Source organism: Theobroma cacao, chromosome 7 (genome assembly GCF_053813885.1).
Source record: "Theobroma cacao isolate CCN51 chromosome 7, ASM5381388v1, whole genome shotgun sequence".
Taxonomy (NCBI): domain Eukaryota; kingdom Viridiplantae; phylum Streptophyta; class Magnoliopsida; order Malvales; family Malvaceae; genus Theobroma; species Theobroma cacao.
Genome location: NC_142645.1, coordinates 37,016,251 through 37,088,339, shown reverse-complemented (window position 1 = coordinate 37,088,339; position 72,089 = coordinate 37,016,251). Strand labels below are relative to the sequence as shown.

The 72,089-nt window shown below is 34.0% G+C and overlaps 1 protein-coding gene across 2 annotated transcripts; it reads left to right on the top strand.

Moving 5' to 3' along the window:
• Positions 1 to 45,530: 45,530 nt before the first annotated feature.
• On the top strand, positions 45,531 to 67,493 carry ALDH5F1 (aldehyde dehydrogenase 5F1). 2 transcript variants are annotated; one of them, XM_018124557.2, is made up of 21 exons: positions 45,531 to 45,723; positions 45,847 to 45,945; positions 46,047 to 46,146; positions 46,899 to 46,947; positions 47,359 to 47,446; positions 47,552 to 47,662; positions 48,782 to 48,844; positions 48,930 to 49,040; positions 56,597 to 56,662; positions 56,792 to 56,869; positions 56,964 to 57,041; positions 59,014 to 59,080; positions 62,266 to 62,351; positions 62,655 to 62,687; positions 62,799 to 62,831; positions 64,063 to 64,163; positions 66,318 to 66,403; positions 66,643 to 66,749; positions 66,827 to 66,904; positions 67,018 to 67,064; positions 67,164 to 67,493. In XM_018124557.2, exons 1-20 carry the CDS (start codon positions 45,643 to 45,645, stop codon positions 67,054 to 67,056), a joined length of 1,554 nt encoding a protein of 517 aa, XP_017980046.2. In that variant the 5' UTR covers positions 45,531 to 45,642; the 3' UTR covers positions 67,057 to 67,064; positions 67,164 to 67,493. The 2 variants fall into 2 exon arrangements, with proteins under 2 accessions (XP_017980046.2, XP_017980045.2); XM_018124556.2 differs by having other exon boundaries at positions 67,018 to 67,493.
• The last annotated feature ends 4,596 nt before the right edge of the window (positions 67,494 to 72,089 follow it).

The following is a 72,089-nucleotide window of genomic DNA, read 5'->3' as shown; positions in this document are numbered from 1 at the left end:
AATTAAAAGAAGCTAGAAAATTAGGTTGCGTCTCGTTTACTGGTGAGTTGGATGCGACCGCAGCTAGGGATTGGGTTATTCAGGTATCGGAGACATTGACAGATATGGGATTAGATGATGAGATGAAATTGAAGGTGGCTACATGGTTATTTAAGAAGATAGCCCGTACCTAGTGGAATTCAGTAAAGTCTCGCTCTCATATACCGCTGATTTGGACGGATTTCCTCCGAGAGTTCGATGGTCAATACTACACCTATTTCCATCAAAAAGAGAAAAAGAGAGAATTTCTGAGCTTGAAACAAGGGAACATGACCATTGAGGAGTATGAAACTCATTTTAACGAGCTGATGTCTTATGTACCTGAGTCGATGAGATTGGAGCAAGACCAGGTAAACTACTTTGAGGAGGGACTCCGTAATGAGATACGGGAGCGTATGATAGTGACTGGCAAGGAGTCGTATAAAGAAGTTGTGTAGATGGTCTTACGGGCTGAGAAACTCGCCACTGAGAATAGACGGATCCGAACTGAGTTCGTAAAGAGAAGGAATCCGCCTACATTCCCAAGTCAGTCTTCAAAGAGAGGCAGAGATTCGACATCTACTGCAAGAAGTACTACCTCAGCGTCTGTGGCATCCACTAGACCTCCATCTCAACAGTCACAGTTGAGATCTTCTAGATTTGATCAGCTAGTGATGAGCAATCAAAGGGGGACTTCAAGAGGATTGGATAGATGTCGTAATTGCAGAGGATTTCATGTTGGGTCATTTAGAAAGCTTGTAAGATGTTTTCAATGCGGCCAACAGGGGCATATCTAGAGAGATTGTCCTCAGTTGAGACAGGGTACAGTAGCTACTTCTACTCCTTCGACTTGTCCTAGTATATCGCGGAGAGACACTTCGAGATCACAGTCCAGACAAGGCCCAGTGATACAGTCAAGCATGGGAGTAATACCCTAGAGCAGCCATTTTTCAGACCGCAGCTTCAAATTTTGACCAGGGTTTTTGCAGTGACTGAGGATGAAGCCCGAGTTCGACCTAGCATAGTGACAGGTACTATGATTATGTTTGATAGAGATGCACATGTTTTGATAGATTCGGGCTCCGATAAATCATATGTGAGCATATCATTTTCATCATTCTCAGATAGGAACCTATCACCATTAGAGGAAGAGATTGTAGTGCATACTCCTCTAGGCGAGCGGTTAGTAAGAAATACGTATTATAGAGACTGTGGTATTAAAGTTGGGGAAGAAAAATTTATGGGTGATTTAATCCCTTTAGAGATTCGGGACTTTGATTTGATCTTGGGTATGGATTGGTTGTCCACTCATCGAGCAAAGGTGGATTGTTTTAAGAAAGAAGTGATTCTCCAAAGTTCAGAGGGAGCGGAAGTTGTATTTACGGGGGAGCGTCGAGTATTATCGTTTTGTGTAATCTCGGCCCTCAAAGCTTTGAAATTGGTGCGAAAGGGATATCCGGCATACTTGGCTCACGTGATTGATATATCGAGTGAGGAACCTAAGTTAAAGAATGTCCCCGTAGTAAGTGAGTTCCCTGATGTATTTCTTGATGAATTATCGGGACTTCCTCCCGATCGTGAGATTGAATTCACCATTGACTTACTTTCGGGTACTGTCCCTATCTCTATTTCTCCATATATAATGGCTTTAGTAGAGTTGAAGGAGTTGAAAGTACAGTTGCAAGAGTTAGTGGATAAGGGTTTTATACACCCTAGTCAATCTCCGTGGAGAGCACTTGTTTTATTTATGAAAAAGAAAGACGGTACACTTCGGTTATGTATAGATTACCGACAGCTTAACAGAATGACCATTAAGAACAAGTATCCGTTACCGAGGATTGATGATCTTTCGATCAATTATAGGGAGCTAAAGTGTTTTCTAAGGTTGATATAAGGTTTAGGTATCATCAGTTGAGGATTAAAGAACAAGATGTACCCAAGACAACATTCAGGACTCGGTACGGTCATTATGAGTTCTTGGTCATGCCTTTCGGGGTTAACTAACGCTCCGGTAGCTTTTATGGATCTCATGAACAGGGTGTTCCACCCTTACTTGGACAAGTTTGTTATTGTGTTCATTGATGACATTCTGGTTTACTCGAGAGATAATGATAAGCACGCTACCCACTTGCGTATAGTATTACAGACTTTGCGAGAAATACAGTTGTATGCAAAGTTTTCAAAGTGTGAGTTTTGGTTACAAGAAGTGGTATTATTGGGACACGTAGTATCGGGAGCTAGAATATATGTTTATCCTAAGAAGATAGAGGCAATTTTACAATGGGAGCAACCTAAGATAGTGACAGAGATTCGTAGTTTCCTCGAATTAGCCGGTTATTATCGGAGGTTTGTTCAACGGTTTTCCTTAATAGCAGCTCCTTTGACCCGTCTAACTCATAAGGGAGTTAAGTTTAAGTGGAACGATGTGTGTGAAAGTCGATTTCAAGAGCTGAAGAACCGGTTAACATCTGCTCCAGTATTGACACTTCTTGTGACTGGTAAGGGATTTGTAGTATATAGTGATGCCTCAAAGTTGGGGTTGGGGTGCGTACTGATGCAGGATGAAAAAGTTGTGGCTTATGCTTCTACACAGCTAAAGAGGCATGAAGCAAATTACTCTATCCATGATTTAGAGTTAGCAGCAGTGGTATTTGCTTTAAAAATCTGGAGGCATTACTTGTATGGTGAGCATTGTCGGATATTTACGGATCACAAGAGTTTAAAACATTTGCTCACTCAGAAGGAGCTTAATTTGAGGCAAAGGAGATGGTTAGAGTTGATAAAAGATTATGACTTGGTGATAGACTATCATCCAAGAAAGGTGAACGTTGTAGCTGATGCCTTAAGTCGTAAGTCTTCATCGTCTTTAGCCGCACTTCAGAGTTGTTATTTTCTAGCATTATTAGAGATGAAATCTCTTGGGGTCTAGTTGAGAAATGGTGAGGTTGGATCCTTATTGGCAAGCTTCATTGTGCGACCTTCGTTACTCAATCAGATCAAGGACATTCAGAGGTCTGATGATGAGTTAAGAAAAGAAATTCAAAAATTCACCGATGGGGGAGTCAGTGAGTTCACATTCAGAGAGCATAATGTCTTGGTGTTTAGGGATCGAGTTTGTGTTCCTGAGGGAAACCAGCTGAGACAGGCTATCATGGAAGAAGCCCATTCATCTGCCTATGCATTACATTCGAGAAGCACCAAAATGTATAGGACTATCAGGGAGAATTATTGGTGGCCAGGTATGAAGCGAGACGTAGCAGAATTCGTAACAAAGTGTCTTGTATGTCAGCAAGTTAAGGTAGAGCATCAGAAGCCAGCAGGTACACTTTAGTCTTTACCTATTCCCGAGTGGAAATGGGAGCATGTAACTATGGATTTTGTTTTGGGACTACCGCAGACACAGAGGGGAAAGGATGCGATCTGAGTAATCGTAGATCGGTTGACTAAGTCCGCTTACTTTTTAGCTGTCCATAGTACATACTCTATTGAGAAGCTGGCTTAGCTCTATATAGATGAGATTGTGAGGCTACATGGAGTTTCCATTTCTATAGTGTCAGACCGAGATCCTTGATTCACTTCTCGATTTTGGCCGAAATTTCAAGAAGCTCTCGGAACCAAATTGAAATTTAGCACTACTTTTCACCCACAGACAGATGGTTAGTCAAAGAGGACTATCCAGACTCTGGAGGATATGTTGAGGGCTTGTGTCATGGATTTTCTTGGGATTTGGGATAGACACTTGTCGTTACTGAAATTTGCTTACAACAACAGCTTCTAGTCTAGCATTGGTATGGCACTGTACGAAGCTTTATATGGAAGGAAATGTCGTACTCCACTTTATTGGGATGAAGTGTGTGAAAGAAAGTTAGTTAGTGTGGAATTGATTGATCTAACTAATGACAAGATCAAGGTTATACGAGATAGGCTAAAGGTAGCCCAGGATAGGTAGAAGAGCTATGCAGATAAACGGAGAAAAGATTTGGAGTTTAAGATCGATGATAGAGTTTTTCTGAAGGTTTTTTCGTGGAAAGGTGTGATTCGATTTGCGAAGTAGGGAAAGCTTAACTCTAGGTATATTGGACCATTCTGAATCATTGAGAGAATTGGACTAGTGGCTTATCGGTTAGAACTACCTCCGGAGTTAGATCGGATCCACAACGTTTTCCATGTTCCATGCTTAAGAAATATGTACCAGATCCCTCTCACATTCTCGAAGCACCTCCGATCGAGTTGCATGACGATTTGAAGTTCGAGGTGCAACTTGTGAGTATCTTGGATCGAAAAGATCGAATATTGAGGAACAAGAGTATTTCAATGGTCAAAGTGTTGTGAAAAAGTGCTCGAATGGAGGAAATGACATGGAAAGTAGAGCATCATATGAGAAACCAATACCCGTATCTATTTGTCGAATCTGGTAAGTGAAATTTTGAAGACAAAATTTTATTTTAACAGGGGTAGTGTTGTAACACCCGACCCTAAATTATCTGTGATATATCATTCACATGCTTTGGATAGCATGTTTGTTTATTGAATTGCCTCGGAAAACAAGTTAAATGATTGTATTGCCCCTAATGGTATGGTTCAGTTAAATAAGTTTTGAACTAATTTAAACAGAGAATCGAGGATGAATTTGAGAAAAGTAAAACCCATGGATTTATTTAAAATGAGGATTCAAAGTTTGAAGTCCGATTTGGAGTTAATCCGGACTTTAAGTATTCTAGGGGCAAAAATGGTAATTTGCCACCTGAAGATAAATATGGAATTTAAAAAAAAAAGATTTTTTAATCCCGTTTTATTAAGATTGATTATATTAGACTTATTGGAGTATAATTTGAGGGTTTGGCAGTGAAAAAGTTTAATTCTGGTGATTTTTGGAGTGTAGAAGAAATATCGTAATTTTGCCACCCGCAGACAAAATTTGAGATTTTGAGAGAATTTAGATCAAATTTGACAAATTGGAGAATGGTATGAGTATAAGGGATGAAAAATATGTCTATGGGCAATTTTTCAGTTTTTGGGGCAAAAATGTAATTTTTGACTTTTACCGGGGTAAAAGTGTAAATTTTAAAAATTACTCCACCAAGACTTTGGATAAGTCTAAGAATTTTATTTAAGCTATGGATATGTGGGGCAACTGTATGGTGAAAATTTGGAAACAAATGGATGGCTAGAATTTAAGCAATTAATAAAACATTAAAAAAAATAAATAAAATAATATTATATTATTTTAGCCTTTAAAAAGGTCAAAATTTTCAGAATTCTCATCTTCTTCAAGCCGTCCAAACCAGGAGAGAAAAGGGGGAAAAAAATAAGAACCCTAGCTGAAAAATTTGGGAAAAATCAAGAGAAATCAAGAAATCAAGCATTAAAACGGTAAATTTCATTGATTTTCCTTGTGATTTTCACTACCCATGCATTTTTTCTCATTTCCATGCAAAATTAGAAAGTGAGTATGGACGCCCATGCTGGCCAAACCTCCATGGATGAGTTTTGAGCTTGAGTTTTGGTTGACTTTAATTGAATTAAGTGATTTTAGTTAGGTTATATTGAAATATAGCAAAAATAAGCTAGAGAAATAATTTTCTCCCATTGAAACCCATTATGCCGAATTTTCTAGGGGAATATTGGCTGCTGATCTTGATGTTTATATGAGGAATTATGATGAATAATGATGAATTATGAGCCTAGAAAAATAATGGAAATTTTCGGAGCAAAAATACGAATTTTTACCCACTAGGGGTATTTTCATAATTTGCTATCGGAACTGATAATTTGCATCACACTGAGGGAAATTAAGTCAATTTGGGTGCAATTGAGGTATAGAAACTGAAAAAAATTAATTTGGAATTTAAACGGACACGTATATCGCTTTATCGGGTAAAGTGCCAAAAATAGGTTAATATCGCGTTTAAGCTGTTTTAGGCTATTGCATTTCATACCATGCATTAGTATAGGATTTAAGTCAATTATATAGTGATTTAGCATCAATGTGGTGAATTGTGTAATTTTTGCAATGTGTCTAGGAGGAGAGCCTTCCGGTGAAGGCAAGGAAGTCGTACCCGACAAACAGTGATCGGGGCACCTAGAAAGCATTTAATTTGTACAAATGGTGAGTAAACCTATTATTATTGTAAATTATCTAGAGTTTATTTTTAAATGCTCTTTATGTATTTTATGAAACGAAAATGAGATTAAAATGGGACTTTTGATGTTTTAGAAATAAATATGACAAATAAATATATTGTGTTGATTATCTGAAATAAGAAACTTTTGATTATGAAATTAAGTAATTGGAGGCTGCCAATTATCTTGAAAAATATATTTTCCTATGAATGGCTTATGATATATGAGTATATGTGGCTATATTTTATAATTGCATTGGGAATTTATGTAAGCTGTCTTTTACTATGTAGGCTGGGTAAATAAATAAAAGCCACGTTATACTGTCGATTTTTTATTAAAATTGGTGGGTTTAGTCACTGCAGTGACGGGTTTCCGTGGACTGCCTATTAGAAGGGTATGGTAAGCCCGGTTGCATAATTACTCTGGTTTTAGGGGCGAGGAGGGTAACTGCCGGGGTAGTGTTAGAGATCACTTCACGTCGAACCCCCACGTGAATGTGTAACTCGGCCAACGTCAAGGAACGACTTGTTTTTAAAACTAACATGTGTTTAACATGTAAATATCTTAACAACCTTGATGGACTCGGTTAGATGCCTCGGCCAAGGTATCACCGAGGACTAGTTTTTGGCTTGAGCACTGTTTTTAATAAAAGTAATAAGCCTTAACAACTATTTTGATAAATTACAAATATTTTATGGTTTAAGAAATAATTGAAAACCTTATGAAATGGTTTGTGATTTGTTGTTTAAACTAGCCTCCATTTTACTCGCTTTTAGATATTTATAATAATGTCTGTTTACTCATTGGGATTGCAAAATCTCACCCACCTCCTTTCCAAATATTTTAGGCCTGTGATAGTTTGTAGATACCCAATTTTGTCGAGGATTCCAATTGACCACTCTATCTCACAAACAGTAGGTTACTATCACCAACACTTGGTGTATTTACGGGCCACTTGTCATTGTAATTATTATTGTACATTATAACCTTGTAAATTATTGAATGTATGAATTTATTTTACTTCCACGTTACAAAAGATTTCTTACATGTGTTTCTGTAAATATTGTTTTATATAAAAATGCTATATTTTAATCAATATTTTGAATAGTAATTGTTTAAAACGGAATGTTTAACAACGATTGCTCACAGGAAAGGCAAGAAACTGATACGTAAGCCTTGCGGGGTTCCGATTGGCATTTCGGGTAATGAGTGTAAATCGGGATGTCGCGATGGTTGTCATGGGCCCGAGGGAGATTCCGGGTCGTGACAATAATTCACTTGGAGTGTATAAATTAAGCATTGAGGTAAGAGTAAACCCATACTTATGTGCATGAAGATAAGAACACTATGTTAATTGAGCTTGTTATGCCCATATAAAAGTGGTGTTGGGATTTTGAAATATTTTATATGTGAATATGTGTTGAATAGGTACAGCAGCTTAGAGGGAACTTGTGTTGATTTCAATTAAGCTATTGTGAGATTTCAAGAATTGATTGGACCTATTATAGTTCATGGATATAAGCACGTGAATTAACTCGAGAGTGAGTATCAATGATTACTATAATTGATGTGTGGTCATGAAGTAAGAAGTTAGTAAACAAATCTGCTCTAAGGATGAGCTCGAACTTTGCTATTCATAGCAGGGGGAGCCAAGGGATTAAAGGACTATATGTGAAATTGGCAGCTTGAGGTTAAATGACTTGGAAATGTCAAATCTAGTCTAAGTGCTTTATGAAGTTCTATAATTGAGACTGATATACGAATTACTTGAAAGATCAATTTAAAAGTTTATTCGGTTCAAAGTATGGCCTATGATACGAATGATTAGTCTTGAAGGCGATCTCCCTAGAGTAAGGAATTTAGAAAATGTTGATGTTTGGATATACTCTAAGAGAGAGAACTTCTGCATCCTAAGTTTAGGACAACTTTGATCTTATGATCGCAAAGGCAAGGTGTAATAACTAAGTAAAGTATTCACTTAATAAATGTGATTGGTTATTGATGAATAAAGTCAAGATCTTAACATTTAGTGGTATACAATTTGATAATTATGTATTTAAGAGTTATTTAGAGACAATTCCTTCATCAAATTTGCACTAAATGCTATGGTAAAGGCATATCAATGTTAATATGGAAATGTATCCAGGAATGATCTTAACATACCACCAAAGAAGAATTAAACATGTTGAAATTAATGTTCTAATAGTGTGCATATGATAGAAAGCTAGTTTGTAAGTTGTAGTTTTCATGATCATGAAATGTATAAAGATTATCAATATATGAACATACACTTGGAGTTGTAATTTACAAGTTTGGAGTATTTAAGATATGATTAAATGGAATTAGCATTAGTTAAGGTATGTAAATCTTCTAATTAATTTCTGTGGAGTATGCATGATAGTAGAATGGAGGAACATAGTGCCGTGATACTATATGGTGAAGTTACTATACAATATGGAAAGAGTATTCTAAAGTGGGATTTATTGATTGTTGACAAGTGTTATAAGATGAGATGAATTTGAAAATATCGACTTTACCTATAATATGTGATAAGCACAAGAGGATATAAATGGTTATGGAAATTGTGACGTATGCTTGGAGGGAAACCAAACGGTTGAGAATAATTAGTGTAGTAACCTTAAATATAGATGAATAACATTGATTAAGTAAACTCCAACAGCCACCGTGCCGCAGTGCTTAGAACACTTTATGTCAGAACGCATGAATAAAATGAGACAGATGTGAAGTTGAACTTACGAGTTGACCTAAAGTCATTGAACTTGATTCTAAGTTTTGTTAACTAGAGTTTTAAGGTTTTGGAAGGTATCGATATGAATGAGTTAAAGCTGAAATGGTTAAAGGCATTCCTTTCAGGGGGGCAAAAGGTCTGGGGTTCGAAACTTGGCTAGAAGGTCATGCAGGGCCTGTCGTGCCGCCCTTAGGTGCTGGGTTTCGAGTAAGTCAAGTGATGGGGATCCAAACATAACAATACCTTGGAGTTGGCCCCGAAGGGGATGCCACATAAATGGCTAAGTTACAGGTTAAGTGATCACATGTTGTGAGACATAAGTTTAAGATAGATATCCCCACGAAAATACTCAAGAGAAGTTCTGCCATGGATCTCGTGAAAGCAAGCACTAAGTTATGTGATCATAAAAAGGAAGCTGTAAGCTGAGAGTGATATTAGTATTAATATTGAAAAGTACTTGAGGAGAATCTAGTTTCAAGTCTTGTAATTTCAAGTACAATTTGTAAATTGGTTAAGAAAGAATGATGTTATATTCGTATGAAAGAGTGGAACAAAGGATGATAGAAGTTGACCTCGATAATGAAGTCGGATAATGAAACTTTCCTAATATATTATGGAAATTGGAATTCGAAATGCTTAAGGCATACATGATTCAAATGAGTCTGAGTCTTAAGTGACAAATCAATATCGGAATGCAATAAGGATACAATATATGTAAAAGGCATGAAAGATAATCGAGGAATAAGGATGACTCTTAGGAATTATGGTATTGCATAACATGCAATGATCAAGTCAAGGAAAATTTTTGAACCATCAATGACATTATAAAGCATACACGCATAATAGATTATAATTCAATGGAGATGACATTATGATGCAATGATATATAGTACAAGGAAACTTAAGCATATAATTGGAAATGATAAGAAGAGAGTATAAGTATGTAAATGATGTGAAACTATGCACGGGCATAATGAGAATTTTGTATGAATTATGAAGATTATTCTATTGAATCTTGGTTATGGATGGGAATGAACAAAGAGAAATTAGTCTGAAGGCATTTGAAAATAGAGACCAGTATACACAATGAGGAATATGGACATTTGAATGTGCGTGTATATGTATGTGTGGAGTTAGTGATGTACTCAACTAAAATGAAGAATGGTTTTAGTGGTTCGAGATTTGAACTCAATCTATTTGATGAGTTGTATAGATAATGTAATGATCAAAAATCTTATCAGAAGTCGATTTATGACGACCTAAGGAATTTTAGGAAACTAGTTAAGGGAATGTAATCCATAGTGCGATTAAGCCATATGAGATGGATTAATAGGATTAAGAAGATTAAAAATTCCTAAATGCAAGGTAAACATGAAGTATGTGAAAATAATTGAAGCCATTAATTTTCCCTAACGCTGAGGATATGTACAAAAATGAGTATGGCATGTTAATGATGTCGTAAACTACACAATAGTGTATGAGGATAGGATGAATGAATGAAAGTCAAGAAATTTGATATGGAATGAAGTAATAAGATAGTGATTGGTATACCTAAATAAGTATAAAATGCGATCGAAATTGGTATGATTGAGATGGAGTTATGGTTCAAGTTTAATGATAGTAATAGAAGCATGCTTGGTGTCCCAATATAAGAGATCATAATTGTGAAGGTTACTGTGGATCTGATTTTAAAGAATAATAATAGACATGAGTGAAGTACTCGAGTTGAATTGAAGGTAAATGAGGTGAACAAATCAAAATTCCCAATAAAGGGGAGGACATAAGAAGTCGAGCATTAGATGAGAAAATAATACCCTCATCTTTTCTCTAAGTTCAGTAAATGAAATTTTGAGGTCAAAATTTTATTTTAAGGGGGGTAGTGCTATCAAGCCCAGCTCTACAATATGTTTATTATGCCATTCCTACATAAGAATGCATGTTTGCTTACTTGGGTACCTCAAAAATCGTTAAAGGACGGTATTGTACCAAATAGTACAATTAAGTTGAATTAAGCCTCGAACTAGTCCAAATAGAGATTTTAAGATGAAATTGGAATTTTAAAACCCCAGAATGACTTAAAATGGTGATTCAGAGTTCGATGACCGATTTGAAGTCAAATTGGAATTTTCATGACTTAGGGGCAAAATGGTCATTTTGCTATTCGAGGTTAAGATGTGAGTGTTGGATGAAATTTTTACTAAGATTGATCATTTGGAGTATAATTTGAGTTTGAGAAGTGAAAAATTTTAATTCTGTCATTTTTTCGAGTATAAAAGCAAAATAGTCATTTTACCACCCTAGGGGGCAAAATTGTAATTTTACACCACCCAACACTTGTCCAGCACATGAATTTCACCCATTATTATCATGGATAATTGAAGGATTTTATGTGGTGGAGAAAGAAAGCTTAATTATTAAGTTTGTAAACATGGACCAATAACATGGTGACAAGTATCAAGCTTGGATTATTTTATTATTTGGCTTTAAAAATCAGCCCATAACCCTCCCAACTCATTTCTCTTGGCCAGCCAAAGGAAGAAAAGGGAAGAAAAGAAGAAGAACAAAACCCTAGAGTGAAAATTCAAGAGAAAATTGGTGGATTTCAAGCAATCAAGCCATCAAAGGTGAAATTTCTTAACTCTAGCTTGTGATCTATCTTTCCTATGCATTATTTTGCATTTTTCATGGTTGAATCACAAGATATCATGAAGGATAGTGTGCTGATCAAACCCTAGGAGAGAGAATTTGATGATGATTTAGATAGATTTTTAAGATATATGGATGTTTTTAGTTGTTTATGGTGTTAAGTGTAAGAATTAATCTTGAAATTCACATATTCCTCATGAGTTCATCATTGGCTGAATCTTCCTTGTAGAGTGTTGATGGTGGATTTGATTTTATTTCAAGTGAATTGGTTAGGAAATGATGAATTATGGTGAGAAAATCAAGGAGGAAAAATCATAGTGTTGATGCACTCACCATGGTCGAAATTTTCAAGAACAAATGTGAGGATGGTTTTGCTAAATTTTATGTTTTTGACTTGTGTTTGGTGATTTGAAGTATTGGGAGAGAAATGGAATTATTTGGAGTTGAATTGGACGTATTGACCAATTAATCGAGTGGTAGATCGAGTTAGGCCAACATCGCATATAGACGATAATCCGAACAATTCGCCTTCCATATCATGCATTCATATAAAGTTTAGATTAGTTTTATAACGGTTTAGCACCAATGTGGTAAATTGCTTGATTTTGCATTATGTCTAGGTGGTGAATCCTCCGAGAAAGGGCAAAGAAATTACACCCAAGGATCAATTGTCGGAGGACTCCAAAATTCAAACTCCTGATATAGTGAGTAACCTTATTTTCGTCTTAATTATCTAAAGTAGTTTTTATTCGTTTTTGTGATTTGATAGAAAAATGAGTTTAAATGGTAAATCTTTATGTTTTATAAGCAAAATGTGATTAAATGAAATGATTTTATAAAATTGTCTTGAAATTGAAAGATGGTTTTGAAAATGGAGTAATTGGAGACTAATTGTTGTGTTATAAATCATGGTTTGAACTGAATGGCTTATGATAATATTGGCATAAATGGTTGAATTGGTAAATGTGCTGAAAATGTATGAATTGTTGATTTGCCTTGAGAGGCTGTAAAATAAAATAATTTCCATATCATGTTATCGCAAATTTTATTGTATGGTGGGTTTCGCTTGCTGCAGTGTGCGGGTTTTTTGGACCAGCCTTTTTGAGGGGCACAAAATCCCATTATATTCTTACCTCGATTGGAGAAGCACGTAGGGTAACTCCCAAGGTACAACTTTAGAGTTCACTTCACGCCAAACTACCACGTGAGGGTGAACTTAGCCAACTCCAAGGAACGGCTATGTTTTCAAAATAAAAAACATGATTTATGCGTACATGACTTTTTAACAGCTTTGGCGGACTCGGTTGGAATAGCCCCAGGCCGAGGTATCTGTCACAACCCAAATTCCGGGTCATGACCGGCGCATGGGTCCAATGGACGTAATCCACTAAACCCAGGCAAGCCTATTATTTATCTTACTTATGATTCTATTTATTATCACTAAGTCCTATTTCATGACTTTGAGTCAAAATAGTGATATACATTGCCAACTCGTACTGGCATTACTCTTTTAAAATTTACATTAAGTTCATCTATACATAACAAAATAATACTCGACCTCCAGCGGAGTGATTCGGATGGATATACAACTACCGAATGCTGAGACACCTACCAAAAGATGTACACAGATCTACAAGGACACCTCGTCCTAATTATCGGCTACCTCGTGATCTGAAAACATGAATTTGAAAATGGTGAGTATAAACCCAGTGAGTGAACAAGGAAGGGAACAAGCAACAATTAGGAAAAATTTAAAATCATGATGCACTTGTTTCAAAACAATGCAATTTAGTTCATTCCTATTTAAGACCCCTCCTTACCCCAGAGTTTTTCGCTACATCAAGCATAAATTTCGATGCAGTGAAAACAAAGCAACAAGAGAAACATTTTTCCTCACTCAACAAAAAGCCATCCTGCTAAACTAATAAAATCAACCTAACATTCATGAAAATTCTCAAAGTACAATGTCTCAACTTTCATGTACATCACATCCATAAATCATTGTCCATCCATTTGCTATATCACACATATTTACATATGTATATATATATATATATATATATATGTATATACCCATCATCATCATCTCACCAACCCATCATCATCACCAGCTCATCATCATCATCACCAGCTCATGCGCACTCCCTACTCACACATGGCTGGGTCATCACCGGGTTATGCGCACTCCCTACTCGCACATAACCTGGTCATCCTCGGCTTATGCGCACTCCCTACTCGCACATAGTCGAGTCAACATAATTACACAACATTATATTCAAGTGTATATGTATATCAACATAATACAACCACATAGAAATCCATAATAACCACATTTCATAACATAAACTTTTTCTCAAAAGCTTGTTCCCAAGGCATTCATTTTCATAAAAAAAAAATTTATAAAATCATTCAAACACTTTGTTCAAAACAGTCATATTCCCAAAATAATTTTAATAGGCAGTCCACTCACAGGTGTCGAAAATTCGGATTCCGGGTGAACTCTAACTAATAGTCCTCAGGCGTAATTCCTTTGCCTTTTCCGGACGTCTCACCACCTTGACAAATAACAAAGTCGAGGAATTTACTATATTGTCCCTAAATTGATATAAATTAATTTTAATTACTAATGCTTGATATGTAAATGCAAAAATATGTCCGATTACCGTTTAATCACGGTATCGATTAAGTTCGACCGATCACCCGATTAATTAGCGATTGTGTCCAAATCACCTCCAAATTAATTCATTTCTCCTCTAATACCTTAATTTACCACATTCATTTAAATAAAGCCAAATTCAGCATTAGAACCCTCACAGTTCCTTATAGAAAAATTTGGTCATTTGGTGCACTAGCATCGAATTTTTTTCTACATAACAGTTTCACCTTAATTCATCATGTTCCATGCCATTTTCCTAGAAATAAAAACAATCCCCCATTGATATTCAGCCCTCATGGTTCGGCCAACAAGGAACCCTAGAGAAATTGAATATTTCTTTTGTGTTTTTGTTCATAACCATGCTTAACTATCCCTAAACACTAACATAGTCTAAAATCAAATTATTCCAACAACAATTCCTCTTCCATACCCATTTTTCAGAATTGAATTCATCATGATAACTTAATATTCAACCATGAAAATCAAGAACAAAAGCATGGGTAAGCTAGGTATCAAGGAGAATTAAAGAAATTTTAACTTACCTAGCTTGTTTCCTTGATTTCTTCACTTTTTCTTTGAATTTCCACCTAAGTTTTCTTGTTTTTCCTTTTGTTCTTCCTTTTTTCTTGTTGCTGGATGTCTAGGCCGAATGTGGTGAGGGAATTGGGGATTTAATGGGCTGATTTCTATAGAAAATAATAAAATAATCAAGCATGCCATGTGTCACATGCTTATTGGCCCAATTTTTAACTTTTTGACTTTTTCTTCTTAATTTTCCACCACAAATATTCTGGTATTTATCCAATCCTACCACAATTAAAATCCCTTGGTCTTGACAAGTGCTGGGCTGAAAATTTTACTGATTTGCCCCCGAGACAAAAAAATTACGATTTTGCCCTTATACTCCGAAATGTACCGAAATCTCATTATTTCTACTTTTCAACCTAAAATAACACTAATATTGATCAATATTAACCAAATGGGGCAAAAACTATTTAAAAAAAAATTTTTTTTTTTTAGTCCTTTAGTGGCAAAATTACCATTTTGCCCTTCTGCTCCATAAATACCGGGAATCACAATTTTTCACTACTAAACATCATTTTATACTCCAATAATCAAAATTATATTTCATATAATTATTCTTGGTCAAATGTGATCAAATCTTGGCTAAAAATCTCCATTTTATCATCAAATGGTAAAATGACCGTTTTGTCCCTAATTGGTCAATTTTCTGATGGACTCCAAACTGGACCTTGAACTCCAAATCACTATTCTAAGCCATTCTGTTGGTTTTAAAATTTTCAAATTCCTCTTAGAATTTCTATTTGAACTAGTTCAAGGCTCGATTTAACTTAGTTGTACACTCGATACAATACCGTCTTTTAATCGAGCTTGACAGGGTCTCACATTCTCCCCCACTAATAAAAATTCGGTCCCCGAATTTAAATTCAATGTAGAGTGGCTTACCTTTACATATTGAAGAGGTGTGGATGCTTTGTCCGCATCTCATCCTCAGCTTCCCACGTTACCTCCTCGCTAGTGTGATTCCGCCACAACACTTTCACTGAGGCTACATCCTTTGAACGAAGCTTTTTAACTTGCCTATCAAGGATAGCTACCGGTTGTTCCTCATAGGTTAGATCATTTTGCAACTGAATAGTTTCATACCGTATTACATGTGATGGATCTGGGTTGTACTTCCTAAGCATGGACACATGAAACACGGGATGAATATTAGAAAGGTCTGGCGGTAATGCCAAACGATAAGCCACCGCTCCAACCTTTTCTAAGATCTCGAATGGCCCTATATACCGAGGACTTAACTTCCTTTTCTTGCCAAACCTCATTACCCCTTTAGTTGGCGAAACTTTCAAAAATACATGATCTCCTACTTGGAACTCCAAGTCTCTCCGTCGATTATCAGCATATGATTTCTGTCTACTTTGTGCTGTTAACATCCTCTGACGGATCATGTGTATTTTCTCGGTTGCATCCTGCACCAATTCAGGCCCCAAAAGTTTCCTTTCTCCCACCTCTAGCCATCCAATGGGTGACCTACATCTTCGTCCATATAAGGCCTCAAATGGTGCCATTTGGATGCTAGTTTGGAAACTGTTGTTGTAGGCAAATTCCACTAAGGGTAGATATTGTTCCCACCTGACACCAAGGTCTATCACACAAGCCCTCAACATATCCTCCAATGTCTGTATGGTCCGTTCAGATTGTCCATCAGTCTGAGGGTGGAAAGCTGTGCTGAAATCCAACTTAGTGCCCAATGCTTCTTGCAACTTTCCCCAAAACCTACTAGTAAACTGAGCTCCTCTGTCAGATACTATAGAAATGGGAATACCATGTAGTCGCACTATCTCATCCACATAAACTCGAGCATATTGGGCAGCCCCATAAGTAGTCTTAACCGGAAGAAAATGAGCTGACTTTGTTAACCGGTCCACTACTATCCAAATTGAATCATATCCCCCACTGGTTCGAGGCAAACCCGTTACAAAGTCCATAGAAATATGTTCCCACTTCCACTCGGGTACTGGTAATGGCTGTAGTAGCCCTGCAGGCTTTTGATGCTCGGCCTTAACCTGCTGACAAACCAGGCACTTGGAGACAAACTCAGCTACATCTCTCTTAAGTCCTTCCCACCAATACACCTTTTTCAAATCTTGATACATCTTTGTAGCCCCTGGATGTACCACATAAGCTGCCATGTGAGCTTCCTCCAATATTTCTCTCCTCAACTCGTCACCATCAGGCACATAAAGTTTGGTTCCATACCTCAACACTCCATCTGTGCCTTTAGTAAACATTTTTCCTTTCCTACCCTGAGGATCCTCTAAGGCCTTAATCACAAACTCATCTTTACTTTGTGCTTCTTTAATCCTGTCCATTAAAATAGGCCTCACTCTAAAGTGTGCTAGTAAAGCATTTGTCTCCGCAACTTCCAAACGCACACCTATGTCTCCCAAGCTATGGATCTCTCTAACCAAAGATCTCCTACCAATGGAAATATGTGCCAAGCTTCCCATTGATTTTCGACTCAAGGCATCCGCCACTACATTGGCCTTACCGGGATGATAAAGAATAGTACAATCATAATCCTTTAGCAACTCCATCCATCTACGTTGCCGTAAGTTAAGATCCCTCTACTGAAGTATATACTTCAGACTTTTGTGGTCCGTGTATATCTCGCAAGTCTCACCATACAAGTAATGTCTCCAAATCCTTAAGGCAAACACGATTGCTGCCATCTCCAAATCGTGTATGGGGTAATTCTGCTCATGCCTTTTAAGTTGTCTAGATGCATACGCAATCACCTTCCCATGTTGCATCAATACACATCCTAAACCAACCCCCGATGCATCACAAAACACTGTGTAACCCCCTGTGCCTTGTGGAAGGCTTAACACTGGAGCTGTGGTGAGACATGCCTTAAGCTTCTCAAAACTATTCTCACAAGCATCAGACCACTCAAATTTTGTATCTTTACGTATCAGCTTAGTCAAAAGGGCAACTATTTTGGAGAAGTCCTTCACAAAGCGACGATAATAGCCAGCTAAACCCACAAAGCTTCTAATCTCCGTAACTGATGTTGGCCTTGGCCATTTTTCCACTGCTTCAATTTTCTTTGTATCAACTTGTATCCCCTCCTTAGATACCACATGCCCCAAGAATGCAACACTTTCAAGCCAAAACTCACACTTGGAGAACTTAGCATACAATCGATGTTCTCTCAAAATTTGGAGCACTATCTTAAGATGCTGCTCATGCTCCTCTCGACTCTTTGAATATATCAAAATGTCATCAATAAACACCACCACAAACTTATCCAAATAAGGTTTGAACACTCGGTTCATCAAATCCATAAAGGCTGCAGGAGCATTCATGAGCCCAAATGACATCACTAAGAACTCATAGTGCCCATATCTTGTTCGAAATGCGGTCTTGGGTATATCTTCGTTCCGGATTCTCAACTGATGGTACCCAGATCGCAGATCTATCTTAGAAAAACATTGTGCTCCTTGTAGTTGATCAAATAAATCATCTATCCTTGGGAGAGGATATTTATTCTTCACCGTCACTTTATTAAGCTGTCGATAATCAATGCACAGCCTAAGTGACCCATCTTTCTTCTTCACAAATAACACTGGTGCTCCCCATGGGGATACACTAGGTCGTATGAAACCTTTATCCAACAAATTCTCCAACTGATCCTTAAGCTCTTTAAGCTCTGCAGGTGCCATTCTATATGGGGGTATGGATATAGGTCTAGTGTCGGGAATCAAATCTATGCAAAACTCAATCTCCCGTTCAGGAGGCAAACCTGGTAGCTCCTCGGGAAATACATCCACAAACTCCTTCACCACCGACACTTGAGTTACATCTCCAATCTTTGCCTGACTATCCTTTACAACAGCCAAGTAACCTATACAACCCTGTCGTAATAATCTTCTGGCAGATATGACCGATATCAAATTGGTTGGAGCATTACTCCTATCCCCCTAAATACTAAATGATGGTTCACCAGGGAAATCAAATCTAACCAATTTATGATAGCAGTCCACACTAGCATGGCAGGGTGATAACCAATCCATCCCCAAGATTACATCAAAGTCTAAGGTGTCTAGCACCACTAGATTCACCGAAGTGTCTTTGTCCTTGACTCGCACTACACAGGACTCATATTTCCACTCGGCCACAAATATCTCCTTTAAAGGAGTAGACACCACTAATTGTTCCTCTCTCCTAACACGACCTCTACCCAACCGAGATGCAAAACATGGAGAGATAAAAGAATGGGTAGCACCAGGATCAAATAGTACTCGAGCATTCATATTATAAACGGAGAGAATACCTGAGACCACGGCATTGGATGTTTGAGCCTCCTGCTGTGTTAAAGCAAACACCCTCGCTTGGCCTCTACCAATAGAACTTTGATGTCCGGACCCAGATGGTCTACCTTGAGAGGAAGTACCCGCACCTCTACCTCTCGATCCACTAACCTCCCGGCCAGATGAGACAGCAACTGACGGAGCAGATGAAGCTGGCTGGGTGGAACCACGAGCAGAATCTGGTGATTGATGTGCCATCGGACAATCCCTCCTAATATGCCCAGGTTGACCGCACCCGTAACAAGTTTTTGTAGTAAGGAAGCACCGTCCACTATGTCGTCTCCCACAAGTATCACAAGAGCGAATGACTTGACTACTCTGTCTAGAATCTTGCTGCCTCCTAGAACTGAAGGTTCTCTGTCCCACCCTAATATTAGCACCAAGTGCGTCACTCCCCTGCTGAGGTAACCGTGAGTCCCTCTGTGGACCTTGACGGCTAGAAGATGAACCACCACTGCTGAAATCTCTACGGCCTTGATAACCCTCTGTCTTGCCCCTTTTTGCTCCATCCTTCGTAGCCCTACTCTCACTGGTCCTCATCTCGATGCGTTGAGCACGATCCACTGCTGCAGAATAGGTAGTGAAATCTCGGGATGCCACAGCCCTAAATAATGGCTCCACTAACCCATCCACAAACCTCTGAATCTTCATCTCCTCAGTAGAAACGAGATAGGGCGCATAACGAGCTAGCTGCATGAACTTGATGTCATACTCAGACACCGTCATGCTTGAAGTCTGTACCAAAGTCTCAAACTCTCTGGCTCTGGCATTACGCACACTGAGTGGTAAGAATCGATCTAAGAAGGCTGCACTGAACTCACTCCAGGCCAACGGTGTTGCATTAGTCGGTCTGCCTCTACATAAAGAGCTATACCATTCCTGTGCCACATCCTCTAATTGGAAGGCGGCTAGCTCAACTGACCGAACACTAGAACATCCCAAGGCTTTACAAATTTTCTCCACCTTATCCAAGAAAACCTGGGGTTTCTCCGATGCATCAGACCCTGAAAATGTTGGAGGCTTAAGCTTGAGAAAGTCAAGAAGAGAAATATCTAGATGTCCCCTCTCCTCCTCATGATGTTGGTGATCGGGCTGTCCTTGGGAGCTAGGGGATTCTTGTACTGTAGGTCTCCCCTCTACTACCCTTTGTATATCTTCCATGCGGGTTGCCATCATCTCTACAACCCGATTAACTCCCTGTAGGCCTGCCGCCAAATCCTCAATAGTAATACCCCTAGCTGGGTGTCTATCTACATCACTTGAGGACTGTCCCTCTTCTTGCCTACTCACAGGCGTATCCAACCCCACCGGCCTAGTGACCCTGCCATGTCTACCTCGACCTCTCTGGGTGGATGCCCGTGGTCTATCTGCCATCTCAATGGGAGCATCTTGCTCCCCTGCCCGTCTTGAGGCGGCTCATGTCTTAGGCGACATTCTTACCTAGACAAAAGCAAACGCCTGTTATTAAACACATATTATAATCATACATAAAGCAAAAGGTGGTTTCTAAGATAGGGAATCTATGCGGTCATTTGGTTGTAAAATGTGCAGCGGTTCACACTTTACAACTGAAGTTCCCACATAAAGACCCGACTCTCCGCTGGACTAACAAAAAGGAAGTTCTAGGACCTAGACAAACCTAGGGCTCTGATACCAATATTGTCACGACCCAAATTCCGGGTCATGACCGGCGCATGGGTCCAATGGACGTAATCCACTAAACCCAGGCAAGCCTATTATTTATCTTACTTATGATTCTATTTATTATCACTAAGTCCTATTTCATGACTTTGAGTCAATATAGTGATATACATTGCCAACTCGTACTGGCATTACTCTTTTAAAATTTACATTAAGTTCATCTATACATAACAAAACAATACTCGACCTCCAGCGGAGTGATTCGGATGGATATACAGCTATCGAATGCCGAGACACCTACCAAAAGATGTACACAGATCTACAAGGACACCTCGTCCTAATTATCGGCTACCTCGTGATCTGAAAACATGAATTTGAAAATGGTGAGTATAAACCTAGTGAGTGAACAAGGAAGGGAACAAGCAACAATTAGGAAAAATTTAAAATCATGATGCACTTGTTTCAAAACAATGCAATTTAGTTCATTCCTATTTAAGACCCCTCCTTACCCCATAGTTTTTCGCTACATCGAGCATAAATTTCGATGCAGTGAAAACAAAGCAACAAGAGAAACATTTTTCCTCACTCAACAAAAAGCCATCCTACTAAACTAATAAAATCAACCTAACATTCATGAAAATTCTCAAAGTACAATGTCTCAACTTTCATGTACATCACATCCATAAATCATTGTCCATCCATTTGCTATATCACACATATTTACATATGTATATATATATATATATATATATATATATATATATATATATATATATATATATGTATATACCCATCATCATCATCTCACCAACCCATCATCATCACCAGCTCATCATCATCATCACCAGCTCATGCGCACTCCTTACTCGCACATGGCTGGGTCATCACCGGGTTATGCGCACTCCCTACTCGCACATAACCTGGTCATCCTCGGCTTATGCGCACTCCCTACTCGCACATAGTCGAGTCAACATAATTACACAACATTATATTCAAGTGTATATGTATATCAACATAATACAACCACATAGAAATCCATAATAACCACATTTCATAACATAAACTTTTTCTCAAAAGCTTGTTCCCAAGGCATTCATTTTCATAAAAAAAAAATTTATAAAATCATTCAAACACTTTGTTCAAAACAGTCATATTCCCAAAACAATTTTAATAGGCAGTCCACTCACAGGTGTCGAAAATCCGGATTCCGGGTGAACTCTGACTAATAGTCCTCAGGCGTAATTCCTTTGCCTTTTCCGGACGTCTCACCACCTTGACAAATAACAAAGTCGAGGAATTTACTATATTGTCCCTAAATTGATATAAATTAATTTTAATTACTAATGCTTGATATGTAAATGCAAAAATATGTCCGATTACCGTTTAATCACGGTATCGATTAAGTTCGATCGATCACCCGATTAATTAGCGATTGTGTCCAAATCACCTCCAAATTAATTCATTTCTCCTCTAATACCTTAATTTACCACATTCATTTAAATAAAGCCAAATTCAGCATTTGAACCCTCACAGTTCCTTATAGAAAAATTTGGTCATTTGGTGCACTAGCATCGAATTTTTTTCTACATAACCGTTTCACCTTAATTCATCATTTTCCATGCCATTTTCCTAGAAATAAAAACAATCCCCCATTGATATTCAGCCCTCATGGTTCGGCCAACAAGGAACCCTAGAGAAATTGAATATTTCTTTTGTGTTTTTGTTCATAACCATGCTTAACTATCCCTAAACACTAACATAGTCTAAAATCAAATTATTCCAACAACAATTCCTCTTCCATACCCATTTTTCAGAATTGAATTCATCATGATAACTCAATATTCAACCATGGAAATCAAGAACAAAAGCATGGGTAAGCTAGATATCAAGGATAATTAAAGAAATTTTAACTTACCTAGCTTGTTTCCTTGATTTCTTCACTTTTTCTTTGAATTTCCACCTAGGTTTTCTTGTTTTTCCTTTTGTTCTTCCTTTTTTCTTGTTGCTGGATGTCTAGGCCGAATATGGTGAGGGAATTGGGGATTTAATGGGCTGATTTCTATAGAAAATAATAAAATAATCAAGCATGCCATGTGTCACATGCTTATTGGCCCAATTTTTAACTTTTTGACTTTTTCTTCTTAATTTTCCACCACAAATATTCTGGTATTTATCCAATCCTACCACAATTAAAATCCCTTGGTCTTGACAAGTGCTGGGCCGAAAATTTTACTGATTTGCCCCCGAGACAAAAAAATTACGATTTTGCCCTTGTACTCCGAAATGTACCGGAATCTCATTATTTCTACTTTTCAACCTAAAATAACACTAATATTGATCAATATTAACCAAAGGGAGCAAAAATTGTTTAAAAAAAATTTTATTTTAGTCCTCTAGTGGCAAAATTACCATTTTGCCCTTCTGCTCCATAAATACCGGGAATCACAATTTTTCACTACTAAACATCATTTTATACTCCAATAATCATAATTATATTTCATATAATTATTCTTGGTCAAATGTGATCAAATCTTGGCTAAAAATCTCCATTTTATCATCAAATGGTAAAATGACCGTTTTGTCCCTAATTGGTCAATTTTCTGATGGACTCCAAACTGGACCTTGAACTCCAAATCACTATTCTAAGTCATTCTGTTGGTTTTAAAATTTTCAAATTCCTCTTAGAATTTCTATTTGAACTAGTTCAAGGCTCGATTTAACTTAGTTGTACCACTCGATACAATACCGTCTTTTAATCGAGCTTGACAAGGTCTCACAGTATCCCTAAAAACTGAGTATGAGAATGATTTTGGCACGAGCCAAACTTTTCAGGAAATCATAAGCCTCGTTGTTTATTTGGGTGAAATGAATCTATTTTATCTTATTAAAATGAGTTCGAAATGCTGTGAATCATTTTTATGCTAATCTATTTTATCTGTCTCCATTTACTCAGCTTTAGATATTTTAGATGATATTTGTTTACTCACTGGGATTATATAATCTCACCACCCTCCTTTCCACCCATTTCAGGCTCAGGATAGTCGGTAAATAGCTCATTTCATTGAGGGCTACAGTTGGACTTGCATCCTAAAAAACTGTAGGTTTACCGCTTTTGATACTTTTGGTCGTTTGTGGGCCCACGTGTCACTATAAATTAAATCTTATGCTTTGGTTATCTGTATTACAGTATGTATGAATTTATTTAGCTTTTACGCTACAAAAATTATTTACCAGTAACTCTATAAATATTGTTTTATAAGAAAATAAAATATTTTATTAAATATTTTTATTATATTTAAATAGTTATAATTTTACTTTAAATGAATGTTTTAGATGTTTAAACTTATTTTTGATTATGAATTATGTGTTTTATACTCGCATACTACATTTTTAGCTGGTTTTGAAATTTTTAGAAAAAAATTACCAAAATGCCCCTGTGAGACATAAATCATTTTTTTTATTGATTTAAGTTGGAAATAGCTTAAAATTTTTTAGAACATGATATTTGGCAACGGTTACTCACAAGGGAAATGAGAAACTGATATTAAAGCCTTACGGGGTTTCGATTAACATTCTGGGTAATGAATGTCGATCGGGACACCGCGGCGATTGTTACGGGCTCGAGGGGAGTACCGGGTCGTGACAAAAACGCTATAATCTTATGTGAATTGAAATTAAAATAAACTCATTAAGTTCAGGCTCTAATTTGGCTACATACAGAATATAGGTATATTCCTATTGTATACATAAATCAATTTATTCATTTAATCAAATCAATAGGATCATACACTATTCTTATTTTAGTCTACACTAAACTCCCTTTCTCAAGTTTGTTTAGGTTCCTAAATCAATTTAATTGGTGATCAGGCAATTAAAAGCATTAAGAACAAATTGGAATAAACAACCCAATCCCATTTAAAATAAACTAAAAAGAAATTAAAAATCTAAACTACATGTGAATTCAATTGCAATCCTAAAAAAATAAATTTAGTTAGACATAGTGAAAATAAAAACTAAAATCATATAAAGTTTAGACATTAATAGTTTTCAAGAATGATAAAAGTTAAAGAAGAAAACAAAACAAATATTTGCAACCTTACTCTCCAAGCTTCAACCTCAACTTCTAGCTTTTTGAATATCTTCGGGTCGTGTTTGTATATCTGTACATGTATATTTGGCTAACTTTTCCTTAAGCTAACTATTTATAACCTAACTTAACCTAATTCTACTTAAACTAAACTACTTTGGCCTAAAAACTATTAATTTGGGCTTAGAATAAGTGTAAGGCCCAATAGGAACTTAGTCAGCCCTTAACTTGTTCTTTTCAGTTTTGTTTCTTCAAGTTTTCCAGCTCGACTCTGTGGCACACTCCATCTAAGCCATGATTCTCCATTTACTACATGTCTTCGTCTAGTCAACTATTGCACTCCATCAAATTTGACTATCATTTTATCCCTTTTCAAGGTAAAACTGGGCAAAGTGATCTTTATGAAAGTTGTGGCTCTGTCTCTTATGTTTTCAATGATCCAAGAATCACATCATTTGAAGTTCTAGAGCAAGAGTGTGCTCAAAATACCATGACATGTATGAACTGGGTCTAAATTCCTTAAACACCTTTCTTCACCCAATTAAGCCTTATTATCCTAGAATCTTGCAAAAATATAAAAACTAATAAATAATAACTAAATTAAGATAAGTAAACCTAAAATTAAATTAACTTAATAAAAATAAACTAAATAGAAAAATAACTAAAAATAATTAAATTCTAACTTAAACTCAAAAACTTAGCTAACTTTTAAGAATAATTTGACACAAAATAATTCTATCTCATAGAATTATCAGTGGCAAAGCCACTTTTACTGCCTTGGTACGAAACTGCTGCAGTGCCTCATCTTTCAACATAACTTTCTCCTACCTCAATGCTGATATTGGTTAAATGGTAACTTGAAAATTGTAAGTCTGCCTCTCAACTTTGCAATGGTTTAAAAATCAAGTTGATTGGATCTTTGTAGCTTAAGTTATGTTCGAATCACCACAACATGTTCAATAGAAATCTGCACTTAGTCTCCATTGCCTTGTTCACCAACATTTAACTTTAAGCATAGGTGAACCTACAATATTAAAGACCAAATCATCATTGACTTAAATTGAGACTTTCAATATGAATTTGAACTAAAATTACTAGAATTAAAGTAAATCAACATGCTTTGAATTAATTAACTAAAAACCTAAAAACTATCTAAAACTGACTTAAAACACAAAGACTTAGCTATTTTATCCTCCCAAAATGTAGCTAAATAACTCTATATAATAAAGTTATTGCACATTACCAATCTTATAATTATCCTTTGTTCTTTATTTGTTAATTTCATACTTTGTCTCTTTTTTTAAAAAAAATTATTTAATATAAGTCTTCCAAATCCATATCCTACATTAGAATAAAGTAGAACAAGCATAGGCTCCTAGCCTCCAAAGGCATGAAAAGATGCTATCAATGTTTGATAATTACAAACAAATCCTTCTAATTTTAAGGCTAAATAATCTTGATATCCCATTAGACCACCATTAACTATTTACCGATTTCTTTTCTCAATGCCTTTGTTGTTTTTTTTTTTATAGATTTCATTTCTTAATTAATTACTTTCTTCATTTAGACTAATGATTTGATTTCCTTTCTACAGTTAAATCTCAAATTTATTGGTCTATAATCAAGACAAGCCCAAATCGGAATGGAAGAAATTGGCAGTAATAGCCTTGGTGAGTGTACAATTTCAACTTGATCCTTATAGTGTGCTCTTTATAATAGCACAATTGCTAATCCTTAAAGGGTGCTCTTTATGATAGTACAATTATTGATCCTTGGAAGGTGCTCTTTATAATAGCACAATTGTTTATCTTTGGAAGGTGCTATTTATAATAGCACAATTAGGAATCATCATGGTATACTTCAAGGACTACAAAGATTAACTTGTCATTCTTTCCAAAAATAATAAAATATGAGGTAAGGGTTATTTCTTCCCACGATGAGATGCATATTTGGTCGAATTTTGCCATCTTAATCATCAATTGCTCTACAATTTTGGAGGAATAGGCTTCTAAGTCAATCAAATTTCATAATCTTCTTCAAAAGTGCGATGTATTTAACCCTATCTTCATGATAAGACTTCTAGTCATAGTTTGTAAAGCCTGACCTTATAAAATACTATTCATGACATACATGTGATGATAGCATGATTGCATGCTAGGAGAGTCCCGAAAAATTTACAAAAGTCGGTATTGTACCTAGAGGTACAACAAAGTTTATTTAATCCTCGAACTAGATCAAATAGGAATTTTAATGTGAGATTAAGAGTTTCACAGTTCATGGATGACTTAAAATGGTAATTTGGAGTTTAAGAATCAATTTGGAGTCAAATCGGAATTTTCACTAACTAGGGGCAAAATGGTCATTTGCCACTTGGGGACAAAATGGGAATTTTAGAAAAGAATTTTTTGCCCCATTTGACTTATTGGAGTATAATTTGACTTATTGGAGTATGATTTGAGGTTTAGAAGTGAAAAATTTTAATTTCGATATAATTTGGAGTATAGGGGTAAAATGGTAATTTTGCCACCTCAGGGGCAAAATTGTAATTTTCCACCACCAGGATATTTTTTCCAGCACATGGTCTTCCTTTGTCTTCATCTTTGACCCTTGACTAAACATGTGGTGGAGATAAAATGTTTAAATTTTTAAAATTTTAAAAACGGACCAATGATGTGATGCCACGTGTCATGCCTTTATTAATTTATTATTTTCCTTTTTAAAAGGCACAAAAATCAGCTCATCTTCCACCCCATGGCCGGCCAAACCAGCAAGAAGAGAGAGAAAACAAAAACAAAACCCTAGAGAGAGAAAATCAAAGAAAAAGTGTGAATTTTCAAGGAAATTAAGTGAAAAAGGTGAGATTTTTTCTATTAAGCTTGAGTTTTCTTATTCCCAAGCATTTCTCTTTATTTTTCATGATTAAATTACATGTTTTCAGGATGAATTCAATTCTGAAAAAATGGTTAGGAGAGAGAAAGTTGTTGGATTTATTTGATTTTAATTTATGTTAGTGTTTTTAGTTAGTTTAGCATATTTAGAAACAAAACAACAAGAAAAGAATTTATTTTCTCCCCCAACCATTAATGGCTGAATTTACCATGCAGTGAGTGAGGATGAGTTTGATTTTATTCTAGGAGAATTGGTTAAGGAATAATGAATTATGAGCCTAGAAAAATAATGGGAATTTTCAGAGCAAAAATACAAATTTTTACCCACTAGGGGTATTTTCGTAATTTGCTATTGGGACTGATAATTTGCACCACACTGAGGGACATTAAGTTAATTTGGGTGCAATTGAGGTATAAAAACTGAAAAGAATTAAATTAGAGTTTAAACGGACCCGTTAGGAATTTAATCGGGTGATAAGACGAATTAGGCCAATACCGGGTTTAGATAGTTACCAGTGCATTTTTGCATTCCATATCATGCATTGGTAGTCTAAATTAGTTTAATTTTGATTTAGTACCAACTTGGTGAAACTCTCGATTTTGTACTGTGTCAAGGTGGTGAGTCCTCCGATAAAGGCAAGGAAATTGCATCCGAGGACCAGTAGACAGAATGCTTCAAAAGTCTGCATTCTAGACATTGTGAGTAAAGTTACTGTCATTTTAATTATCTAGGGTGGTTTTTAGATGCTTTCATGAATTCTATGAAAAAAGAAATTTAAAAAGGTAAATTTTCATGTTTTATGAATAAATGTGTTTCAATGAAATTAATTTATAAATTGTTTTGAAATTAATAGTGATTTTGAAAAATAGAGTACACGGAGACTGTTAATTGTGGCAATTTGATTGTTTAAATTAACTGGCTTATGATAAATCGAGCATGATTGGCTAGTTGGCAATTGTATTGAAATGCGAATTGTTTGGTTATCTTGAAAAACTGCGAATTACAAAATTTCCATATCATGTTATTGAGTTTTATTATATGGTGGATTATATATTAATTAATCACTGCAATAGGGGGTTTCTGTGGACCAGCCTTTTAGAGGGGCACGGTAAACTCCATTATATTCTTACCTCGAACGGAGAGGCGCGTAGGGTATCTCCTGGGATAAAGCTTAGGGTTCACTTCACGCCAAACCACCACGTGAAAGGGAACTCAGCCAACGTCAAGGAACGGCTATGTTTTCAAAACAAAAATATGATTTATGTGAAATGTGAATTTTAATAGCCTTGGCGGTCTCGGTAGGATGCCTCGGCCAACGTGTCCCCGAGAATAGATTTATGGCACAAGCCTAGATTTTTGTGAGATTCATAAGCCTTTTTACGTATTTTGAACGAGATGTGTTCTAATTGTATAACCCAGTTTATGATGATTTACTTTATTGTCTCCATGTACTCAACTCTAGATGTTTATGATGATTTTTGTTTACTCATTGGGATTTTATAATCTCACCACCCTCATTTCCACCCATTTCAGGTTCAGTATAGACTGTAGATAGCTGATCTCATCGAGGACTACAGTGGGATCTGCATTTTCCAAACCGTAGGTTCATAGTCCTCTTTACTTTTGTTTATTCGGGGGCACTCTTGTTATTGTAAATTAAATTAAATATTTTGGCTTACTGTATTTAAGTATGTATAAATTTATTTAGCTTTTACGCTATAAAAATTATTCACGTATAACTCTATAAATATTGTTTTATAAGAAAATAGGATATTTTACTTAATATTTCTTTTATTTTCTTATTATATTCAAATAACCATAATTTCGTTTTAAATGAAGATTTTAGACTTTTAAACTCATTTTAATATGAATTATGTGTTTTGTACTTGTTTATTACGTTTTAGCCAGTTTCAAAATTTTTAAGGAAAATGACCAAAATACCCTTGTGAGACGAAAAATTAATATTTTATTTGTTTAAAGTTGGAAACAGCTTAAAATCTTTTAGAACACGATATTTGACAATGGTTGCTCACAAGGGAACAAAGAAACTGATAGTAAAGCCTTGCGGGGTTTCGGGTTGACATTCCGAACAATAAGTGTCTACCGGGACACCGTGGCGGTTGTCACGGGCTCAAGGGGAGTACCGGGTCGTGACATAGTTTCTAATAAGGCTTATCAACAAAATTCTTTCAAGATTAATGGGGAATTTAATTATATCCCCAAGTATTGGGAACAGACTAAAGATGTGTTATTTCGGCGTAAGAAATTTTTACATAATATGAATATTACTGTTGCTATTTATGTGTCTTTATATGCTTATGATCACAACAAGGATGTTATTCGAGCATGCTATAAGGGTTGGTGTCCAACCACGAACACCTTTCATACCGCTTTTAGAGAAGTTTCCCTATCATTATGGGATTTGCACAAATTGGGTGGTCTTCTTATTCATGGTTGGTTTTATGATGAAGTCATTTCATCTACCAAAGAATTGATTGGTGTTGGTGCTAAAGGGAGATTTCTTCATAAAAGTTGTGAATACCTATTTGCTGCCTTTCATTATTTACATGGTTATAGAGATGCCAACGAAATGTAGCATAATGAATACTTGCAGCACAATTAAGTCCACCGAAATGTAAAGATGCCAAAGAAAATTATACGAGTGATACTTACTTGGCTACTTTCTTTTCTTGTTGGTTCTATGTATTTGTTTTTCCAAGCATAGAATCTAGCATTCGACCATAGATATTTAAAATCGCTAGCCTTGTAGCAATTAGCACTAAAAATGTTAACCTTGCTATTCCAATACTTGCCAAAATCTTTCAAGGGAGTAATAAGATTGTCCTTTTTACTCAAGTCGGTTCTTCAGATGCATGTTTTCCTAGTCACTATGTTTATGGGTGGTTGGGTCATTATTTTGAAACTCACTTTCCAACTCCACAGGAAGTAATTGGACCCATGATGGTGAAGTTCTTTGGAGAAAGCGGGGCCAAATATTTTTGTGAACAAGAAGCACATCAATTGATTCACACAAAATTGGTGTGGGATGCTAGTTTATATTCCAAAAATCAAGATGAGATTATCATCGATACTAGGCTACTTAATCCATCATGACATGACTATTTAGCGTTCATTTAACTACTTGCTTGTTTGATGCCACAACACCACCATTATAGAGCCTTATAATCCTTATCGATTTGGAAGACAATTTGGCTCTGCCATGATGTCCTTGGGATTCTTAAGATTGATATTCACTTTAGCATAGTGGATGACTTATTAAATTTTTGGCAAACTTGCAAGCTTTCCAATACTCAGTCAAAATTAATTTCTACAGCTCATCCTCTAAATGTTAATGACAATGCTATTGCGAGCTATATGGAATGGTGGTCCTAAGTTCATAATCCTTTCCATGAACATGGTATTTGTCGTAACGTGCGAGTCCGAGAACCCGATCGCTAGATGTGGAAAAAACACTAGGAATTGCCACCAATCTTTGTTCTAGGTGTGATTGGCCACCTATTGACTCGATTCTAATCGACGGGATCTTAAATTGATTTTAAGTTCATCGAGAGAAATTTAAACTGGTCTACATTTTTTTAGGATTAGGTTCGAGAGTGCGATTATGCCCAGGGAAGGATTAGCACCCCCATGACACCCGTTTCATGAACGATATCATTTGATTTTTAATTATCCTATTAGGGCCTTAATCCTTAAATTTATTATGTTTCCTTAGTTATTTTTCATTTATTTTATCTTTTATTTTATTAAGATATTTTATTTGACTCTAAGGTATGGTGTGCACATGAGGTATTGTAAAACGCATGGCATAAAATTCAAATAATGTCGAACGAGTAACCTTTTATTGAGGACATTCTTTCGAATCTGCCCATCATACTGGTGGGATCCGGGGATATTCTCTCATCTAGAGAATTATCCGAGAAATTCACCATCGCAAATTTGACGAATAAATCTCATCCTCGGGGGTATCGTACACTTTTTGGAAAAAAAATATTTTTATGAATGTAAACCTATTACGAGCAAAAGCCTTTTTGTTAAAGATGTTTCCCGAGCCTCCCATCGTACTGGTGGGACCTGGGGACATCTTTTCACCTAAGGAACTTTTCGAGAGAAACTCGCCTTCGTAAGATTTTCGAAAAATCCCATCGGCGGGACTTATACTCATGGACAACATTATCTATATGCCATAACATGCATGATGCAATAAAGACATATGCTATGCTTATATAATTCATTATTTATTATTATTTTTTATTTCTAAGCTCTTCTATGTCTTCCTTGCTATTTCTTAGGACTCTCTTTTTCTATGTTTCCTTTTATAATTATGCATATTATGAATTATATATATTTCAATGTTATTTAAGTGTATATTTTTTACTATATAAACTATCTTTTCACTCAAAATCTATAGCAAGATATCCAATTTCATAATTATATATGTATATTCCATTTTTCTCTTTTTATTATCTACCCTATTCCCTTTTCATAACACTTATAAATTTATTACTATATGTATTTTATACAACTAGATATTTAAATTTTATGTTTTAAACATATTTATTATTTGGAATTTTCCATCCTCAAATATTTTAATTATTTATCTATTTATTTAATGTCATGAGTATTACCATTTTCACAATTTTCATTTTTATCTTTGGACAACTTAAATATATGTCATCTTTTCTCTTATACATGCCATATTTGTATTTATATTTTGTTTGGCTAATTTATTGTATAGTAATTTTTATTCATTTAAAATTAAAAAAATCTTGAAATCTCAAAATTGAGGCCCTCCCATCATACTGGTGGAGCCCTAATTTGGATTTCGAACCTAGGGAATTTTAGTCCAAAATTGCGACTCTTCGCATCCCGGCCAATCATCCCATCATCGATATAATTTTGTATTCTCTCCATTTGCACTATCCTATGTGTATGAACACTAAAGGTTAGCCTTCCACGTTACTGCCCTTTTATTATATTCCCTTCCATTCCTCTTTTTCTGCTAAATGCTTACCTTTTATATTTTAATTCATCATCACCCTTATTTATAATCTAAATATTTATTTACTGTATACATCTATATCTTATCTACCTAAATTCATTTTCCTTTTAACTAAATATTTTTCTGCTCTTACATTCATCCTGACTATATGTATTTAGTCATTTACCCTAAAAGAAATTAGTATTTTTTTAATTCATGCCCTTTTCATATCTTTATGCCTACTTTAATCTATTTTATACTTGAATATACTTTTTTTTTTTACTTTTTGATGTTTTAACAATTTCCTTTCCCCTACCATTGATTTTATATTTGTAAAAAGTACCATATACGTTTTTCACATCCTTTTTTATAAAAGCTGTAATTTTGTTTACCTAAAAATAAATGAAATAAATAAGTAAAACAGAATGCATAAAATAAAACCATTCAAAACAACCATCAAAGATTCAAACCCAATAACTTTAAAGTCCAGAATATACAAAGATTTGGGTTTAGATTAGCAAAAACTAGACTTCGTAGATGCCCACAACCGCCCCAGAAGCCCACTTCTTATCCAATTAAAGTGCACCATTTAAGGTGCAGAAGGGTGAAGGCCTCTTCTTGATCTTTCCCTTCCTAAAACTAGTCACGCTCTAAAACTCTCTCCCCATTTTCCTTTGGCTCTTTCATCAACTCTCTCTTTAATATCACTAGTGGCAACTAGACCCCGAATCTTTCCTCTCTAACTGACGACAGATAACCCAAAGCTCCCCCTTTTCTAACCTTACCGACCAGAGACTCTAACCCCAAACTTTTCCTCTCTAATCGGCGGCAGATAACCCAAAGCTCCCATTTTTCTAACCTTACAGACCGGTGACTCTAACCCCAAGCTTTTCCTTTCTAACCGACGGCAGATAACCCAAAGCTTCCCTTTATTTCTCTTTTTTCTTTTTTTTTTTTGTTTTGTGGCTTCTAGTTGCTAGAACTCTTAGGGTTTTTTTGACTTTTTTCGTTTCCCCCCCTCCTCTTTGTAGTTGATACAATAGTGTTTTTATACCCAATTCCAATCTTGGGCGTGTCGTTTCCACTTTCTGCCAGACGCGAGTTTTTCGAGTCTGGCATAGCGTATTGTGTCCGCACCTTGCTAGTTGTCTAGCCTTTTTTTATTATTATGCTTTATTTATTTTATCTATTTCTAAAGTATTCCAGATTTTTTTTGAAATTTTAATCTTTGATTAGTGTTTTAATCTGTTTTAATTGTTTTTGATCCATCCTCAATTGCATTAGTTTTATTAGACTAGTTTTTTATATGGGCCACCAATGTGCTCAAAGCTGCCCAAAGACCTAAAAGCTTAATTTTTCAATTTCGGACTGGACATTGGCCCATGACATTAGTGAAAGTTAGTCTATACAAAAATAGGAATAGAAGTTAAATTAAGTCTAAATTAACCTGAAGATAATAAGTGAATAAAATTAAACTATGGTAATGATAATTAATTCTTAAAGGTAGATAAGATAAAAGATAATATAGGTAGTGTCTACAGTATCGAAGCTTTGATTTCTAGTACCCATCAAACACTAACCATACGATTAAGGCAACAAAAGGAAAGGCCTTCCAAAATTGAACAAGACAAGAATAAGGTGCTTGTAGCAACAAATGTCTCTAGTAGAGAATGCAATAAACCTTAAAAAATGCAAAGCTTTCGATTGTTTCAACATACAAGTGCTAAATAAGGAACTCTTGAAAAAAACAGCTATTGAAGACTATGGTAGTGAAATTGATTGTGAGAGACATTGACAGTGAACCACACCAAAGTACCAAAAGGTATCATACCCTTTTGGTTTTTCATTTCTGGAAAATGTTCCTAGTTGCTTTTTACTTCTAGAAAATTTTGATGATCTGGTAACTATATCATAAATTTCTGATTTTTTTCTTTCTATTTTATGGGAATAACTTTTATTTATTTATTTATTTATTTATTTATTCTTATTTTCAAAGCTAAGACTTAGCCAAAGAGGTTATTGATGAGGTAAATCCTACTAATATTAAAGCTTTAGTTTCTAATCCTCATGGATTTAACAAGCTTGCAACTAAGATAGGAAATTGTTTTGCTTCAGATTTCAGACACGTCCTTAAATTAAGAAAATACTTTTCCTCATGTAATTGCTAAAGAAATAGGTGATGCTTCTAAGAGTGCGACTAAGTTGTGTGCTGAGGTTAGTCATTTTGCACCTCTAGAAGTTTCTAAATTTAATGTTGATAGGGTGATCCATGATTGTCATTCAAAGCTTGTCATGACCTTATGGGAGAATATTCAACCAAAGATCGTTAAATTTCCCTTCAATAAAGTTTCTTCTCTTATTGTGGAGGTTCAATAGGTTCTTAATGTAATAAGAACGGTCGAAAATGTTGATTCATTCTCATTAAGGAATACAGTGCAGGAATACTTTGGACAAGTTTGCAAATTCATTAACCTTGAATCATCCTTTAGTACATTGGTCAAAGACCAAACTAGGAAGCTTAAAGAACTTGCAATTCGTTTTAAAGATAAGGAGTCACTTAAGACCAAATTTGTTAGGCATGCTAATGATTTGCAATCTAAGTTGACAAATCTTGAACATGAACTAATTTTACATATTGGAGTTGCATTAGAGTTTCAAATCAATATGTTATTATTGTTCAGAGTTTCAAATCAATATGTTATTATTATTCATTCTTATGATGTGGGGCGGGCACCAAATTAAAAATGGTCAAAGTATCTCATAAGTCCCTATACTATCGGGCTTTCGTCAATTTAGTCTTTTTACCTTAAATTTGGTCAATTTAGTCTTTGTATTTTGAGCTTTTGTATAATCAAGTCCCCTTCTAACGCCATCCAAATTGACTGTTAATGGTGTTGATGTGGCACTGACATGTCAGACTATGCTAACATGGTTGGCTTGACGTTGACATGTTGACATGGCAACAACGACGTGGCATGCCCAATATTTTTTTTATCCAGATTAGTTTTTTGGTGCCATGTCATATGGACTAAATTGAACAAAAATGTAAAGTATAGAGATTAAATTGAACAAAGATCTATCATATAGGGACTAAATTAGGTGCTTTTACCAGTTTTTGTTTAGCATTACGTTTATAGCAGAAATGTACTTTTACACATCAAAGGTTACTCTTAATTAGTAATTAAAAACCATTGTCAAAAATGTTAGCTTGATGAATCAAGTAATAAGAATGTTCAAGAGAGGGGTGAATTGGACTTTAAAAACTTTAAAGAATGAAGTATGAATTGCTATAGATGACTAGGGAGAAGCTCTAGTCGACTATGGTTGTATTTCACCTTGTTACACCTTTTCAAAAACTATTTAGACAAATATGTACTCAATTATGAAGACTTGATAGTCGATCCTAAATGAGAAACTCATTTTGAAAGCTTGCAAAAGGAGTTCTAGTATAAGCCTTGATGAATATACAAATTTTAATCAAGTATGCTCAAATAAACATAGGCAAATAATCACTTTGAAATACTATAAAATGTTTTTCAAGTGTAAATCAAATAAAAGCAATTTAAGAAGAATATTTTCAAGAAATATATAAGTAATGATGGTAGAAAGGGTTTAATCAAAATAGTAAACCAAGATGTGAAAATATAAGCAATTTGTGAAATGACTTTTGTAAAACCCAACCTTATAAAATACTAGTCATGACATACATGTGATGATAGCATGATTGCATGCCAAGAGAGTCCCGAAAAATTTACAAAAGTCGATATTGTACTTGGAGGTACAACAAAGTTGATTTAAACCTTGAACTAGATCAAATAGGAATTTTAAGGTGAGATTAAGATCGTCACAGTCCAAGGATGACTCAAAATGGTAATTCAGAGTTTGAGGATCAATTTGGAGTCAAATCGAAATTTTCACTATCTAGGGGCAAAATGGTCATTTGCCACCTAGGGACAAAATGGTAATTTTAAAAAAAGATTTATTTGGCCCCATTTGACTTATTGGAGTATGATTTGAGTATTGGAGTATGATTTGAGGTTTAGAAGTGGAAAATGTTAATTTCGGTATAATTTGGAGTATAAGGGGTAAAATAGTAATTTTGCCACCCTAGGGGCAAAATTGTAATTTTCCACCTCTAGGATAATTTTCCAGCACATGGTCTTCCTTTATCCTCATTTTTGACCTTTGACTAATCATGTGGTGGAGATAAAATGTTTAAATTTTAAAAATTTTTAAAATGAACCAATAAGAAAATGCCATGTGTTAAGCTTAGGATAATTTATTGTTTAACTTAAAAATCAGCATAAATCAGCCCATTACTCTCCAAATATTCGGCCAAGCAAGGAAGAGAGGGAAAGAAAGGAAGAACAAACCCTAGGTGAGGAATTTCAAGAGAAAAAGTGTGGAAAATCAAGGAAAACAAGTGAAAAAGGTAGGATTTTTCAACTTAAGCTTGAAATCTATTTTCCTTAAGCATTTCTCCTTATTTTCCATGCTTAAATTAGATGTTTTTATGGTGAATTGTTGGCTGATCAAAATGGGTTAGGAGAGAGAAAGTTGTTGGATTGATTTGATTTTAAGTTATGTTAGTGTTTTTAGTTAGTTTAGCATATTTAGAAACAAAACAACAAGAAAAGAATTTATTTTCTCCCACAACCATTAATGGTCGAATTTACCATGTATTGAGTGAGGATGAGTTTGATTTTTATTCTAGGAGAATTGGTCAAGAAATGATGAATTATAGTGTCGAAAAGTAGTAGGAAAAATCACGGTGTTAATGCACCATTATTGGCCAAAAATTTTAAGAAGAAAAGTGAAGATAGTTTTACCAAATTTTAGGTTATTTGATTTGAATTTGGTGAATTAAGATATTGGAAAAGAATTGGAACGATTTGGAGTAATTTGGGATTAAATTGAACGCGTTAGTAATTTAATCGGGTGATAAGACGAATTAGGCCAATACAGAGTTTAGATAGTTACCAGTGCATTTTTTTGCATTCCATATTATGCATTAATAGTCTAAATTAGTTTAATTTCAATTTAGTACCAATTTGGTGAATTTCTCGATTTTGTACTGTGTCAAGGTGGTGAGTCCTCCGATAAAGGCAAGGAAATTGCATCCGAGGACCAGTAGACAGAGTGCTTTGAAAGTCTGCATTCTATACATTGTGAGTAAACTTACTGTCATTTTAATTATTTAGGGTGGTTTTTAAATGATTTCATGAATTCCATGGAAAAAGGAATTTAAAAAGGTAAATTTTCATGTTTTATGAATAAATGTGTTTCAATGAAATTAATTTATAAATTGTTTTGAAATTAATAATGATTTTGAAAAATTAAGTACACGGAGACTGTTAATTGTTGCAATTCGATTGTTTAAATTGATTGGCTTATGGTAAATTGGACATGATTGGCTAATTGGCAATTGTATTGAAACACGAATTGTTTGGTTGCATTGAAAGACTGCGAATTACAAAATTACCATATCATGTTATTGAGTTTTATTGTATGGTGGATTATATATTAATTAATCACTGCAGTAGGGGGTTTCTATGGACCAACCTTTTAGAGGGGCACGGTAAACCCCATTATATTCTTACCTCGAACGGAGAGGCACGTAGGGTATCTCCTGGGGTAAAGCTTAAGGTTCACTTCACGCTAAACCACCACGTGAGGGGGAACTCAGCCAACGTCAAGGAACGACTATGTTTTCAAAACAAAAACATGATTTATGTGAAATGTGAATTTTAATAGCCTCGGTGGTCTGGTGTAAGATGCCTCGGCCAAGGTATCCCTGAGAATAGATTTATGGCACAAGCCTAGTTTTTATGAAATTCATAAGTCTCTTTACGTATTTTAAATGAAATGTATTGTAATGCTGTGACCCAGTTTACGATGATTTACTTTATTGTCTCCATGTACTCAACTCTAGATGTTTATGATGATGTCTGTTTACTCATTGAGATTTTATAATCTCACCACCCTCTTTTCCACCAATTTCAGGTTCTGTATAGACTGTAGATAGCTGATCTCATCGAGGACTATCGTTGGATCTGCATTTTCCAAACTGTAGGTTCATAGTCCTCTTTACTTTTATTTATTCGGGGGCTCTCTTGTTATTATAAATTAAATTAAATATTTTGGCTTACTGTATTACAGTATATATAAATCTATTTAGCTTTTACGCTATAAAAATTATTCACGTATAACTCTATAAATATTGTTTTATAAGAAAATAGAATATTTTACTTAATATTTCTTTTATTTTCTTATTATATTCAAATAACCATAATTTCGTTTTAGATGAAGATTTTATACTTTTAAACTCATTTTGAATATGAATTATGTGTTTTGTACTTGTATATTACATTTTAGCCAGTTTCAAAATTTTTGAGAAAAATGACCAAAATACCCCTGTGAGACGAAAATTAATATTTTATTTGTTTTTAGTTGAAAATAGTTTAAAATCTTTTAGAACATGATATTTGATAATGGTTGCTCACAAGGGAAATGAGAATCTGATAGTAAAGCCTTGCGAGGTTTCAGGTTGACATTCCGGGCAATGAGTGTCTACCGGGACACCGCGACGGTTGTCACTGGCTCGAGAAGAGTATTGGGTCGTGACAACTTTTCTTGAAGTAAAATGCAACAAATCAAAGTAAAGAAGAAAATAAGGACACAATAATTTTATATAAGCAAAAAACGAACCTACTTCAATATAAATTTTCCACTTAAGTTAAAAACAAAATATGTGATTTTTCTAAAATAGGTTTTCAACAATAATCATAAAGCATTAAAGGAAATCAAGACATAAAATTTATAGTGGTTCAACTTTCTCAAATGCATACATCCATTCCCTTAGTTCATCAAGGAATTTTCAATCCACTAAAAAGATGTTTACTTTTTAACAAGATCAAGTGAAAACCTTTATACAATCCATGAAGGGATTCTTGTTTTTTAACGAGATCAAGTGATAACCTTTAAACAATTCACAAAGGGATTCTTGCTTTTAACTGGGAAGCAATAACTCTTACACAATCTGAAAAGAGGATTCTTGCTTTTTAACGAGAAGCGATAATCCTTACATTAATTTTTTAAAGTTAAGTTAGAACTTTTACAAGAAATAACAAGAGTGCCTCTAAAAGGTGGATTTTTTAAGTTTAGTACAATGGAGGAAAATGCCTTACAATGGATAAAAAGATTGGATATAAAGATTGGAGTGTAAGCATAAAGAGGTTTAACTTAAGTAGGCTTGATTTTGCTTGGTTTTCTCTGTTTTCTTTTTAAGACCATGATCTTCAAGAGTTTGGCCCATTTTATTTCTTTTTCTTCACCTTGAAATGCTTCCAAATGGTACTTTTTATAGTTAAAGAAGTCTTGGAGCCATTAGATATGATTAAAGCAAGAAACTAGTTGTTTTCCTTTTGAATTTTGTGTCTAACGGTTATTTATAGTCGAGTATAAAAAATCTCTAGTCGATCCACTTCCAAAAAGCTTGTATATTTTACATCGGAGCTTACAAGGTCGACTATGGCTTCATTTCTTCATGATTTTTTATTAACCTTGCCATAAGATTGACTATAGAATTTATAGAGTTGACTATGGTTGTGTATTTTCCAAGTTTTCTTATCCATTCTTGCCCGTTTTGCCATAGGATCAACTTAACTTGCTTAAAGATCAATTGGAGCTTTGTTTCTTCAAGAGTCCTTGATATTTTAGCATGTAACTTTGATCATATCTTCCTTGTGATCAAATGTTGAGTTGAGAATGAATTTCATGGCTTGAAACAACCTTGGTAAAGATCAAACACCTTTGAATGTCTTGAGATAAACTCCACCACTTGTGAACCTAATTTGTACTATCAAACATCTCAAGAGCAATTGTTAGGGAGATAATGAGGAGAACTCATTTAAGCATGTTTAAAACTTATATAAGTAAGTCATTTAAGCTTGTAGATATTTATGAAGTGAATGTGTGAAAGTTTAATAACTTCAAGAATTTACACAACTAAAACAATCAAGCTCGCAATCATGTAAAAAGAAATGTATGAGCGTTAATCATTTTAAGAACTTGTTAAGTGTCACTCTAGTACAACAAATGCAAATTTGAATCATTTTGTCATAATCAAAACTATACTCATTTTCAAGCTAACAATCATTAACCTTTCATTTATATAAAAAATGTACAAACTAATTATGCTACCTTTTGTTTGAAAGCCTAATAAATATTCTCATTTCACTGGAAAATATTCTCATTTCACTAGAAAATATTCTCATTTCATTAGAGTAATCCAAGTACATCCAATTAAAAAGTCCTAAGTTAACAAAAAGAACTTATGGTTCAACAATCGCCACTAGGATACCAAAAAAAAAACAAAAAGTATATCACCTAGTCCTTTCAAGAGGCTTGTAACCTTTGCCAGAACAAAAATAAAGTAAAAGTATAGTCCTTGTCCTTTCAAAAGGCTTGTAACCTCTGCTAGAACAAAAATTAAGTAGTCTTTGTACAATATCCACTTTTTACAAAAGAAAGATATACGCATCATAAACAAAACCACAGTAAAAGAGACCTTTACTCCAACAAACTTAATCATGGCTGCAAATTAAGATTTACAGATCATATATAAAAGTAAAGCAATGACTGACCAATTGATATTCAGATGCAGGACCCACAAACCCTAAACCTTTATTTTGTAAAGGCTTTAGGATTTAGTTTGTTGCCATATTAGCCAATGCTTTACTTTTATTTATGATTTGGCTAACATGCCCTAGTTGATATGGCTTGGTAAACTAAACCTTGAACCCTAAACCCTAAATTTAAACTTTTATAAAATAAAGGTTTGAGGTTTGTGGGTTTGGGTCTATATATCAATTGATCATCCATTACTCTACTTTTATTTATGATTTGGAAATCTTAGTTTGTTGCCATCGTTGAGTTCGTTGGAGCTTTTGTTGTGGTTTTGTCGATATTGTGTATATCTAGGTGGCTTAGGGTAGATATTATACATGAGCTATACTTTTATTTGATTTTTTGTTTTGACAAAGATTACAAGCCTCTTGAAAAGATTGAGTGATATACATTCTATTTTTTGTATCCTAATAGCTATTGTCAAAGTACAAATTCTATTTGTTAATTTGGGATTTTTTGATTGGATGTACTTAGATTACTCCAATGAAATGAGATTATTTAGAAACCTTTTTAAAAAAATAGTGTAATTAGTTTGTACAATTTTGTGTACAAATGGAAAGTTAATAGTTTTTAATTACTAAAGAATAACCTCTGACGTGGAAAAGTAGATTTTTTGTACAAATGCAATGCTAAACAAAAACAAGTAACAGTACCAAATTTAATCTCGATACATCTTTGGGCAATTTAGTTCCTTGCTTTACTATTTTATTCAATTTAGTTTTTATATTATACATTTTTGTTTAATTTAAATGTGACACCAAATAATTGATGTGGAAAAAACTTTTTTTAAAAAAAATTTTTTAGGGCATGCTATGTCATCGTTACCATATCTATGGATGACAATGTGTACCCGATTATAGGATATCCGCGGATATTCGACCCAATTATATAGGTTTAGGGTACTCTATAATCAAGTTTGGGACGAGTTAGGGTAATGATTTCACTACCTGTATCGGGTTCGAGTAGAATTCGAGTACCACCCCTTTGGTACCCGTTACCTGAACTTGATTACTATTTATAAATATTTTATTATTATTTTAATAATTAAATTAAAAATTTACAATTCTTACCAACTTTACAAGGAATTTTTTTTTGTTAAAACTAACAAATATATGAAAAGTATGGTTACTCTAATTATTAATATGATGACATTAATATATTTAAATTAAGAAATTATTAGATTGTTAATTATGTTTAAAAAATCTGAATATTATATTATATTATAAAAGAATATAATTACTATATATATATATATACTTTTAATATAAATATATTTACTTTCTATTTTGTGTTAACATTACAAAAATTATGACTTATAAAATTATTACTGATAATATATATATACCATTGTTTGTATAATCTTATAATGTATATATTTAAAGAAAGCTTTTGAGATTAGAATAGTTTTGGAACCTAATTTTTTTTTTAATTTCATGAAATTAAGAACAAATCCTTATAATTAATCAAATTAATTCATGAAACTATTATTATTAATTAACTTGTAATGTCTTTTAATAAATAGTTTATATATTATGTTAATTTATAAGAAATATAATTACTATTATATAAATACTAAAATATTTTTAGTATATATATACTTTAAATATAAACATATTTACTTTCTATTTTGTGTTAACATTGCAAAATTATAACTTATAAAATTATTAATTATAATATATATAATTTTATTTATATAAACTTATATAAACCAAAAGAGAAGTTGTGAGATTAGAATAGTTCTAAAACCTAATTATTTTTTTTAATTTTATGTAATTAAGGACAAACTCATATAGTTAATTAAATTAATTCATGAAACTATAATTATTAATTAACTTGTAATGTCTTTTAATATATATACTTTATATATATATTAGATTCAATTGTAAGGAATATAATTACTATTTTATATATATTAAAATATTTTTTATGTATACTTGTGTGTATATATATATGTACTTTAAATATAAATATATTTACATTTTATTTTGTGTTAACATTACAAAAATTATAACTCATAAAATTATTAATTACAATATATATACCTTTGCTTGTATAAACTTGTAACATATAAATCTAAAGGGAAGTTATGAGATTAGAATAGTTAATTGGGTAATTGGGTACCCATGAAAAAAATTTTAATAATTTTTTTATCCAATAGAGTATTTAAACGGGTTAAGATAATTATAGGATAGTGGGAATGTATTAGGGTTAGGGTTAGGGTTAGGGTTAGGGTTAGGATAGTAATTTTTAAAATTATTTGAGTACTTAATAGAATTATAGTATTTGATTTTTAATAGGATTAAGGTTCGGGTACCTCGAAATTAATAGATACCTTACCCGTTAACATCTTTAACCATATCAACATGTCCACGTCATGTTAGCATAATTTGGCATATTAGCATTACATTAACACCATATTAGCACTATTAACAATTAATTTAACCATGAGAGCAACTCCATTGCACAAATTTTAAAAAGTATATTAACTAAATTCATCAATTATTTCTTTCATGAAAATGAATGGAATGTGGATAAACTTAAAGCTTTATTACTAGCTATTATTATTAATGAGATCTTGAAGGTTCCTATTAGCTGTACCTAGGAGGATTTGGCATATTGGGCCCTAACGCCAAATGGAGAATTCACTACCAAGAGTGCATGGGAACTACTTCGCCAAAGACAACCTATTCATCCATTGGGTAAGTTTATTTGGCACATGAGCATCCCACTAACTGTTTCCTTTTTCTTATGATGTTTGGTGCATAATTAGATTCCTGTGGAGTTACGGATGAAATCAAAAGGCTTCCAATGAGCATCAAAGTGTTTGTGTTGCCGGTCGGAGGAAATGATTATGCATGTACTATGGGAAGGTCCAATTGCACAATAGAGTTGAAATTATTTTGCAAAATTCTTTCAAATCTATGTTAACAATCCTAGAAATGTTATGCAAATATTTTACTCTTGGTATTATTCTGGGGATTATACTAAACCTAGTCATTTTCGAGTATTATTACCTTTGCTGATTTCTTGGTTTCTTTGGGTTGAAAGAAATGATGCAAAGCATAAGGGAATGGGAATGTATCTTGATAGAGTAATTTGGTGGATTATGAAAATGTTACGATAGTTGTTTCAAGGTAATTTATTACGTCAATGGCAATGGAAAGGAGATCTTGATATTGCTACACATTGGGGTTTCTAGTTTGACAGGAAGAGCCACGATCCACCAAAAATTATTTACTGGTATCGACCATTGATAAGTGAGTGTAAGTTGAATGTCGATGGTAGTTCCAAAGATTGTCTTTCAGAATGCTGCTAGTGGAGGAATTCTTTAAGACCACACAGGTACTACAATTTTTGGCTTTTCGAAAAATTTTGAACCTTATAATTCATTACAAGCAGAATTAATGGCATTATATCGAGGTTTACTTTTATGTATAGAGTAAAATGTATCTAGAGCTTGGATTGAAATGGCTACAAAAGTGGTTGTACAAATGATACATGAAGGACATAAACGTTCCTCTTAGACTAGATATTTGCTGGCTTCCATTTGAAAATGCTTGAGTTGTATTTCTTTTCGGATTTCAGACATTCATAGAGAAGGGAACCAAGTTACAGATCATCTCTCCAATAAGGGGTATATACACAGAACTGCATGTATTTTCACAAGCCGAAGGTGAGCTCAAAGGAATTCTTAGATTAAACAAATTAAATTTACCTTATATTTGCTTTAAATGAATGTAAAAGAGTAATACTCTTAATTTACAGTTTTAACTTTTTCATAGAATCTTGTACTAAAGTAATATTACTTTCCATATGCATTCTGAAAAACTATGCATGGGAAGTACTATCTTTACTAGGTGCATTTTTTTTATTTTTAATCATAGTTTTCATGTAATTTTAGAAATATGATTTAGGTTTCCCTCTTTTTGTATTTTTATTTTTAATTAATATAATTTAATAGAGTAGTTGGATAGTGCGAGAACTTCCGGCATTAAAAAAAAAAAATTCATTAATTTAAAAGGGGTCCATACTATAGATAGTATAGGACCTATTTTGACCAAAACAAAAAGTCAAAGTTGTACAAAGCAAAGAACAAATCCATTTAGAAAATCTTGGAAGGCTCCCAACCTCACATCTGCTTAATTATATCCTACCGTTTGATGGTCTTCATTCTATGCTCTGACCTTTTTTCTCTCCAGAGTGTGGTGTTGTAACTGTAACTGTAACTGTACCTCAGAGCAGCAGAGAATGACGGTAGCTCGCTTGGCACGTTGCAAGATTCTCCCCTCACATTTGCCTCGCATTCACCTCCCCTCTGCCCATCGCCAGGTCTTGTCTATAACTCTTCACTTGGCTCCACCACTTGAATCAATCTTCTCTCAAAACTGTAATTCAAAATCCTTTTGTAGTTTATCGAATAGGTTTTTGATTAGATCTTATTGTTTTCATCAGATGAGTATTGCCGCTGGGCTTAAAAATTCTAGTATATTCCGAAGCCAGGGTCTAATAGGAGGAAAATGGATCGGCGCCCATGATGGCAAAACTATTCAGGTCTTTCTTTGACATAGATTTTCCGGTTTAAAGTTTCCGCTTTCAAGTTCGAATTTCTTTTGCTTACCTTGCGCTTAAATTTGCGTTTGGTGTCATGGCAGGTTAACAATCCTGCAACTGGGGAAATTATAGCAGATGTTCCCTTCATGGGTAGACGGGAGACAAACGATGCTATTTCTTCTGCATATAATGCCTTCAATTGTACCAAACACTTCCAATTGCACTTCTCTCCATTTCAATCTGACTTATTTCATGTTCTTTGATTTGGGTTTTCCATTAAACTTCTGCTTGTCGCATGATATTCAAGAATCAATATGATTTCACAATTTTCGTTACACTGTTGCTCTTGTTTTAGTTGTTTAAGGTTGACATCCCCGCTGCAGTTTGAGTGTTACTGGATATGATTATATACTTCTTGTTCCTTGTAGTCACTGGATCATGTGCTTATGACATTATAGGCTCTTTTTTACCTGTTACTTTTGCTATTTAATTTCAGAAGCAGAGATGAAAAAGTGTGCTTGGATACCAAAGCATAAAAAGAATTGAGAATTTAACTTTTCTGATAATAAAATGTTTGATGTTATGTTAATGTGGAACAATCATGGCGCTCTAGCATCCGACTTGGTGGTCAGTGCATGTATTCCCTACTTGTAGAGCTGAATATTACTCTCCCCCTCCCCAAATCAAATACAAACACACACACAGACACATAGATATATGGAGCAATTATGTTTCAATGTGTGTTATATTTTAGCTTAAATAACAAAATGTGTGATATTAAGGGGGCCTTACTTTGATGGTGAGATATAGTATGTGTAGGTATAGATGTTATTATGTATACTTTTGGACTGTGGTTGTTACTGGTCGGTAGCTTTGACATACTGAATTTCAAAGTTTACTTGGGTTTGAAATCTAGTTTAATTGACGATCCTTATTTTGTTTTTTGGCCATAGCTTGGAGTAAGCAAACTGCTGCTGAGAGGAGCAAATGTCTTAGAAAATGGTATTACCTTTGCCCTATGATCTCGTTATATTATACATTTGTATTGAATTTGAAATAGTCATCCATTTGAAAAGAACTTTGCTTTTTGCCTGATTTAACTTGAGATATTTTTGTTAAATGATTCTAGCTGAAGGACCTTGAAATATAAGTTTTGCGACATTGAAAGATGTATTTTGTAGCAAAGTTTGGGATTTGCTGTCTCCTGCTTTTAAATCAAAATGGTCCAGACCAGCAGTGTATATTGTAGCATGGAAATTTAACCGCTTATCTTTTTTGAATGGCTAATAACCAAAATTTAGTCCATTGGTTAGACTGACTATTAATGCTCCGTGTATGGACTTGCTTAATTAAATCTTTATTAAAGGTTTTTAGATATCAAATAAATCATTTTTTTTTACATGTATTTAAAAGGTATGATCTTATAATGTCCCACAAGGAAGAGCTTGGGCAACTAATAACTTTAGAGCAAGGAAAACCTTTAAAAGAAGCCCTGGGTGAGGTATCCATTTAAAACTTTTGCGTTATTAAATTTAAGGAACTGGCTTTGACTGTGTAGCCGTTAGTTGTTCATCTGTCATGTCTGATGCTAAGACTCAAATAATAGGTTAGTTATGGGGCCAGTTTTATTGAATTCTTTGCGGAGGAGGCCAAACGGGTGTATGGAGATATAATTCCAGCTACTCTAGCTGATCGTCGTTTGTTTGTTCTAAAGCAGGTGAGAATAAATTTTTCTTTGTTGTTTAAGTCCTGTATAACTGCCAGTCTGCCAGGTGCGAATTAACTATTTCTTCCAATACGTAAACGTTGATTAGCATACAAATTTTAAATAATTTCCTCTTGATTTATGATTTAGTATTCTTTTCTAACAGAAATCTAATATGTTCACCAAAATTTAAGGGGAAAACCTTGTTTAGATGACTGTTAACAATGCTGGTTTACTTCATGCAATGTTGTTGCATCTGTAAAAGAAGAATATAAAATATTATTGATGATGACCTTTTAGTATTTAGAGGGAAAAAAAACAGCATATAAGAAAAAAAGGATGAAAAAGATAAACATGATATGGGGGAAGTTAAATGAATTCCTCTATCCAAAAATTCCTTTATATCCATGAAATCAATCTAGACTTCTCATAGTTTGCATGGCATTTGGTGTCATATGGGTATGAATTGGATGATCATTTTGGGAGAATAACCGTGTGTAATTGAAATCCACATGTCAGTCAACCACAAATATCTGTTGTCCAAGAGTGCTGACCCTGTTTGTCAATCTCTCTCAATAATTTTAAGCTGCTGTGCATTCAACTGAACACAAATGTGACCTCCTAACCATGGGTGGTATCTTGATTCTGCCCAAACCACAAGGGAAGGGCACCTTCCCTCATGATAGTTATGTAATAAATAGACAATTGTTGATAACACTTACATCCTGCAAAGGAAGGTATTATGAATTAATGAATTAATAAGATCCCTTTTTCACCAGCCTTCTCTTCATGAACATGATGCAATTATCAAATTGATACAAATACCTCCAATATCCAAAAGTTTGATTAGTTCTAAATAGTAATTCTTGGCAATAAGTTTGATAGGTAAATAGACGGGAAATTCACAAATGAGAATGACTTCCGGCTGTTTTAGTATCTGTTCAAGCTGGCTTATTGTGCCAATGCACTAGACAGCTCTAGATTGAGTTATTATCGTGACAAGGGTTTTGACAAGGCTTGCATTTCTTAGTGCCAATACATTTCTTAGTGCTGGGTGCTGACAGTTATTTTGAGATTTCTTCTATTTTTTACTTCCCAGCAGTATTGCCTTTTTTAATATCCTTTTGGCAGCCTGTTGGTGTTGTTGGTGCAATTACACCCTGGAACTTTCCCTTAGCAATGATCACTAGAAAGGTGGGTGCTCTATATAGGAGTTTTAGTCTTATTATTTTCCCAGGCTGCTTAATAACTAAGATGTTCCTTTTCATGGCTGTATCAGGTTGGCCCTGCCCTTGCTTGTGGCTGTACAGTGGTTGTAAAACCATCTGAACTTACTCCCCTCACAGCTTTAGCAGCAGCTGAACTTGCCCTTCAAGCAGGAATTCCACCGGTAATTCTTTATTTATTTAGTAATTTTGACAAGGTTTTATCATTCATTAGCTCACATTACAATGTGTTAGCATGTAATGATAATTGGAAAGCTTGTTCTAGAAACCAATTGTGATGATTAGTTAATGACTGATATATTTAGCTTTATTTACAAGCTGGAGATGGAATTGCACATATATAGTTACACATATACATGCATGAATACATACTACATACATATTTTATGTGAGTCTATATGTCTAGTGTCTTGTTATGTGATAATAACATTGACTTTAGAAGCCAAGTTCTGACTTCTCATTATCTTATCCAAGAATTAAGATGTAAAGTGATCTGGTGAGATCTTGCATGCATAGACATGCACTTTTAGGGCATCTATCATTGGTTATTTTTTTACATTTATTATTTTGTTAAAGTAGGGAGTCTGTTTAATGACTTAGTGCATGTTTGGCCTAATTTTTTTTCAGCTTATCTACCTCTTAAAAGCAAAAGCCAGGCCAAACATGATCTTTTAAGAAGCTTTTAAAAAAAAAGTAGCTTTTTTTTAAGAACAAAATTTTTAAAAAAAGAGCTTAAAAAAAAGCTTCAAGGAGGAGCTTTTTCTTCTCTTCTTTTAAAAATATAAGAAAACTTTTATTTTTGTTTCAAAAATATTCTCATTTGTTAAAAATAATTACAATATTACCTTCTCAAAAAAAAGAAATACCTTTTATGATAATTTTAACAAAAATTATAACTTATAAAAAAAAATTTACCAAATAACTTTAACTTAATTTTAAAAGCCATTATTTTTCATAAGAACTTCATAATAGTTTTTAAGTTAGAAAAAAGCCAGGCCAAACAGGCACTTATTGATATAGAAAAAGGAGATGATTGGAAGAAGAAAACAAAGTTTAGAGAGAAAACTGGAGAGGGGTGTAGAAACAGAGGAAATTGGGGAAGAGATAGATGCATTAAAGAGAGTAAACCAGAACAACTCAATAGGAGGGGAAATCTCAAACACGATATTCTGAAATTTTAATAATTCATTGGTTGGAATGAACTAAAAATTGAAATAACATAGTTCTTTTGTTATGACTAAACCCTAAACTGTAAAAAAATGCAAAATACAGAATAAAATTCTAATGCATTGATAGTGTAACATCCTGTATTTTGGTTTAGCAGCCAATAAGACCCTATTGATGAGACGAAGGGTCACTTGACGTAATTTAAGTGCCAAAAAGCGGTGACGGGTGAAAAGAATATTTGAAATAAAATAATATTTTATAAATAAAACAATATTAAAATATTAAATATTTTATTTATTATTGAAAATAGTCATAAAGGTATATGACTAATTTAAGTGGAGGAGAAAAAGTAAGGATTTTAAAGAAAAACGATGTTAGTGGGGTCCGTGTGCTTTTATTAAATTAAGCTAGCACGGGTAAATATATATTTAAATATTATGGTGATACCGTGTAGTGCGAATTTTATATTTTGGTTGTACACGTGTAAAAGAAGAAAAAGAGAAGGAAATTGGAGTTTAAGAAATGTTGGAAGAACTCAATTGTAAAGGACGAAAGTTGGATGGTTACACGGTAAATAAAGAATAGTTTAAGGATTTATGTGTAAATTTTAACATTTGGACTAAAAAGAAAAATTTTCTAACCAAGGAAAGTTAGATTATGTAGAATATGAGATATACATGTGATTTGAATGGGTTAAAGAATGATTAAATAAAATATGGAGTAAATCTAGTGCATAGAATAAAAAAAATCAAAAATCAAGGAAAAAGAATGGAAATGCAAATGGCGGTTGGAAAAATTTTAAACGGTTTAACTTTACAATTTTACCACATAAAGTACAAGGAAGAAAAGTAAAAAAGCCATCAAGTCTTGGGTAAGCCACCCATGCAAAGAAAGTGAAGAAAAAAGAAAAAAAATCAATGAAGAAGAAAGTCAAGGAAGGTGGTGGGTGAAGGTTCAAGGCATTGCTAACTTGCAATTTTAATATGTAAGAAATAAGAAAATATCAATAATAGCCAATCTTTGTCAAGCCGGCTATGAATGAAGGAAAGGAAGAAAATTTAAGTGGTAGGCATTTGGGAGAATCCACCACATCAAAAGAACGATAAATATCTTTGCTTTGAGATAAAAATCGCATTTTGGTTAGTAAAAGAGATAAGATTGGCTTGAAAGAAAGGAAAAAAGAAATAAAAAAGAATGGAGAAGGGAAGAGAAAGGATAAAAAATTGTTAATCCAATGGATATATATTTGTTAAAAGATAAAAAATTGTTAATCCAATGGATATATATTTGCTAAAGACTTTGTGGTTGTGTAATGAATTTTAAATGTGACGTTAAATTGTGGAAGTTTAATGACATTGGGAAATTATCATCTGGAAATGAAGTGAACGATAGTATCATTATCATTAGTCGATCACATACGTAAAAGCATATTCGATTTAATTATCAAGAATCTCAATTTAGACTTGTTCGAGATTTGGTGGGTTTACTTGCAAGTCTCGAACACCAATAACGATCAGGATAGAGGTCGTTACAAACTTGTTATCAGAGCCTTAGTACCACTTGATTAACAATTTTTTTTCCTTTCCTTTTTCTTCTCCTTTCTTCTATCTTTTTTTCTTTCAAGTTGATCTTATCTCTTTTACTATCCAAGATTCGGTTTTTATCTCAAGGTAAAGATATTTGTCGTTCTTTTGGTATGGTGGATTCTCTCAAATGTCCACCACTTAAATTTTCTTCATTTTCTTCATTCATAGCGGCTTGACAAAGATTGGTTATTGTTGGTATTTTTTTATTTCTTACATGTGGTTAAATTGTAAGTTAGCAATGTCTTAAACCTTCAGCTGCCATCTTCCTTGACTTTTCTTTTTCATTGATTTCTTTTCTTTTCTCTTTACTTTCTTTGCATGGGTGGCTTGCCCAAGACTTAATGATTTTTTGACTTTTCTTCTTTCTACTTTATGAGGTAAAATTACAAAGCTAAAGCCTTTAAAATCTTTCCAACCGTCACTTGCATTTTTGTTTTTTTTTTTTTTTAATTTTTAATTTTTTATTTCATGCACTAGATTTACTTCATATTTTATTTAGTCATTCTTTGACCCATTCAAATCACATGTATATCTCACATTCTAGATAATCTAACTTTCCTTGGTTAGGAAATTTCACTTTTTATTATAAATATTAAAATTTGCACATAAATCCTTAAACTAGTTTTTATTTACCGTGTGACCCTCCAACTTTCGTCCTTTACAATTGAGTTCTTTTAATATTTTTAAATTTTAATTTCTTTCTATTTTCCTTCATTTACATGTGCACAACTAAAATATAAAGTTCGCATTATACCGCAGTATCATCATAGTATTTAAACATATATTTACCCACGTTAGCTTTATTTAATAAAAGCACGTGGGTTCCACTAATATCGTTTTTCTTCAAAATTCTTCCGTACTTCTTCTTTCCCATTTAAATTAGTCATATAATTCTCATTTCTGATTATTTTTAATAATAAATAAAATATTAATATTTTAATATTATTTTATTCATAAAATATTATTTTATTTAAAATATTCTTTTTATCCATCGCCGCTTTGGTACTTAAATTACGTCAAGTGACCCTTCATCTCATCGATAAGGTCTTATTGGTAGCTAAACGAGGGTACGGGGTGTTACAATCTCCCCCACTTAAGATAAATTTATCCTCGAATTTAAATATAGTGGGTTGGCAAGGCATACCATATTCTTGAAAAAAGGTGTGGGTACTCCTTTTGCATTTCCTTTTCGAGTTCCCAAGTTGCTTTCTCCACTGACCGGTTTTGTCATAAAACTTTTACTTAGGCAACTTAGAGCGCAGTTGCTTTACTTGACGATCTAGTATCACCACTGATTGGTCTTCGAAAGTTAATCTTTCATCCAATTGAACCCAATCATAACGTATAACATGTGTTGGATCCTTATCGTACTTCTTTAACATAGACACATGAAATGTGAGATTCACTCAAGCTAGCTTTATTGGTAAAACTAGTCAATACGCTATTGACCTAATTCGTTCTAGTGTCTCGAAAGGTGCAATATATCTTGGACTCAATTTTTCTTTCTTCCCAAATCTTTTACTTCGTTTTAGGGGAGATACTTTTAGAAACACAAAATCTCCTTCTTGGAACTCCAGAGGACGGCGTCTATTGTCTGCATAAGACTTTTGTCTACTTTGTGCTGATTTCAGACGATCCCTCATCATACTCACCACATCAATTGGTTGTTGCACCAAATCGGGACCTAATAATTTCCCTTCTCCCACTTTGAACCATCCAATGGGTGGTCTGCACTTTCGTCAGTATAATGCTTCAAAAGGAGTCAATCCAATATTAGCTTGGTAGCTATTATTATATGCAAATTTCCATCAAAGATAATTGTTGATTCCATGTGGTTTCCAAATCTAATACTATTGACCTTAGCATGTCTTCAAGCATTTGTATCACGCTCTGATTGATAATCTGTTTGAGGATGATATGCAGTACTGAAGTTTAAACGAGTGCCTTAAGCTCCATGTAAACTTCTCCAAAACTTATTAGTAAACTATGGTCCTCGATCAAACACTATAGTCACGAGGACTCCATGCAATCGTACAATACAATTAATATAAAATTGGGCATATTTAGCTGATCCGTAGCTAGTCTTGACCGAAATGAAGTGAGCAGATTTGGTCAATTGATCCACTATTACTCATATCAAATCATATCTCCTTCTGACATGGGGCAACCCAGTCACGAAATCTATAGCTACATGTTCCCATTTTCATTCGTGAATCCACGTTCGGCTTACTGGGGTGGTACTGAATGGTCCAATCATAATCCTTGAGCAATTCAGTAGCACCCCGGTAAGGTGAACGTTGCAGCTGATGGATTTCGTGACTGGGTTGATCTGTGTCAGAGAGGGATATGATTCGATTTGGATAATAGTAGATCGATTGACAAAATTTGCTCACTTCATACAGGTAACCTAAATATGCTTAAGTTTATATTGATTGTATTGTACGATTGCATGGAGTCCTCGTGACCATAGTGTCTGATCGAGGGCAATACTGGATCGTCAAGTGAAGCAACTGCGCTCTAAGAAAGTTGCCTCAATAAAAGTCTTGTGGAATAATCGGTTAGTGGAGGAAGCAACTTGGGAACCCGAAGAGGAAATGCGAAAAGAGTACTCACACCTTTTTTCAAGAATAAGGTATGCCTTGCCAACCCACTTTATTTAAATCCGAGGACGAATTTATCTTAAGTGAGAGAGATTGTAACACCTTGTACCCTCATTTAGCAGCCAATAAGACCCTATCGATAAGACAAAGGGTCACTTGAGGTAATTTAAGTACCGAAGAGCGGTGACCGGCGAAAAAAATATTTTAAAATAAAATAATATTTTATGAATAAAATAATATTAAAATATTAATATTTTATTTATTATTGACAATAGTCAGAAAGGAAGGATTTTGAAGAAAAACGTTAGTGAGACTTGCGTGCTTTTATTAAATAAAACTAACGTGGGTAAATATATATTTAAATATTATAGTGATATCGTAGTGTAGTGCGAACTTTATATTTTGGTTGTACACGTGTAAAAGAAAGAAAATATAAAGAAATTGAAGTTTAAGAACTATTGGAAGGACCCAATTGTAAAAAACGAAATTTGGAGCGTCACACGGTAAATAAAGAATAGTTTAAGGATTTATGTGGAAATTTTAATATTTGGAGTAAAAAGAAAAATTTCCTAACCAAGGAAAGTTAGATTATGTAGAATATGTGATATACATGTGATTTGAATGAGTTAAAGAGTGACTAAATAAAATATGAAGTAAATTTAGTGTATGGAATAAAAAAATAAAAAATCAAGCAAAAAGATTGGAAATGCAAGTGGCTGCTGGAAAGATTTTAAAGGCTTTAGCTTTGTAATTTTACTGCATAAAATACAAGAAAAAGAAGTCAAAAAGTCATTAAGTCTTGGGCAAGTCACCCATGCAAAGAAAGTGAGAAAAAAAAAAGAAATTAACGCAGAAGAAAAGTCAATGAAGGTGGCGAGTGAAGGTTTAAGGCATTGCTAACTTGCAATTTTAACTACATGCAAGAAATAAGAAAATGTCAACAATAATCAATCTTTGTCAAGCTGGCTATGAATGAAGAAAAAAAAAAAAATTTAAGTGGTGGGCATTTGGAAGAATCCACCACACCAAAAGAATGACAAATATCTTTGTCTTGAGATAAAAACCGCATATTGGATAGTAAAAGAGATAAGATTGGCTTGAAAGGAAGGAAGAAAGAAAGAAAAGAAAAAAAGAAGAAAGGAGAAGGGAAAGGAAAGGTAAAATAATTGTTAATCTAGTGGATATATATTTGCTAAAGACTTTGTGGTTGTGTAATGAGCCTTAAGTGTGACGTTAAATTGTGGAAATTTAATGACATTGGGATATTATCATCTGGAAATGAAGTGAATGATAGTATCATCATCATTAGTTGATCACATACGCAAAAGCATATTTGATTTAATTAACAGGAATCTCAATTTAGGCTTATTCGGAATTTGGTGGGTTTATTCTCAAGTCTCGAACGTCGGTAACGATCGGGATAAAGGTTGTTACAGACAGTTAGAAACTTAGCGAAACAGTATATATTAAGAAACCTAAAGCTTCAAAATCTTATGTTTGTATAAAAATTACAATTAAGCTCACAAAGTTAAATGTTTTTGTTCGAAAGGCCTCATAAAATAAAATTAAATGTTCACAAAATAAAATCTTAATTTCAGGCAATTCCTTTCATTCTGCATCACTTCTAAATTGCTAATCAGTAAATTGATTTGTAACTTTATATATAGTTATTTTTGGTGCAATTGATTGTTGGATATAACTTATTCATGCATGTCTTAATCTTTTCTTCACTTCGTACAAAATCGTAGGTGTTGTGTTGTAACCTCTATGCCTCCTAGTTAGCCTTAAAATTTGACTGTCCTCAAATTGTAGTGAATTCTGGCGCAAAAAAGCAAAATATTTGTAGTGAATTGTCATTTGCAGGCTGTCCAAACATGGATATAACTGAAGATGTCATATTCATCAATGCATTACAATGTAGTTATACATTGTAATGCCTTATATGTTCTAGAAAATTTTCATACCAATCCTGCAGCTTGTGCTTTCCTCTTCCTTGGGCCATGTGTTGTATGGTTTTGTTCAATGTTAAAGGAACTGAACTAGTCCCAGCATGACTATGTACTGGCATGACTAGAATCCTCTTTAAATAGTAACACAGCGGAAGGGGGCAAATCAGGCAATACTCATAGCTTGTTTTAATTTGCATCTAAGCTTTTTCAATGCATAAATAAATGACATAAGTTGATAATACTGGTATAGATTCTTGTAATATGATGGAACTACATAGTTTATTTTTTGATTAGATGCACTTGCCAGTCTTGCTTTTATTTCCAAAATAGCATCGGTGTTCCTGCTGAATTACATTTCTTGTTTGTTTATATTGCTTCTTTTTTTCTAGTTGTGGTTTTTTACCTTTTAATCTTGCAGGGTGTTCTGAATGTGGTTATGGGGAATGCTCCTGATATCGGTGATGCTTTACTTGCTAGTCCACAGGTCTTCTACCCTTTAACATGAAATTCAGTCCTTTTGCCACAGTACATCATGATTGATTTCCTTCTGGAAATAAATGGGTGTATAATTGATAGAATGTTTCTTTATTCCTGCTTTTTATTACTTATCCAGGTAAGAAAGATCACATTTACAGGCTCGACAGCGGTTGGGAAGAAGTTGATGGCAGGTGCTGCAGGGACTGTTAAAAGGGTATGGATATTTTATGAAATGGATATATTTGCAAAACCAGTGTGGCTTTGAAAATTATGATGCAGCTGACTGCCTATATTCTGGAATCTTCTAGATATCGCTTGAACTTGGTGGTAATGCCCCATGCATAGTCTTTGATGATGCAGACCTGGATGTTGCAGTGAAAGGAGCGGTATGTTTAGAGTAGTTTTGATGTATATTGGCATCAATTGCATTCTCCTCATCCTAGATTTTTCATGGGTTCCACTCGTAATTGGCTGCGAGTCTGCAGCTACCATTCTGGATGGGGATAGTAGTTTCATGATTTTATATCACTTGATGTCAAGTTTTAAGCATATGATTTATTTTTTGTTCCTTGTACTTTAAAATACCCAGACATCTGTTAGTTGTTTTTTCTTTTCGTATCCTTTTTTCCTTCATGCATTGTCCTCTTTGGTTACTGATTATGAATAGTTGTTGCCTATTCATAGCATGTGGTACCCTTTTTCTTCCTCTCTTCCTTTGAAGCAGGTGGAATTTTAACAAGCTATAGTATCAAACTGGTTATCCATATAAATACTTTTAGATCCTTAATTTTCCTGGGGGTTGTTTTGGAACCTTTCAAGCAGTATTGATCTTATGCATTTGTTGACATGTTGATGTCTGATGCCATGTTCCTAGGTGGTGTAGAACAAATACTTTTATTAGGTGATGTCATGTTAAAAGAAAACTCTATTTTCTAATTTTATGCTTAGAATAGTGTTATTCCAAAAGTTGCAAGGTGGTCCTTCATCATTAGGTTTAACTAAGTTTGTTAATTCCATACTAGATAGTGTCCTAGCCTTTTTTCCTACAATGAATATGGTGATATGATAATTCTTGAAAGTTAGGCTACAGATTTAGTTATATATCTTATATATATATATATATGTATTTTAATTAATTTTTGCTAAGTATCCACTAAAAGATCTTTAAAAATAAATAAAATCAGTAGAAACAATGTGTGAGAATGAGTTATTAATTAATATTTTTGTTATAGGCTGAATAACTTTTATTTTTTGGGGTCTAAAAGAACTAAAACCGAATGGGCTTTAAGGAAACTAAAAATGGGCTTCAGAGCGATTAAAACCAAATGCTATATATATGGACCCATTGAGTTTAAAAATCTACCTAGTCCAAGTTATGTGTCCTATGTTCTTATTTGTTCTTACAAGCTTCCATCTCTTCAAATCCAGCCACTGCCTTTTATTATTTCCTCTCTTGGTCCTCTTCCCTGATATCAGTTCTAAATCAAAATCAAAATTATGGGAGGAAAAAGATTGCGACCATCTCAATACGCTGACCAACCTTTCTTCTCCCCCCTTTTCTTCTATTCCTCTTTCTGAGCTCTCATATCTCCTTGGTCAAGGTGATGTTGCTGTTTTTTGTTCTGCTACAACGGTGTTTATCCTCTTTCATTTCTTCTTTTGTTATGAATTTCACAGGCTGACCTTTATGTCCAAGCCATAACTGAATAAAGAATATTATTTACTTTTTCACCTTATCCAACAGTTTCTAATATGTATCCTGACATCAGAAATGTATCCATGGCCAACATAAATATGACATCAGTATGCGGGGGTTTGTAGCATGTCCATGCTTCATAGTCCAAAATATATATAAAACTTACAATTGAAAGTCACTTGAAAGCCCTTTACTCTCTCTCATAATTTGAAATTTTGGGGTTTAGAAAGGAAAAAAAGAAATGAGCGGTGTAGGAAGTGGAGGACATGGTATTATGGTCTTAAAATACATAAAATAGTTTGTTTTCATGTCTTTTCAAATTAAATTAGTTGTGCACTGGTTGAAACACAATTTCAATTGGTATTAGGTGGAAAGTTGGAATGGAGCTTGCAAAGGAAACCATTGTTCCATTTTCAAGGGTCTGTGAGCCAAATTGCTGCCATTGCCTAGAACTGCAGTTTCTGCAGCTTGAGGATCATATTGGCCCTGTCACTCTGACCAGTTTAAAAGCTAACAAGTTTATGTTCAATTTTCTCAATGCATGAAAATAGGTTGAAAATATGCATTCTACTAACCTGCTTAATGATATGTTTCATTTGATTCTAACCCAAGCATGTACTGTTACCTTTGTTGTATCATTAACAAAACCATGCAATATGCAGCTTGCAGCAAAATTTCGTAATAGCGGACAGACTTGTGTTTGTGCAAACAGAATAATTGTGCAAGAAGGTATGGATGTAAATGCATTCAAGGGAAAACCGTAAGCATTCATTTTATTGTAATATGTTTCCCCATATTGAGAAACTTCAAGTGTATTTGGATCTAGAAAATATTTTCTGTTTTCATTTTTTGAAAACAAATTTTTATCTCTATTTATTAATTTCATGATTAATGAGTTTGCTAAATGAAAACGTAGTAATTTATTTCCACCAAATGAAAATAATAAAAGTATGTTTGGTATCAGCAGTTTTTATTTAGAGAAACAATGACAATAATAAATATAACTTCTGCTAATATTTTCAAAATATAAAAATAGTGAAAATGTAATTATTATTATTATTATATTTTTATTTTTGAAAAAAGTAGCAAATAGCATTGTTTAATTTAGCAAATAACAATGTAAGAGATATGAAATTCTTCACAAGAATTGAACTTGGGCCATTTTTCACGGCTGCTTAGTCAAAACCCCCTTAGTAGAGTGACACGTGCAGTTCATATGATACTATGGTGTACCAGTTCATACATGAGCGTGTTGTGCATTTTGGAGGGAAATTCTAGAGTGAACCTTTGGAGGGAAATTTCTGGAGAGAAAATTCCCTCCCATGTTTGTCTTGTAAAACATAGGGGGCCTTCCTATATATACCCCATTTTATTTGAATACTTGTACATAAGAAATTATAGTGAATGAAATAGAGCTTTACCCTCCAATTTCAATCTTCTGTTTGCCTGCTTGTGAGACTTCAGTCTTGTGCTTGAGTGTAAGTGTGGCTAGTAGGTGTTCTAGGTTGATTTGGGCTCAATGACCAGGCTAAGGTGAGTCCAAAGTCGCATGGGGAGTGGTCTGACAAATGCCACGTGATGGTATTAGAGCTTCAGTTGTGATCAATTTGCAAGCCAGTGGGTTCAATTTGCGATCAGATGCAAGACTGGTCAGCTTGTAAGCTTCGAGTAGAAGATTGAAGTTGGAGAGTAAAGCTCTATCTCATTCACTATGATTTCTTATGTACAAGTATACAAATGAAAGGGGTATATATAGAAAGCTTCCCGAGGAATTCTCTCCAAGGTTTCCGTCCAGAATTTTCCTCCAAAATGCAAGACATGCTCATGTGTGCATTGGTACGTCGTAGTATCTTATGAACTGCACGTGTCACGCTGTTAAGGGGGTTTTGACTGAGTCGCCGTTACATTCTCCCCCACCTAATCAAGCGGCATCCTCATTGCTGCATGGAAGGTATCTATCCGATCCTGAAATTGCCACCAGTCTTTCGCAGACTCCCAACTAGCTTCACTCTCAGGCAATCCCTTCCATTTCACCAGGTGTTGGTGTTGGGGCATGTGGTGGTGTTGTCTAAGCACTCTATCCACAAGCACCTCTTTGACTTTTTTTTCATATGTAGCTCAAACACTCAATGGGGCTCTCCGGCTCACCCCTCTACTAGGGTCCTCATCATCTCCATGATATGGCTTAAGCATATCCACATGGAACACAAGGTGCACCTTAGGCTTCGGTGGCAAGTCTAGCTTGTAAGTCACCTTTCCCACTCATTTAACCACCTAGAATGGCCTCTTGTACATTTGAAACAAGTCCTTGTGTAGGCTTTTCTTCCTCAAAACTAGATAGAGTTTCACCATCACTATGTCCCCCACATCGAAATGAGTGTCCTTCCTATTCTTGTCTGCCCACTTCTTAGCTTTCTTGGTTGCCTTATGGAGACATGCTCTAGCCAACTCACTTTGCTCTTTCCATGCTTGAGCAATCTTGTAGGCAACCAATGCCAGTCTAGTGTAGGCCCCTGTTATGGCACTAAGCATGTGCGGTTGTTGCCCCATCACTATGTTGAATGGACTCTGGCCCATAGAATCATTACGTTCCAATAATTGATCACATGTGCGGTTGTTGCATGCATGAGTGTCTTGCATGTTGGAGGGAAATTCTGAAGGAAAACCTTTGGAGGGAAACTTCTAAAGGGAAACTTTGGACAGAAACTTTTGGAGGGAAAATTCCCTCCCATTTCTGTCTTGTAATACATGGGGGAGCTTCTTATATGTAGCCCATTTCATTTGTATTCTTGTACATAAGAAATCATAGTGAATGAAATAGCACTTTGCTCTCCAACTTCAATATTCTCCTCGTGTGCTTGTGTGAGATTTAAAGTCTTGTGCTTGCGTGTAAGCATGGCTAGTAGGTGTTTTAGGTTAACTTGGGCTCAGTGACCAGGCTAAGGGTGAGTCCAAGGCTGCATGGGGAGGGGTTTGAAGAACCACCATGTGACATTCTTGTGGTTCATAAATTATAAAATGGAAAACAACCATGTACTTATTTTGTCCTTGTTCTCTCTTTTCTCCAAAATGAAAACAACCTTTTTTGTTTTCAAATTTTGGCCCATTTCATTTCCAATTTCTAAAAGTATTTTTTAATATTACCCTCCAAAGATGTTTTCATTGGCCTCTTTATTTTAGATAAAGGATGAAGCGGATCTTGAATTTTGTGTAAATGTGTGCTTAAATCCTACTAACTTTTATCATTAAACTATTATTTAGGTGAAACTAAGGAAATCTGTTAGAATATACCTTGTTTTAAAATAATCAACTAGCTTTTGTTGCAGGTATTAATGGTGTAGGTAACATATTTGTTGGCAATGAGGCTTAAAACATGGGAATAAAAGTTCAATGGCTTGATTGAACAAAATGAAAAATGATCGCTTAACAAGACACTTGAGAAAAGTTTAATGGCGTTTTTACACTTTATCCCGTTCTGTTATTTGAAAATGAAAACAAAAAAATTCACTTTTTGTTGGATCCAAAACATGCTCAGAATCTTTTCTTGTGTTTTTATGGGAATGTAGTTTCTTTAACTTGCTAAAATATGGGTTCTCTCTGTTTCTTTTAAAGTGCTTACTAGTCAAATTTTGTTCCATTTATTTTATTTTTAAGGCTAATTTTACAATTATCTTACAAATAGTGGTGCAGCTCCGAAGGATGGATGATAGTCATGAACTGCAAGAATGCCTAGTGTCGGTGTTGCATTGATTAATAAATGGTCATATTAGTATTAATATTAATAATAATTTTTATTGTGTTTCTGTTTATGCCCATAAAGTCATAGTGGTGAACAATGCATGCCAATTTCATTATTGTATAATTACATTTTAATTGTGCAGTCATTAAATGGATTTATTGAACCTTTTGTTCAGGTATTTATGAGAAGTTTGCCGAGGCTTTTTCAAAAGCTGTCCAGAATCTCCAAGTTGGGGATGGCTTCAGTGAAGGTGTGGTTCAGGTAGTCAGCCTAAGCCATGCATTCTAATTCATATTCTTATTGTTGTTGCTAAATTCTCAACATTTTTTTGTGGCTAGTCTATACATTTGATGTCTCTTAGTCTTCAGTTTAGAAGGATAATCATTGATATAATTATATTGATCCTTTATCATCAAGTACTGTATGGAACTCTTCGTAGTTGTAAATATGTGCAGTTGTGTTGGTGCCACTTCTCAGTTGGTTGGAGCACTTTCTTTAATTAAATTTAACAAGTAAATTTAGCTTAAGGATCATAATTTTGATTTACTGTACTTATCTATGCAGGGTCCACTAATTAATGAAGCTGCAGTGCAAAAGGTTAGCTTTGCTTTCAGTTTTCCACCTCTTATCAACCATCATATCTCTGATTCTTTTGTTTTATGTGAGTTTCTTTACTGTCGTTTACCTTAGGTTTTTTATTTTTCACAGGTTGAATCATATATTCAAGATGCTATATCAAAGGTTTGGTTTTTATTACCTAGCCTGTCAAACTCGATGACTGCCAACTGTCTTAGACAAGTTATAGAATATGTTGTGTTTGACTTATTCTCTGGAGCAATTGTAACATTATATATTGTATTCTAAATTTGCATTGTGAATATGAATGTGTCTATTAACATCTTTAATTGGAAAAAAGCAAAAGCTGGAACATAGGTGGCCAAATGATGCATGGGTGATGTGATGTTTTTGTTTATTGATTTTATTCTTTAGAAGTAAATATGATTAAAATTTTTAACACTGCAAAATCACAAAACATATAAACTTTTTAATTTTTTACACGTTGCAGTTTGGTGCTTGATGAACTCTTAACTAATTATCATAAGATTATTTGTAATATTTATCAATTGATTTTCTGCACTTTCAGTTTCCATTTTAATTCATAGTTGCTTATGGTTTTGCATGCTCATTTCCACTACAGTTGCTTTCTTCTTAATTATTAGTGGAAGTACTTAAACAGCTTAATCTGTCAACTTACAGCTGCCACTTGCCCATGTTAAGGTCACACACCAGAGAACTACAAATTAAAACTAAAAATAATTCCTTTGTGGGAAATTTGGATCATCCCTATCTTTGGATTTAATTAATCTAGAAGATGGTTGTCTAGAGGTATTTCGTTGTCTGAATTGTAGGTTTTGATGTCAAACTCAAAACTTTCGAGAGGCACATTCAGAAGTTTAATGCTTATTGTTTGTGATAATTAACCATTAATAGTGATGTTATATAATTGGACCATATATATATATTGGTAGTGCTATATGATTTATCAGATATATTTTGTTGCTTATTTCTTAGGAATAGACAAGTTAGTGCAGTCCGCTAACAATTGTAATAGGTAGTATCGATTTGCTGATATGAAGTTGAAATGATATGTATGAGACAAGGAGTTGAGGTGATGATTTTAGCATATCAGGAGTCATGAGCAAGGAATGGCAGTGGATTTGTACCTGCTAATATTTGGCTACCCAAACCCACTTATTTTGGTTACCTGCTCAATTTTTTATTAATATTTGAGTTAATAAGAATTAATTTGACTGTCTCCTCACTCCTCCCCCTCATACTGTGCTGCCTTGGGTAATTATTGCTAAGTTTTGTCAATGCCTCAAGTTAGGAGCTGCCTGTGGCAGCCTACATGTTCTTTTTTTGTTAATACATAATTTATCTCATCTCTTATTTTGATCATTGTTTTTTGAAGGGAGCAAAAGTCCTTCTTGGGGGTAAAAGACATAGCCTTGGAATGACTTTCTATGAGCCCACAGTTGTTACTGATGTCAAAAGTGAGATGCTTTTAGCAAGGTACGTCCTCAGATATGCTAACATTTCAGATTGATTACTACAATTGAGATGATTGTGGCTACTTCCATGCTTTTTCTGGAGAGCATTATGGTTTGGTCTGACTGTTGTAAAATGCTTTACCTAATCCATAATATTAACACTAATTTAAACAACATTTTAGGGAGAATTATAATTTGTCCTATTTGTTTTCTTAAAGGAGATGGAAGAATTTTGAAAAAAATTTAACGGTTCTTTACTTCCAATCAAGCAGGAATTTTTGTTAATAATATCCTTATGAATGCCTTCAATTAAAATTAGAGCATGTAAAAAATGTATAACTGTGTGTGTGTGTGTGAAGTGAAATTTTATTAAGCCTTAAAATTTCATTGCAAGAAATCATTTGAGTTCTACTGATTTTATCACCTAACAAGAAAGACAGGAGGTCGTTATAATAGAATCTTCCTTCCATTTCTGCCTTAGCTGAGCTAGAAAAACAAAAAAGCACAGATGCTTCCTTCGATTTGTGTGATCACTTTTCAAGGGGATTTCACTCCAAAATTTAATATTGGCATCTTTTTCTTTTCTTTATTTATTTTGTCTTACCTTCCTGCAGCTCACCTTTCCCTAGTAATGCCCCTCTTTGCCTGGTTTGACAGCCTTAGGCTTTGTTTGGTCTAAGTAAAATTTGAGGGAAAGGAAAACAAAACGATGCCAAATTTTTGGGGCTAACGGCGGTTGCCTCATCTTGTCTCTTCTCCCACCTGCTTGAGTGTCTCTCTGTTGATGCCTTCTTCAATACTCAAAGCTCAAAATTAAGTCAAGTTTTTGGTTTTTGTGGGGTCCACTCTGGTTTTTATTGGCATTTGTGTTCCACTAACTCCGTTTCTTTATTTATTACTTATAAGGAAATAAGCTTTTCTGTATTTGTGAGAATGCTAAGAAAAGGTTTTTCCCTTGCAACCCCTTTTTTAAATTCTAAAATATTAGTCATTCATTTTAAACTTTTCTCCTATTAAGCAATTGGGTAATTGAAGTTTCTTCATTTTTTTTTCTATATCACCAAATTAAATCTCGATCCCTTCTTCATCCAGCATTCTCATATTTGTACAGAGGGTTGGATAAAGATAATCTAAACTCCACCTGCACTTCTTGTCTTGTAGGATTTTTCTTGTAAATAATTGCTTGAAAATAAAATTTTGGGGCTTGTTTTTATATTTAGATAGCCAAACCTAGGCCCTTTTGTCACGTTTTTGTGGCTTTAGTTTGTTACTAAATTAAGCTTTACTATGAGCTAATATTCAATGAACCACAGTATTTTTATCCTTTTGCCACAAAAATGTTGCTAACAACTACTCTTTAGGATTTGGTGTGCAAGAAATTTGTTGACTTCTTAAATTAAATTTCTGGGATTTATCTTGCAGATGATGAGTTCAAAATCACTTTCTTAGTGCTTGTTTTCTCATATTTAGATAGCCAAACCAAGAGCCATATGATTCGCTCTTTTCGGGGCTTAGTTTGTTATTAAAAGTGGGCTATTAGGCTTAAAGATGGGCTAATATAAAGCTTGTAAGAATAACTCCTTAGGAGTTTGGATGCATGAGGATTTGTAGAGTTCTCTTGACTGGGCCATTCCTTGGTTATGTCTAAATTGATTAATACAGTTTAAATGAATAAGTTTGGAGGAGAATGCACCTATTACTTTCAATTAATTTCTTTAAAATATTATAATACTTATAACCATTTTTTTTTAATTTCCATCCTTTCCTTGCTTTTGCCCCTTAGGGTTTTTCTTTTTTGGGAGGACATCAATTGGAAATTACTTCTGAGGGTAAATACTTGGTTAAATTGAAGCATTGGGCTAATCATTATAATATCTTGTGATGGTTGCTTAAAATCAAGTTCCATTCTCAGTACTGGAGTTTTACAGGGATTGCTTCTAAGGAGTTGATATAGTTTACTACATTATAAATGTGGTGAAGGTTTTCAAGTCAATTTGGTGTCTAAGCTACTGTGTTTTTGTGCATATGTATGGGTTCAATATTCAGTTTTATAACAGTAAATTAAATTTCTCATCATGTATATGTAATCATGTTGCAACATCAAAATTTACTGCACGGCTTTGTCTTCATGTATATCTTAGATTTATGAGATATATTTAATTTTGTCTTACCTCAGAGAGGAAGTATTTGGACCTGTGGCACCTCTTTTGCAGTTCAAAACTGAGGAAGAAGCTATCCGCATTGCAAATGACACCAATTCAGGTTCCTTTTTAAGCTCAATTTGTATTTTGATGCATAAGCTAATCCATTGTCTTACTCAATTCATTATCATTATTTTTTGTATGCAATTAGTAAGTCTTAACAACTATCCGTCTAGCAAACCTGATCAAACTATCTTGATAAAACTACTCATTGAAAAATTTATCATGTACTCCCTCTTCTAGGATAATATTATACAGTTTAATTTATTAGAGCACTTGCTTTCTTACACACATGTGCAGGTTTAGCTGCTTACATATTTACAAACAATGTTCAACGTACATGGCGTGTCTTAGAAGCACTCGAATATGGGCTTGTTGGTGTTAACGAAGGAATCATTTCGACTGAGGTGGGTCATATTCACATCTAGTAACAAATAGAAAAGCAGTAGTAGGTTTAAATAATCATTTCTTTCTTTCAATTCAGGTGGCTCCATTTGGTGGTGTCAAACAGTCTGGTCTTGGACGAGAAGGTTCCAAGTATGGGATAGATGAATATCTTGAAGTGAGTATAATCTGATATCACAGTAACTCATTTTTCAGAAAATTTCAAAACTTGCCTCGTGTTGTCCTTGATTTGCTTGTTCCTTTCTTTTACCTTCGCTTTCATGTTTGCAGCTCAAATATGTGTGCTTGGGAGATATGAACAGAAAATGAAGGGCAAGGTATCTTCTTAGATCCTTGGTTATGATAGAAGATTGGAACTGTGAACTGTCAAATATCTTGTAGTTTACAGTGCTAAAGTGTCTGTTTGCTCAATTTAGGTAACCTTTGATGCTGTTAACTAATAGTTGAAAAGTAACTTGATGGAGAGTGTTGTGCAGTCTCAAGCGTTTATAGATAATTTTGTTACCATTACTGCCTAAATAAATGTGAAAGAACCAGTAAACAAAGATTGTTGAAAGATGATTTTCTTACCATTACCGTGTCTAAATAAATGTGAACAAACCGGTAAATGGACGATTATCATGCTTGTTAGTTTGGTAGTAGACTCTTTTTGAAGTACCATTTCAGTTTGTGTGGTGGCATGGATTCTTGTCTCATGGAATCTTCCAACTAGTTACTGATTTATAGAAGCTTCCTGATATATATAATTCTGTACCGTGTGAAAACTCTAGCAGCTAAAATCATTTCCAGCAAAGCGTCCTCGGCCTTTGGCCCAAAGGAAAACTTGTGATTTCTATTGCTTAAACTCGTAAGCCATGAAACGTCGATGCATCGATATGCATAGCTTATCTTCATGGACTGTATATAAAATATCCACTTTTTATTCATATGATAAAATATTCATGGATATATTTGTTGATATTTATAGATATTTTGAAATATTCCTAGCAACAGTTTTGGATTTTCCGGAAAATATCTATGAAAGTTTTTATTAATGAGTAATTTTATCGATATTTTTATAAATTTTAATTGGTTATGGAATGGGAATGAGATCAAGTATCAATAGTTGATTTTTTATAGGGTACGTGATTTATGGAGTACAGACAATCATATGCACATGATCAATGTCCATCATGTACAATAAATATGCTAGTTTTGTGAAATTTTCATTTCAAATTGTCAACATTTATTATAAAATTGTCACTTTCTATTGTTTTAATCCCGATATTGTTATAATACCCAAATGTATATGTAATATATATATATATATATATATATATTTATATTGATATATACCTTATTTGAAAGGCTCAATATATACCTTATTTTTTGACTTAATTGCACTCAAAATTTGAGCCTCAGCCCTTAGGATCTGATCTGGGCTCTGAAACAAGGGTAGCCCATCTAAAACTAGGGAAACTATTTATCAACCCGGCACCAGAAACGAAAAGGAAAAATGAATATTTTTAAAATTTCCACTGATGATATATAATAAGATAATTTTTCATAAGCAAAATGAATGTATTTAATGAAAAATTAAAAATAAAAGATACCTAAAACTATATTATTTAGAAGAGACCCTCTTGGTCTTTTCTCCATGGTAAACCTAAGGCTAGACAAGTGAAGTTTATTTGCTGTCAAAAGGATATGAATATGACAAGAGAATTTTGAAATATATTCCATTTGGAGCACCCTTGAAGAAAAAAGAGAAAAGAAAACCAAGGCCAAGCCAAAGGCATCTCCGTCTCTATGTTATCGTCATCATGATGATCATCTAACCTTGAAGTCAGCAGACACCACAGTTGTTACGCTTATCCTTCTTTTCTTTCTTCCCCTCGAAAACGTGGAGCCCTCTACTGCTTCTAGTAGGTCAATGCTCCCAAAGCCCAAAGCGATCAACACTTCCATTCTCACGTCTTTTTTGAAGCCTCTAAAACTTTCGTCGACGAGCTAACTATCAACCATCATTTTATAATAAAAGTAAACTTTACATAAATCTGTTATGATATGACATTTTCTCACATAACATCTTAAATTTTTATCTTCTCTAATAAAAGACGATGCCTATTCAAAGAATGATACCAATTAATAATATGTTATTCTATTTTTGTGTTACAATCTAAATCCGAGCCATGATCGACCCAAGGACCTATATAGGTATAGCTCATTAGACTCAAATAGGCCTTTAACTTATTGTATATAAACACATCATCACATACAATGGTACGCTTAATCAAGTGCGCTATCATACATCATGGTAAATCATTATCATAAAGCTTGGTTAAACATTTCATTTAATCATCAAAATCCATTATACTCTTTCATATAACATCATACACACACTTTGAGTGATCATATAGGCTCTCGAGCCATCACAATCTTTCACATGTAAAAACCATATTATAATGCTAATTATTGGCTACATACATAAAAGTTTTCAACACCATATAAACATAATAGTAACGACTTGACTTGACACCACATCGGAGTGTGATGACATTAAAGGCTTATAAGAAAGCTTTATCACCTATCAAGATATAAGTTGAAAACTTCCTCCACAAGGTGGCAAGCCAAGTAAAGCGAGCTATTAATCTGCGATCAACAAGTACATTTTATGTGTGTGGGTTATAAAACTTAGTAAGCAAACACAAAAAAGGGACAAGCCATAAGGTAAGAGCTTTTACTTAAATCACAAATTAATATAAACATGAATTTAGAGATAATCATACATTCCCCTCCAAATCCTTGAAATAGTGTTGTTACAAGACCAATTTAAATTATTGTTAATTGAAATCGAGGTCATATAAGAGTTTTGGGTTGAAAAAGGAAAGTTAAAAACAAGTGAAAGCCATTTAAAAAAGGAGAAATAGGCTGTTCCATACCTTAGGTATCGATACTGTTCATTTAGAATGCTATCTGGACGATATGTATTGATAACTTTTGAAGAAGTATCAATACTTTTCACATAGAATACTTCTTGAGGCATTCTACTTGCTAGGTATCAATACTTGTTCTTGAAGTGTAGATCCCTCATTCATATAAATCTAGATTTTGAGCAATTTCCAGCAACTTATAATACCAACTACCTTTCTATTTCTAAAAGTATTCATATAAAGTAAGTTTTCACTAGAGTTCAACAAGATAACATTGTTAACAATTAATCAACACCTGGTTATTACCCATATCTTGGAACTTAATCTATCTAGCCATTCCAATCATAGTAAATTCATCACAATAAACATATCATAAGGACAATGGTACGATCCCCACTATCTAGGACAATTCTTGGATAATGTTACGGTCCTTACTATCTAGGACAGTTTTTGGATAGTGGTATGGTTCTCACTATTTAGGACATTCTCGGATATTGGTACGGTCCCCACTATATAGGACATAAAATTGAGTGGCACCATGCCTCACATCAAGGCAAAAGTATTTGTGTGGTATTCCATATATCCATAACATACCACGATAGAAAATCATCATTTAAGCTTATATCGTTTACATATCAACCTATAAACATGTGGGTAAAGGGAATTCAACATTTATATCCCATCTTACTACCATATTCTTGCATACTCATATACTCAATGTTCAACCTAGATTATCTTGAAGGAAAACATTTGAAAAGGCTTGTCCTTCATCCAAAAAGCTACTATATAATATATATATATACCATTGAAAACATTGAATTCGAGCATAACATGGAAAATCATCTAGAGTAAAGAAGTTGATAAACATGCTTAGTTTAATATATATTAAAATACTTAAAAACGTTGTAGCTACCCATCTCGTTCATTGACTAGCACATGATCGAAACACCGACACCTTACTCCAAATCAATCTTGGGAGTTTGAACAAACTTTATCATTCAATCATAAACACAACTTAATCTATAAATCCCGAAATTTGAAGCTAGGAAATTATAAACCCTAAGTAAATTTTGTCTAAACTAACTTTTAAGCTTGCTAATCTACTATTCAAAGATAAACTAATAACTTCAACATCTAAATCTATCTACCTCTTACCTTAATGAGCTTGTAGAGAGATAAAATCAATTTGGACTAGAGATGTCAACGGGTAGGGTACTTGCTAATTTTGAGGTACCTAAACCCGAACCCAATTAGTATGTGGGATACCCAAACCATATAATTACCCAAATATTTTTGAAATTTACTACTTTAACCCGAACCCTAATACATATCCACTACTCGATAATTACCTGAACTCCGTTTAAAAACCCGATTATGGAAAAAAATTATTAAAATGCTCTTCATGGGTACCTAATTACCCAAACTCAAATCTGTACCTATATTTATATACAATAATATTTCCATCCATATTTCATATAATTCACTAATAATTAAATTTATAAAAACACACAAACAATAAAATTTAAATTTAAATAATTAAAAATAAATATCTCAAATGTCAACTTAAATAACTAAAAGCAAATAACTAAACAACAATTTAAACAACATTACAAGTTTAATTAACTATACAGATTTGTTATTAATTACATGAAATTAAAAAAAATAGCTAGGTTCCAAAACTATTCTAATCTCACAACTTCTTTTTAAGCATATATTTTATAAATTTATATAAATAAAGGTATATATATTATAATTAATAATTTTATAAGTTACAAATTTTGTAACATAAATACAAAATAGAGAGTAAATATGTTTATATATTTAAAATATATATAATAGTAATTATATTCTTTATAAATTAACACAACATATAGAGTATATTTATTAAAAGATACTACAAGTTAATTAATAATCATAGTTTCATAAATTAATATAATTAACAACATAAGTTTGTCTTTAATTACATAAAATTAATAAAAAAAGCATAATCAGGGTCGGGTATTGGGTACCCAAAGGGTGGTACCCGAGCCTTACCCGAACTTGATTCATGTAACGACTGCTGCTCGATCGCTATCGGCGTCCGAGTCTTGCGGAAGAACTCGCCAAGTCTCGAACCAGCCTTGATTGAAACTCTTGTTATTACCTTATATTCATTCCACCAACTTAAATAATCCCTTTAAACCGTACAACTCTTTGTAATGTAATTTGAACAAACGTCGTTATAAATTATTCAACTTTTATTCCACATAATTGTAAAACTACATCTAAATGTATAATCTCTAATTGTACAATCACATTGAGACTAGTGTTTATTTACAGTAAATAAATACGTTACAAATGACTCGACCTCTAGTAGTGGAGCGACTAGGAATAAAGTGCTATGAGATGCCTTTACCTATCCGCGGTGGACCATAAGTGCTAACGATTACA

Bases quoted from the DNA above. Each gene is read 5' to 3' on its own strand.
- ALDH5F1 (XM_018124557.2), top strand. From the start codon at position 45,643: ATGACGGTAGCTCGCTTGGCACGTTGCAAGATTCTCCCCTCACATTTG. The intron at 49,041-56,596 runs GTAATTCTTTAT...TTAATCTTGCAG, and splicing joins TTCAAGCAGGAATTCCACCG to GGTGTTCTGAATGTGGTTAT. The intron at 66,404-66,642 runs GTTCCTTTTTAA...ACACATGTGCAG, and splicing joins TGCAAATGACACCAATTCAG to GTTTAGCTGCTTACATATTT.